The sequence below is a fragment of the Phocoena phocoena genome, chromosome 14 (assembly GCF_963924675.1).
Source record: "Phocoena phocoena chromosome 14, mPhoPho1.1, whole genome shotgun sequence".
NCBI lineage: Eukaryota > Metazoa > Chordata > Mammalia > Artiodactyla > Phocoenidae > Phocoena > Phocoena phocoena.
This window is the reverse complement of record NC_089232.1, coordinates 36,956,900-37,028,988: the sequence shown is the minus strand read 5'-3', so window position 1 is coordinate 37,028,988 and position 72,089 is coordinate 36,956,900. Positions and strand designations below refer to the sequence as shown.

At 37.5% G+C, this 72,089-nt stretch overlaps 1 protein-coding gene across 1 annotated transcript; it reads left to right on the top strand.

Annotated features, from left to right (window-relative positions):
- The first annotated feature begins 31,001 nt into the window (after positions 1–31,001).
- On the top strand, positions 31,002–53,592 carry MDH1 (malate dehydrogenase 1). The gene is made up of 9 exons (XM_065890705.1): positions 31,002–31,463; positions 36,425–36,523; positions 37,354–37,450; positions 39,883–40,058; positions 41,919–42,041; positions 50,231–50,407; positions 50,870–50,983; positions 52,382–52,471; positions 53,239–53,592. The coding sequence occupies exons 1-9, from the start codon at positions 31,461–31,463 to the stop codon at positions 53,362–53,364; spliced, it is 1,005 nt and encodes a 334-aa protein (XP_065746777.1). The 5' UTR covers positions 31,002–31,460; the 3' UTR covers positions 53,365–53,592.
- The last annotated feature ends 18,497 nt before the right edge of the window (positions 53,593–72,089 follow it).

The following is a 72,089-nucleotide window of genomic DNA, read 5'->3' as shown; positions in this document are numbered from 1 at the left end:
AAAAGCCACATATTGTATAATTTCATTTATATAAAATGTACAAACTGGACAAATCCATGAAGACAAAAAGGAGATTAGTTGCCAGGCGCTGGAGGGAGGGAGAAATGAGGAGTGACTACTAATGCACATGGGACTTCTTTTGCGGATGATAAAAATGTTCTAAATTAGATAATGGTGATGGTTGCAAACTTTATAAGTATATTAAAACCCACTGGATTGTATACCCTAACAGGGTGAATTTCATGGTATGTGGATTATATCTCAATAAAAAGGGAGGGCCAATAATTCAAGACTTCCTAATGGCACACCAAATGTTAGCTTTTGAGGATTCTTGTGTTGCCAAACTTCCTAAGGCTGTTCTGTACACTAAACACAGCAACTAACACATGATAAATAATACTGTCACTTAAATGAAAGGTTGCTTCATCAGAAAAGGTCAACCTGTCAAGAATATAATTGGAATTTTCAATTTTTCACTTCATTAGTTGACAGAAGTCTAACTTAGCACAGTAATCTTTTCATAGCATTTGAACAGGTAGGCATGCTTTAGAGTTTCACTATTAGAATTCTGTAGCCTGTGGTTTTGGGAATATTTTATTCAGCAGATGTGCAGTGCATATTTTGGGGACTCTGTGACAACACTGTCTCCATTTTACCCACAATCTCTTCCTTGCTGTAATCTCTCAGATCTAGGCTTGTCATAAACCAAGCCCAGTGTCCTTAACTTTTTCATCCAGTTGTATATCAAATGTCTGTGGGGAGCCTCCTTCTTATAACAGGAAGTGAATTTTCCTTTTACTGTCATTATGAACTTGATTTCAGCTAACAGAGGGCAGTTAACTTTTTCTTCAATGCTTGCCATCTTCAACCAAAAGGACCAAAACCAAAAAAATGTTTTTAATTATTCAAAATTCACAAAAATATATGAGTATAAAAGAAATTTAAATAATTAAACTTCCAAACTTTTTTTCCCAAGTCTGTAGCATTTATACTTCTGAAGTCATTTAAGCTTAAAACTGCACTTTTAAGACTTTGGGAACACTCTTATCTTACATAAAATATCAAATTTAGCAGTCACATAGGAATATTTAGTCATCTAGGATATTCAGAAGACCATTACCAACACAGTAACTTGCACCCCCTAAAGACAGAGATGATTTTCTTTTCCAAAAAACAAACAAATAATAATTGTTTGGGTAGAAAATCAAGCACAAACAAGCAAGGACCTAATTAAGGATGACCTAACTGATCATTTTTAAATCTAAAGGTTCAATGAAAGGCATCCTGTGATGCTAAAAGAATTGAGTTAATAGTTATCATTCAGAAGAATCCATTAAAAAAAAAAACTTGCAAGTTTTCGAATCTTTAGTCACTTTTCCATTGAGACATAGAATGCTGAAGTGGCAGGACATTAGATTCAGTCTAATTATATACCCACAAATCTTACTTTTACCTCTAGAAAAGTAAAGGGAAAAAATAAAATATATTTTAGAAAGAGGATACTAGGAAACACACTTTTTTTTTAATAGTCTGATCAAGGAACAAAAGAGAAAGTTCACAAAGTCTTTCAGATTTCATATAAAACATACCTATTACGTGGTTACAAACTGGTTTATAATTTCACTTCTAAGCCTTATCAATGTAGAAGAGCTACCCAAAGGGGAATAATAAATATTGTTTTTAAGAACTGTTTCTAAGTTAGCTAAGTATTTTCAGCCAAGACATATATGATTGGCTGAAGCCACCATGACTGTCAAATATCTACTACAGCAAAAAGGAAATACCACCCTGATCAAGGGCCCCCTTAAGAGTAGCCAAAACAATCAAAGAGTATAGTATACTTGTGTAAATACAGACCAAAAAGACAAGAGTACTTCTAGCTATAATGACAAAAGCAAAATGGGACACCATTTATCCTAAGGCTTGAAATCCATGAACAGGCTGAGTATGGAATGACTGTCAAATCCCAGAATACTGGAATTAAAAATTGCAACCCTCAAAGCTTATAAATTGGTTTAAGATCCCCCCGAAAAAGTTGGTATTATATCTTTTTAAAATGAGCAGAAACCTATGAACTTGTCATTATAAATACATGACTGAAAATACAGTTAGGTTCAATAAGGATTTAAATAAATGTACAGATGACCACTGGTCGTAGAACCAATCCAAAATAGTCTAGAAGACATAAACCTTGAAAATACATAGCAAATATTTTAAATAACCTCAAAATTTTTAGAATGCTCAAACCCCACAGGATATGAATTACAGTAAGACATCTATGAGCCACTGAGGAAAATAAGGTGTCACAGTGTTGGTTCAACACTGTGCCAACATTTGATTCACTTCTGAATCATTCCCAGTGCCTAACTAGTGCCTTGCTCATTGTAAAAATCTCAAAGATTTAATAAATTAATAATGATATTGTTAGGTAATCTAAAAAGCAAGCAGGAAATGAGTATATCTAACCAGAATCCCACATTAATTAAGCAGCTATATTTTTTAACATCTTTATTGGAGTATAATTGCTTTACAACGGTGTGTTATTTTCTGCTTTATAACAAAGTGAATCAGTTATACATATACATATGTTCCCATATCTCTTCCCTCTTGCGTCTCCCTCTCTCCCACCCTCCCTATCCCACCCCTCTAGGTGGTCACAAAGCACCGAGCTGATCTCCCTGTGCTATGCGGCTGCTTCCCACTAGCTATCTCTTTTACGTTTGGTAGTGTATATATGTCCATGCCACTCTCTCACTTTGTCACAGCTTACCCTTCCCACTCCCCATATCCTCAAGTCCATGCTCTAGTAGCTCTGTGTCTTTATTCCTGTCTTACCCCTAGATTCTTCATGACCTTTTTTTTTTTCTTAGATTCCATATATATGTGTTAGCATACGGTATTTGTTTTCCTCTTTCTGACTTACTTCACTCTGTATGACAGACTCTAGGCCCATCCACCTCACTACATTTAGTGCTTTTTAAAAACAGATGCTCCTGTAGTGAGGAGCATTTATTTTAAAAAGCACTAAATTCTATTATAGGTTATACGACTAAACAGAAAACTTGTAAAACAAGTCATGTTGAATGAAAAACTACAAACACAATTTAAAAGTTAGCAAAGGAGGTTGATAAACCAAAACTCTGAGTTATCTTGACACCCCCCCTCTCTTTCACCACCCACAGGTACATATACACCACCATCTAGCCATGTCTATTCTATATCCTCAATATTTCTGAATATCTAGTTCTCTCCATCTCACTGCCACCAGCACCTGACACCTCTACAACTTTTTACAGCCTCAACTAATTTATATTCAATACCGTCTCTATGCCGCAGGCAGATCCTTTAAAATGTAAAATAGATCCTGCCTCTCTCCATAGTTTAGCAAAACATGATTATCTCATTGACTTGATGCAAACATTACAAATGTGAACCTACAAAAACATCTGTGTAAGTAAAACATCACATTTGTTTTCTATATTGAAATAATATGAAATTTTTAACTTAGAATAAAGGTTCTTTGCTATTTAAAAAAAAAAAGTTTGAAAACTGTGTCATGTATCACCCAACAGAAATGGCAGAGGACATTATGAACCTGATACACAGAAGGCATTCAATAAACGTTTATGTTCTTCCCCACCAAAGAGCAGTCTGATTTTTCTCTCTTCCTCCATAGCTCTTGTTTTTCAGTCAGATATACTGAAAGAGGAGCCATGAGAGTAAAGGGAGGGCTAAGGGACACAATTAAGTCAAAGGATGAAGAATTTGAGAAAGGAATTACTTGCCCCAGGGATTGACCAGGGAGGTACATCTGGGCCGATGATCATTAACAAGTTTATATACGAGAAAGTAAAGTGTATACATTATATATAAAGAAAACAGAATGCCAAGAACGTTAGAAACGGAAATGGAAGGTTTCTCATATTTAATATCTTTAACAAATACTTTACCTTTGATTTAGTTTTATTCATATACCATACTTTATTTGCAATATGCTGGTCATTAGGCTTAATTAAGGTTTCGTTTTCTGAGGAACTATAATATAGTAGTTAGGAGCACAAGCCCTAAAGTCAGGCATCCTGGGTTCAAATCTTGGCTCTACTACTTACTAGCTATGAAACCTTAGGCAAATTATCCAACACCACCATGCCTCGCTTTCTTCACGGTAAAAAGTAATTCATAACAGCAACTACCCGATTAAGTTGTTGTAATGAATAAATGGATAATACATGTAAAGAGCATAACACAATGCCTGACATATAGCACTCAATAAATGTTAGCTATTATAATTATTATTTACCAGAGAGTTTCTGCATTATTTCACTACTTTTTACAGGCTACTGCTATTTTCTACTCTACCATTTAAAAATTATCTGATGTCTGAATATCTATAATCACTTAAATAAATGTGTAACTCTTTGATTTGGATTTGGCTGCATGCCAGCATACTGAAAACTGCTGACCTCATATTTTAGAAATACCTCAGTCGTTGTTCTGGGGATAACAATACACATCCTTAATTTTTCACAGTCTACTAAGAGTTAATATTGTACCACTTCATATAAAATGCAGGAACCCTGCAATTGCCGTTCCTCAGTATTATGCTACAATCATTGTATGTATTACATTTACCCATGCTATAAACCTCACAACACAATGTTACAATTTTCACCTTAAACAGTCATAAGTGTTTTAAAGAAATTGAGGGAAAAAAATACATTTACCAACATATTTCCCATTTCTGGTGCTCTTCATTCCTCCGAAAATTCAAATTTCCACCTGGTATCACTTTCCTTCAGCCTGAAGAACTCTGTTTAGCATTTCTTATAGTGCAGGTCAGCTGGCAACAAAAATCTCATTTTCGTTTATGCAGTGTTATTCTCTCTTTCCAAGTGTTGACTCTTCAATTTCTGCCTGCTATGGTCACCCTCCAGTGCCTTCAGAGAGCTGTGAGGGTTTTGTATTTTGTCCAGAATTTATAATGTTTTTCTGCAGGAGGATTAGTTCAATACGAGCTACTCCACTATTACTATAAGCAGCTCATATTTTAAGATGCCAGAAAAGTTGTAAACATTCAAAGCATATTCTTGGACATGTGACCATAGCTAAAAGATGGATTACAACACTTCAAACTTCATAACTTCATAGTTATCATTATTACATAAATTGATTCATGTGGTCTGTTAGGTTATAATTCAGTAACCTAAATTACTTTAGCATTGTTTCTATTTTTCCCACATAGAATATATACACTTCACTTTGTACTTTGTAAACTTGATAATGATCATATACCTAGAAACATAATCATGTACTTGGCTGTTTCTTCTACTAGAGTTTTGTTTTGGTTGTTTGTTTGTTTAATAAACAAGAGAAAACAACTTCAGTTAACTTCAGCAGAAAAGAAACTTATTACAAGAAAATCAGGTCACAGAATCAATGGAAGCCTAGAGAATCAGCCTCCAGAGAAAATCAAAGGAGACAACATATGATGAAAATCCTATGAGACTCCAGTCCCACAGCCCTTGAAACCTATGGAATACTCATCCCCACTCTTCACTCCCATACTACCAAACTCTCAACTACTCCTGAGTCATCTAATTTAACATCCACCACTCCCCTAAGAGTTGGTGTCCTGGACGGAACTATCTGATTGGCTAACTGCCAGGGGTAGATAGGTAGAGCCTACCTCACCATACTTGGTATTCCCCCCAGAATGAGAAGCATATGCAACTGCAATTTAGTTCTAATATATTATTATTAATTATAAAATAGAAAGTATAAATGATTGGCAAGGGAGAAAACAACAGAGAAAAATCATACACTATGAGGATTTCGTAAAAGTAATATGTCATGCTTGCTTCTTTTGTGGTTCAGTACTTCTAATTATTATGGAGTTAAAGTTATATCCAACTTAAAATCAGATACACAAAGCTCTCATTTATAAAACAAATAAGGCAAGGAGGAATTAATTCCATTAGAAGAGGATTCTTTTTTTTCTTTTGCGGTACGCAGGCCTCTCACTGTTGTGGCCTCTCCCATTGCGGAGCACAGGCTCCGGACGCGCAGGCTCAGTGGCCACGGCTCACGGGCCCAGCCGCTCCGCGGCTTGTGGGATCTTCCCAGACTGGGGCACGAACCCGTGTCCCCTGCATCGGCAGGCGGACTCTCAACCACTGCCCACCAGGGAAGCCCAGAAGAGGATTCTTGCTTTTCAAAAGTATTCACTGCTGGAGTCCTTCAAATAACTGGCTTCTCCATTACAATTAAAACAAGATTAGATTTATAAAAACTCTCTTTTCTTCTACTTTCTGAACCAGGACACAGGTAGTTTTGGGTTTTTGTTTTTTTCATGTAAAAGCTTATTTTTATTTAACATCTTTATTGGGGCATAATTGCTTTACAATGGTGTGTTAGTTTCTGCTTTATGACAAAGTGAATCAGCTATACATATATCCCCATATCTCCTCCTTCTTGCGTCTCCCTTCCTCCCACCCTCCCTATCCCACCCCTCTAGGTGGTCACAAAGCACCAAGCTGATCTCCCTGTGCTATGCAGCTGCTTCCCACTAGCTATCTATTTTACATTTGGTAGTGTATATATGTCCATGCCACTCTCTCACTTTGCAGGACACAGGTTTTAACCATTCAACTTTTGCATTTACACCCAGGACATCATTTTACTGATTTATAGATTAATGCATTTTGGTGTGCCTGCCCTCACAGAACTTACCTAACTAAACTAAACTAATTGGATGGACATGAAACAATTTCTCTCTTATGATGACTAAAATCAAGTTAATATAAAGTACTAGAGACGGAACCAGTACTGAACAGTAGAGAAAAATTGTTAAAGACTGAAACTTAATGGGTGCCTTGGCTGGGGAGGCCATCTGTCTGTCACTGACTAGACTTTTTTTTTTTTTTTTTTTTTGGCCACACTGCAGGGCTTGAGGGATCATACTTCCCCAACCTGGGACTGAACAGCAGTGAAAGTGCCGAGTCCTAACCACTGGATTGCCAGGGAATTCCCCTTGGATAGGCTTTTTTTGTAACTCTGTAGAGTGAGAAGCTAACTTTAGAAAACTGATATATATAAAATAATATTATAGAAATGATTCCTGTCCACAGAAATGCAAATTGGCCATGATTATTATTATCCAGTTGATACTGATCAGCTTTGCCTGTTCTGCATTCACTTGTAAATTCATTTCAGCATTCCTTATTTAACTATATATATGTGATACTTTGAACTGGCAACAATATAATATCATTAACTAGTGAGTGAAATAAAACCTCTGACACATGTTCATTTACATGTGTATAAAAGTCATGGTCATATTCTCTTTTAAAATCTATCCTTTAGTCTGCTTAGTAGAGAGCTACAATGAAAAGATAAACATATACAACTGCTATCAATAACTCTATAATATAACCTTAAAAAATATGGCAGAGGACTGTTTAGAAGGTAACTGCTGTAACTAAAAAGACTGAAGATCAGTGATATGTTTATTTCTCTATATTACATAATATAGTCTAGAAAGGTATTGTTCTCTACTATAGACAGTATATCTGTCTCTATGTATATATATACACACACTATATATATACATATATATATATGCACTACATACTACACAGTATATATGCTGGGCACTATAAATATCTTGTACAATATACAGTATATATATATATACTCATACTACTATACATATATAGCACACAGCATATAGCATGTATACAGATGTATATATTATATGCTATAGGCTGTATAAAAATTAGAACTTTCCTAATAGTAAATGAATGATCATCTCCATCACTTAGAATAAGAACCTAGAAAAACTATGAATCCTAGACTCCCATATTTTAACCCTTCACCTAGCTGTTTATTACAATGAGGAGCATAATTTGGCACCAAGAATTTATTTTTTTTTAACAGGCACACAATTAAGTAATTTTACCTTTTCAATTAGATATAGCTTAAATGTCCACTAGTTAATAGCTTTCTCATAATCAACTTACAGTAGTAATAAAATCAGATTTTCACAGCCAGAAAAGGCCATGTTCTTTTAAAGCCTTCACTCTGGGCTTCCCTGGTGGCGCAGTGGTTGGGAGTCCGCCTGCCGATGCAGGGGACGCGGGTTCGTGCCCCGGTCTGGGAGGATCCCACGTGCCGCGGGGCGGCTGGGCCCGTGGGCCATGGCCGCTGAGCCTGCGCGTCCGGAGCCTGTCCTCCGCAACGGGAGAGGCCGCAGCGGTGAGAGGCCCGCGTAACGCATAAAAAAAAAAAAAAAAAAAAAAAAAAAAAAAAAAAAAAAAAAGCCTTCACTCTACGGTAGTTCCACAACTCAGTTTCAAACAGTCTTAAAGTAATTTCAAGTAACAGTAACCAAAATGCTTTTTTAAAATCCCCTGGCAATGAGTTTCTATTTAGTATGAAACTTAATTCATTTTAGATACGTATTTCACTTTTATATTTAATCCTGCCTAGAGAGTAATTTCCAAAGTGATAGTTCCTGAAGCCAAAACCCAGACTTCACGTCTCTAGAATAATCTTGCCTTTTAGTAGTTTCAACTTCAGTAAGTCTATATATGCCCTTCCCATAGTAGTTCTGACTGGCCTGGGCTTGTTGCAAATAGTTGGTTCAGTCAGACAGCTTTTTAAATGTCAACACACTTAATTCACATAATGTACAAGGAAAGTATTATATTTTAAAATAAAGATGCATTTCCTCTTGTGAAATAAAGTTAATCATTTGGGAAAGTCTGATTAAGGGAAATGGGATAGTTTTACATTCTCCAGAAAAGAACTGAGAGGGTACCTCATCTCACTTTTCCCTCCTTTTATCCCATTTTCAATCATGACCAGGAGATCAAATGTTTTATGACAGAAAAAGAAACATATCATTAAAGGATGCAAACCTGCAAAATCTAATAGTCATATAAGCTGTGAGATTCCCAAACACTGTTCTTTTTAAAATCTGAAAAGAAACAAATAATTTTATGTTAAATACAAATTTTTCAAGCTCTCTAGTATATGCCTTCTACAATTTTCAACAAATATACTTGGTATGAAAAATAGCATTTTATCTAAATATCAAATATTATACTGAGAATTTGAACAGCAAACACAAACAGTCCTAATCCCAATCACAGACTATGTTGTAAAATGTTAATGTATTTAAATTTTTTAATTACACATGGAATTAACTGAAATACTATACTTTAAACAGTTAGTTATTAATATTTCAGTCATATTAAATAAAAAGAACACAGGAACAAGTGATACTCAATGCAGAAAATTTTCAAAGGCAAACTGTACATAGTGGGAATTCTAGTTTTAGCTTCTGGAAAATTTTAACTGCAGTCCAGTCTACACAGATATTCACAGAACTGCTGAATAGCTCTTTTAAGGAAAACACTAAATGATGATGCCGTAAGAACAGAAAAATATAAGAAAATACACTGACATATTTATATCTCTTAATCAGGCCAAATTAATAAGGCAGACTTAACTGTCATGGTTTCACAATATTTTTAGTGAATAATACAAGGTATTAAATTACTGAAAATCCTTGTCCCATTTTTATATCAATTTTCATCATCATGATTTAAAATAAATATCACAATATTAATATTCTAAAAGAGCTGAGAAAGTGAATCACTTAGCTTACACTGCCTACAGACAGAGTAGGGCTCTATTCTGGCAGGATGAAGAAATCAGGATGCAGATACATATTACCAACTATCCACAGTAGCCACTCAGGGAAACTGCCATCTCCACCAACCCTACTATAAGGGGAGCCAGTCAAAGGATACTCCACGAAAAGGAATAACATGTGTTTTTAAAATCATGATTCCTCTCCAACTGCCCCCCACCCCACATGCTGGGCTGGGAATGGGCACCTGACATAGTCTATAGAGATTGGTAAGCATACTACGGGGGGCGGGGGGGCGGTTATAACCTCCCAGGCCAATCTAACTCTCTGTGTCTCTCTGTCTCTGTCTCTCAGGAACTATGGATACACCAGACAGTTAAGAGCAGGAAGAAAAGCTGAAAGACTTAAAAAGAAGTCAGGTTATATACTGGTCTCTGACCCGGGTTCCTGACACAGGGCTCCTAAATCCCTCATAAATAGGGGTGCTAGGAGAATATTCTATTCTCATATTTTAGTCTTTGACCCCAGTTCCTAGCACAAGGCTCCTAAAACTCTTATAATTTCCTAAGTGATAAGAGCACTTTTTATTTGAATATTTGGTCTCTGACTCCAGTTCCTGATAGAGGGCTCTGTAATCCCTTGGAATTTTCTGGGTGATAGGGGCATCTTTTGCTCTAATGAGGCAACCCCGAGTAGACTGCTGGTTGGCTGCTGGATCAGGGCTTGTTACCAGAGGGAACAAGCTATGATTGGAAGCTTGGAATTTTCATCCCCACCCCCTATTGAATAGAGAGGGGAAAGGAGCTGGAAATGGAATTAATAACTGATCATACCTACAAGATGAAGCCTCCATAAAAATCCCAATATTATGGAGTTTGGAGGAGCTTCCAGATTGTGCTAGTGAACACATCCAGGTACCAGGAGGGTGATGCTCCCTAATTCCACAGAGACAAGTTCATGCGCTCAGGACCCTCCCAGACCTTGCCCTATGTATCTCTTTACCTGGCTATCTATCTGTGTCCTTTATCGTATTCTTTATTATATAATAAAACTGGTACACATAAATAGGTGTTTCCCCGAGTTCTGTGAACTGTTCTAAAAAAAACTGAATCCAAGGGAGAAGAGGTCCAGGAACCTACAATTTGTAGCCAAGCTGGACAGAAGTTGTAGGTAATCTGGGGACCTACCACTTGCAATTCCTTTGCTAAAAAATAAAAAAGTAGGAACTAGGACTTCCCTGGAGGTCCAGTGGTTAAGACTCTTTGCTTCCACTGCAGGGGCCACGGGTTCAATCCCTGGTCAGGGAACTAAGATCCCATATGCTGCACAGCATGGCAATCAATCAATCATCAATCAATAAAAAGTAGAAACTAAAAACCAGACTGTTTTTAGTCATATGAAGCTGTGTTAGGAGAGAGTAAGTATGATGCAGGATGGGGGAAAATGTATACATGCTTAAAAACAAGTCCTGAAAGGATCAAACTATTTTTAAGTAACTTAACTGCACCCCAGAATAAAGTTCAAAATTATTTATAGAAAAATAAAAATACCCAACATCCAAAAAGGTAATATTCACAGCAGTTGGCATTCAATAAAAAATTACCAGGCATACAAAGAAACCAAAAAATATGATCCATAGTAGGGAGAAAAACAAAAAACCAACCCAGCTCTGACAAAGATAATTAAGAGACTAGAACATTAAAACAATTATTATAATGTATTCCATATGTTCAAAAATTAGTGGACATGAAATATACTTTAAAAACTCATATCAAGGGCTTCCCTGGTGGCGCAGTGGTTGAGAGTCCGCCTGCCGATGCAGGGGACATGGGTTCATGCCCAGGTCCGGGAAGATCCCACATGCCACGGAGCGGCTGGGCCCGTGAGCCATGGCCACTGAGCCTACACGTCCGGAGCCTGTGCTCCGCAACGGGAGAGGCCACAACAGTGAGAGGCCCGCATACCGCAAAAAAAAAAAAAAAAAAACTCATATCAAACGTCTAGAGATAAAAACTACAATAAGTGATATGGAAAATACAATGGATGAAATTAACAGCAGATTAGACACTGCAAAAGAAAAGATTAGTGGTCTTGATGACACAGCAATAAAAACTTTATAAGATAAAACCTAGAAAGAAAAGGGCATTTAAAAAATGAACACAGCATCAGTGAGTAGTGGGACAACAACCAGCTTACTATATGGATAATTTAAGTCTTCAAAACAGTGGCAGGATGAGAGGTAGACAGAAAAAAATATTTGAAGAAATTATGACCAAAATTTTCCCAAATTCGTTGAAATTACAAACCCATGGACCCAAGAATCTCAAAGAACCCAAGCACAAGAAACATGAAAAAAGTTACACAAATGCATATCATAATCAAATTACTCAAACCGAGTGATAAAGAGGAAAACAGACACTTAAGAGCAAAGGAAGAAAGACAAGGATGGCAGATGACATCAGAAACAAGGTAAGTGAAAAGACAGGGGACCACCATCTTTAAAGTACTGAAAGAAAAAAATGACAACCTAGAATTTTGTACCCAGTGAAAATGTCTTTCAAAATCAAAGACTTTTTCAGACATTCAAAGCTAAGAGAATTTGTTACAATACAGTCGATACTATAAAAATATTTTAAAAAGGAAATCCTTTAGGCAGGAGGAAAATCACACTATATTAGAAATGGAGATCTACACAATAAAATGAAAGTACTGGAAATGATAACTACATGAGTAAATATTAGATTTTTTTCTATTGTATCTTTAGAAAATAATTAGCTGTTTAAACAAAAATAATAACAATGTAGTATGGAGCTTATAACTTATGTAGAAGTAAAATGTATGAGAACCATAACACAATAGGAAGGGAGAAATGGAAGTAAATTATTGAAAGTTCTTATACTATAGGTGAAGTGGTATACTATCACTTGAAGGTAGATGTGAGAAAAGGGTGTATGCTGTAAGTCTTAAAGTAGTCACAAAAACAACAAATAACTGTTATCACTAATAAGGACAACAAAGGAGATAAAATGGAATTGTAAAAAACTTCAAATAATCAAAAAGAAAAGAAAAGGAGGAAAGAGGGAACAAAGAACAGATGTGACAAACAAAATCAAATGGCCAGATGATAGATTTAAACCTAACCTAGAAAGCTTGAATGGGATTTGTAAAAATGAAAATTCCTCTAAATGGGTAAAAGATTTGTGAGAGACTTCTATTCTTTTACAAAATTGCTATTCCATAATCATATAAAAACTCTAAGCCACTATGTATATTTTTTATTAAATATCATACAAACAATAGTGATCAAAGGTATACGTATATTTTAAATATGTAACAAATATATAATAAAACATAAAAATGAATAAATGAAACAAATACTCATGCATCCACACATCTTAAGAAGTAGCAGACGATTACCAATACTTTGAAGACACCAGTGCATCCTCTCCTACTCTCAACCCCAGGCAACTACTATCTTGAATTTGGAATTAATCATCCCCCTACTCTTCTTTATGGTTTTACCAGATGTGTATGAAACTCTAAATAATAGGGTCTTTACACATTTTAAAATTTTATAAAACTAGGATCATACTGTATGTGTTATGATTTACTTTTTTCACTCAACATTGTATTTTTATTATTCAGTTATGTTGGTGTGTGTTGCTATGGTCCATTCATTTTCAGCATATTCATTCATTCTCTTATTGATAGACAATAAGAGTTTAGAGTTTAGAGTTTTGTTCTTAGAAGCACTGCTTATGAACATTCTTGTACACCTCCTAATTTAAATGGATATCTATAGGAGGGGAATTGTTATATTATGTTATATTATGTTTCCAGACTTTACAGTCATGCTGTGTTATTACCCCATTGTATCAATCAAAAGAGACCAAGACACTTGTTCAGGGTCACATAGCTAGGTAGTAGAGTTAAAACCAATAAATTCTACTCCTTCTACTTAAAAGAAAAAACTCAAGGTTAGGTAGTTCATACTCCTGGAAACAAGTAATTATCAAAAAGAATCCTGAGAATAAGTGGAACAGAATAGAGAGCCCAGAGATAAACCCACACACATACAATTAATCTTCAACAAAAGAGGCAAGAATACATAATGAAGAAAAAAGTCTTCAGCAAGTGGTGCTGGGAAAGCTGGACAGCAGCGTGTAAACCAATGAAGTTAGAACACTCTCACATCATACACAAAAATAAATTCAAGATGGCTTAAAGACTTAAATATAATACATGACACCATAAAACTCCTAGAAGAGAACAAAGGCAAAACATTCTTTGACATAAATTGTAGCAATGATTTCTTAAGGTCATTCTCTCAAGGCAATAGAAATAAAAGCAAAAATTAACAAATGGGGCCTAATCAAACTTACAAGCTGTTGCACAGCAAAGAAAACCATAAACAAAATGAAAACCTACAGAATGGGAGAAACTATTTGCAAATGATGCAACCAACAAGGGCTTAATTTCCAAACTATTCAAACAACTCATACAGCTCAATAACAAAAAAGAAACAACCCAATCCAAAACTGGGCAGAAGATCTAAATAGACATTTCTCCAAAGAAGACATACAGATGGCCAATAGGCACATGAAAAGATGCTCACGGCCAACAGGCACATGAAAAGATGCTCACCATCACTAATTATTAGAGCAATCCAAATCAAAACTACAAAGAGGTATCACTTCACACCAGTCAAAATGGCTATCATCAAAAAGTCTACAAATGATAAATGCTGAAGAGGGTGTGGAGAAAAGGGAACCCTCCTACACTGTTGGTGGGAATGTAAATTGGTGCAACCACTATGGAGAACAGTATGGAGGTTCCTTAAAAAACTAAAAATAGAGTTACCATATGATCCTGCAATCCCACCCCTAAGCATATATACAGAGAAAATTCTAATTCAAAAAGATACTTTCACCTCAGTGTTCACAGAAGCACTATTTACAATAGGCAAGACATGGAAACAGGCTAAATGTCCATCATCAGATGAATGAATAAAGAAGATGGGGTATATATATAAACAATGGAATATTACTCAGCCATAAAAAAGAATGAAATAATGCCATTTGCAGCACATGCAACATGAATGGACCTTATCATACATGGTGAAGTAAGTCAGAGAAAGACATATATCATATGATATCACTCATACGTGGGATCTAAAAAATGATACAAATGAACTTATTTACAAAACAGAAACAGAGTCACAGATGTAGAAAACAAACTTATGGTTACCAAAGGGGGGGGGCAGAAGGGATAAATTAGGAGTTTGGGAGGAGCAAATGCAAACAACTATATATAAAAGATAAACAATAAGGTCCTACTGTATAACACAAGGAAATATGTTCAATATCTTGTAAGAAACTATAATGGAAAAGAATCTGAAAAAGAATCACTTTGCTGTACACCAGAAACTAACACAACACTGTGAATTGACTATACTTCAATAAAAAACAGATAGATAGCGTAGAAAGGAAGGAAGGGAGGGAGGGAGGGAGGGAGGAAGAATCCTGATAGGTATTATTTTATCTTTTATACATGAAGTTGAAAGAGGAGGTGACTGACCCCAGTCCATTCTATTACCTCTTGACTACTCTCAGCAACTTGATTACATGAAGTTCACATGACTACAACTTTCATCCTGTAAAAATATCCTGTACTTCACCATTCCTGAAAATTCCAGCCAAATATTTTATAGTTAAATATGTCTGGATACATGTAAATTGTGTATGTATAAAATAATAAAATAGTGGGACTTCCCTGGCAGTCCAGTGTTAAGACGCCACACTTTCAATGCAGGGGACACAGGTTCGATCCCCGGTCGAGGAGCTAAGATCCCGCATGCCACGTGGCTCAGCCAAATAAAATAAATAAGAAGAAGAAGAAGAAAATAGTAATAAAGCAGTACTCATTGTGACCACAATGACTAACTTTAAGTAAATTACAAGCACTTTAATTTCTTCCAGGACTAAATCTGACTTTAGAAATTCTATGTTTAAGACTCACTGAAGTAAATGTAATAATCATCTTCAAATTACTCTGTATTCATTTTAGAAGTTATTTGAGAATTCTTTCAAAACCTGTTTTCCATGTCATCCAAAACAACCAAATAATTTCCAAGATACATAACATTATGCTTACATTTAAAAAAGAGTACAAACCCAAACTTTTCTTTTTACTAGCTAAGTCAACTGATAACCCTTTAGCCCTGGACAATCCTCCAATTTAAAATATTTACATGAAAAGGATTCTGTGAAAATGGTAGAGTAGGAAACACCAGGAATCTGTCTCCCTACCTAGACAACAATTATACTGGCAGCATCTGTCTAATATAAGGAACTCTGAAGTCAGCTGAAAGCTTGCAACTTCCAGGGAAAAACTTGAACATGCAAATATCAGCTAATTTTGGTCAATTTCAACTCTTAGCAGAGTAGCAGCTACCCACCCCCCAGCCACATAGCAGGCAGCTATTTACATGTTCCTGGCGCCGCTTACACACAGCTTGTGGGGGCTAGGTGGAATATAAGAACTCTGTCCTCTGCTTCTGATCACAAAGAGGTGGGCAGCCATTGTTGTTGCACCGCCCCTCACTGATGCAAGTCCCCAGTCTGGCTAAACTGACTTCCCAAAGATTTAATGGGGCAGCACCCTTTTTCACCCCTCTTCATTTTTTCCTGTTTCCTCTTTTGGGAGCCAGACATTAAAGACTAGGACATTCACAAACTGCTGATATACAAGAAAAATTAGAAAGTGACCACACATGCTAAGAGAAAGGCACAGCAAAGATCTGAACAGACATTAAGTTTATACCTCAGTCTGATCTTCAGCACAGACAGCCTACAACAATCAAAATACAAAAACTACAGCAAAAAATAGCAAACCCTGCGGAATGCAGACAATCTGATTTCCAGAGTTACATAATTAGATTCAAATGTCCAGTGTTCAACAAAAAGTCACAAGGCATACAAAGAAAAAGTATGGCCCATTCAAAGCAAAAAAAGATAAATCAAGAGAAACCATCCTTGAAAGATGTAATGGTAGATATACTAGACGACTTTAAAACAACTGTCTTAAACATGTTCAAAGAACAAAAATGTAGACAAAGACAAGAAAACAATGTGTGAACAAAATGGAAATATCAATAAAGAGACAGACAACCTGAAATAAACCAAAAAGAAGTTATGATGCTGAAAAGTACAATAACAGCAAGGAAAAATTCACTAGGTGGATTCAAAGGCAGACCTGAGCAGGCAGGCAGAAGTTGTTCTAGCCAGGGCAATTAAGTATGAAAAAGAAATAAAAGGCATCCAAATTAGAAAGGAAGAAATAAGATGATCTGTTTGCAAATATGATCGTATATGGAGAAAACCCTAAAGACTCCACAAAAGAAAACTGTCAGAACTAATAAATGAATTCAGCAAAGTAGCAGGATACGAAGTCAACAGACAAAAATTAGTTGCACTTGTATCCATCAAAATTGAAGAATCTGAAAAGGAAATTACAAGATCAATTCCATTTACAATAGCATCAAAAAGAATAAAATACTTAGGAATTAACCAAGAAAGTGAAAGACATGTTCAATGAAAAAACAATGCTGAAAGACATGAAAGAAGACAGATAAATGGAAACACATCTCATGGTCATGGATTGGAAGATTTAATATAGTTAAAATGTCAATACTACCCAAAGCAATCTACAGATTCAACACAATCCCTATCAAAATCCCAACAACATATATTGCAGAAATAGAAAAACTCATCTTAAAATTTAAATGGAGAGACTTCCTGGTGGCGCAATGGTTAAAAATCCATCTGCCAGTGCAGGGGGCATGGGTTTGATCCCTGGTCCAGGAAGATCCCACAGGCCGCGGAGCAATTAAGCCCAGGCACCACAACTACTGAGCCTGCGCTCTAGAGCCCATGCTTGCAACAAGAGAAGCTACCGCAATGAGAAGCCCGCGCACCGCAACAAAGAGTAGCCCCCGCTCGTCACAACTAGAGAAAGCCCGCACACAGCAATGAAGGCCCAATGCAGCCAATAAATGGATAGATAAATAAATAAATAAAATTAATAAAAAATAATAAAATAAAAAGTTTGAAAAAAATTTAAATGGCATCTTTAGGGACCCCAAATAGCCAAAATAATTGAAAAAAAGAGAAAAGAACAAAACTGGAGGGCTCATAGTTCTTAATATCAAAACTTATTACAAAAGTCGAGTAATTCCAACAGTGCAATACTGGCATAAAAACAGCTAAATAGACCAATGGAATAGAACCCAAATCCCAGAAGTAAACCCTTACATATATGGTCAAATTTTTGACAAGTGTGCCAAGACCATTCAGTGGGAAAAAGGACAGTCTTTTCAACAAGCGGTGCTGGGAAAACGTGATATCCACGTGCAGAAGAATGAAATTGGACCCTTACATAAAACCATATATTAAAAACTCCAAATGGATCAAGGACCTAAATCTAAGACCCCAAACAATAAAACTCTTAGAAAAAACGTAGGACAAAAGCTTCATGACATTGGATTTGGCAATGATTTCTTGGATATGACACTAATGGCACAGGTAACAAAAGAAAAAATAGACAAATTGAAATTCATGAAGTTTTAAAATCTTGTGCATCAAAGGACACTATCCTTAGTAAAACAATGCATTACTTAAAAAGTCATGCATTAATACAAGATCCACTCAATGTGCAGGATAGGCCTATAGATTTTAATGTAACAGAATAGGAAATATTCAATGATATTGTTTCAGGTTACATTTTGCAAATAACCTTTGAGAAACTACCACTAGTGTAGCTTTGATTTAGTATCAAAGATTAATATTATCTGAAACACAATTATCTGAAACAGTTATTTAAAATACTACTCCTTAAAAAAACAAAAAAGCTCATTATCCACAGATCCACTGAATAAAAACGCAACTCACACCATTGGAGAAAATATTCTCAAATCATATATCCGGTAAGGGATTAAGATACAGAATATATAGAGAACTTCTAGAACTCAACATCAAAAAACCAAACCACCGGATTCAAAAATGGGCAAAGGACTTTAGTAGATATTTCTCTAAAGAAGATATATGTGGCCAACAAGCACATGAAAAGATGTCCAAATCACTAATCATTCAGGCAATGCTAATCAAAACTTCAAGGAGATACCACTCCATACCCGTTAGAATGGCTACTACAAAGTAAATAAATAATAACAGAAAATAACAAGTGTTGGCAAGGATATTAAAAAATCGGAACCATGTGCAATGTTGGTGGGAACGTAAAAATGGTGCAGCTGTTAACGGAAAGCAATATGGCAGTTCCTCAAAAAATTAAAAATAGAGTTACCATATGATCCAGGCACTCCACTTCTGGGTATATACCTAAAAGACTTGAAAGCTGGGTCTCAAAGGGATATCTGTACACCCACGTTCATAGCAGCATTATTTGCAACAGCTGAAACTGGGAAGTAACCCAACTGTCCATATACTGATGAATGGATAAGCAAAATGTGGCACATGGCATATACATACAATGGAATATTATTCTGTCTTAAAAACGTTAATTCTGCAATATGTTACAACATGGTTGAAACTTGAGGATATTATGCTGAATTAAATAAACCAGTCTCAAAAAGACAAACACTGTATGATTCCACTTACATGAGTATTTAGTCAAAACCATACAGAAGAAATTGTAATGGTGGTTGCCAGGGACTGGGGGGAAGGGAGAATGTTGAGTTATTTAATAGGTATCGAGTTTCAGTTTTACAAGATGAAAATTGTTATGGGGATGATGGTGATGACTGCACAACAATATGATGATATTTAATACCACTGAACTGTGCACTTGAAAATGGTTAAGATAGTAAATTTTATGTTATTTGTACCTTACCACAGTAAAGAAATATATATATATATTTGTAATAATTTGGTCTCTGATTTATTTCATGTCTTAATCTTGCTTCTTAAATGATGCTGTTTTTAATCACACTATTATCTAACATGCTGTTTATTAATTACATGGATGCTATGTAAAGCACATATTTCTAAATGAGCAGATACCTAAACCAACAGTAAGGGCACATCAGATTACTCTCCAAATATTACTTTGCTAGTTTCAATGAAAGGGAATCAGATTACAAAACTGTTACATAAAAAAGCCTTAAAGCTTAATTGTATTTCATTAAAGAAAACATCAAAATGAATGATTTTTAACTAGATGCATACCAACTTTATATACGCTATAGATAAAATTAACAGGAGATTAAATAATTTCATACTGTAAAAGTATAAAATCTTGTAAGCTCCAAAACACCAGCAGTGTAAAGAGCCAACATTCAATTTTAGGGATTTGAAACTGAACGCTCCTTTAATAGCTCTGTTGGAAGTTGTTAGAATGGTATTTCAAGTATTTTCTGTAATTTGAATTAAACATTACCTTAAAAATGCTGAGCTGGGGGAAAAACGTTAAGAACATCTCCAAATCTAGCATAACAGTTCAATGCTCTATTGTTTGTTGCCTTAACAAAATGAATGTCTACAACGAATTCACAAACCACCTGGAGATTCAAACTGACAATGAAATTGCAATGACAAATCATGCCACTAGACATTAGTTTTAACCAGAGATGCTTCTCCGAGAAGGCAGAGAAGACAGACAACCTTATTATTAGTATAACTGGAAACGTGCTGATACTCCCACCTGACCAAAAATCCTCTCTTCCAACGTATTATATTACCTGTGAAATGTAGCTTATAAACTAATCAGTACCGATGCATTCCTTCATCTGATTAACAAGGGGAATTCACTCTAAAGAGAACAAGGCCTGTGAAATACCAAACAGGCAACTTTGATTGTGTGCATCTGGGAGTGGGGATGGGGGCATGTTTGTAGCCTTCCTGGAGTATGGGAATGTCCTATCCTGCTATAAGACTGCAGTGAGAATTCTGGTTTTGAAAGCTCTTCCTTCTAAAATTCTCTGTAAATCAAGAACAGAAATCATGAGATTTTTAAGAACAACAACAGGGAAAAACCTTTTTCTCTTAGCAGTGAGAAGAATTCATTTAGCAGAATCACAGAAATTTTAAATAAGGTGAAAGGTAAGACTCCAAGAAATCATATTTTGGGAATAATGCACACCTACTCCATATAAGAAAAGGAGATGATGTTTTGCTCCTCAGAAAGAGAGGGAGGAAATGGGGAGAGCCAGAGGGAGCATCCTGTGTGCTATCCCATTAGATCCATCCAGGCACTCTATGCCCAATGTTTAGTAAGGAATTTAATGCAAGCCACATTTTTTTTTTCAGTAAACTGCATAATGAAATAATTATGGTCAAGCTTGATCTCAGAAAATGTTATTTTCTACTTTCTATTAACAAATGTAAAATTATCTGCTATTTGCCATACCAACTCACTTTTTTTGAATTTTATTTTATTTTTTTATACAGCAGGTTATTGTTGTCAATTTTATACATATTGATGTATATATGTCAATCCCAATCTCCCAATTCATCCCACCACCACCACCACCCATCTCCCCCACACTTTCCCCGCTTGGTGTCCATACGTTTGTTCTCTACATCTGTGCCAACTCACTTTTAGCAAATCACTTTCTTCCTTCATTAAATACATAGGAAAAGTTTGTGAATTGTAAGAAGTTTACTGAAGGAATACCATTCCTTTTATCATACTCCTTACTTCATAAATCACTTATCGTTTTAAGCCCACTTTATATCACTTTATTATAAATGAAGCAATGAGAAATAGCATTATCATGATTTTCATATTTAAACATTTATATTTTATTATCACTGCGTCATTTTAATTTGACTTTGTTTTAGTAACCTCTCTTTCAAATGCATTCCATAATTTATTTCTAAGTTTTTTTAATAATATTCTTCAAAATCGAATGTTACTGCATTAATTTAATTTAAAAATGAAGTCATACTTTTTCTGAAAACTAAGTCAACCTTATTTGACTGACTGGTTTCACAATTAGGTTATATGGCAGTATTTTATCCAAAACTGAAAATTCAATCAGCAAATAAGACAGCTCAAGATGTTGACAAAAACATATTTAAAGCAGGCGAAAAGATAAAAGCATTTGATTTAAAATACTGTTTTAGGAAGAGGATACTGAAATAATATTTCAATTTTTCCTAACACTTTCAGAACATATTGAATTAATTAAGGTAACTCTAAATGAGAGAGGCAAAATCTTAATAAAGCTTTAAAAGACTAACAGGTAGTAAATCCTTTTGCAAGTCAGGTGGTTTCCAATTGTTTGCTTTCAGCCATTGAATAACAGCCTGAATGAGTTAACGGTTAACACATCATTGAAAACAAGTTCTGATAATAGGCTACCATGTGATTTTGTTTTGCAAATGACATGGAAGGAGTCCAAAGAACTCCCACCTTATTTATGTGAATATGGTTTCTAAGCACATACATCTGTAACTCTGGAAAATACAAATAAATTTGAAACTCAATCCAGTCTCATTCTAATACTCATCCACATATATATAAACTAATCAGAGCAGAAAAAGTCCCATCCATTAACAGATACATTTCCATTAAAATTTTACTTTTAATATTTAATAATTATCTAAAATTTATAACATTTGTTTTGATAAACTGTATGCTACTAAGAATTGTAATGGGCTTCCCTGGTGGTGCAGTGGTTGAGAGTCTGCCTGCCAATGCAGGGGACACGGGTTCGTGCCCTGGTCTGGGAAGATCCCACATGCCGCGGAGCGGCTGGGCCCGTGAGCCACGGCCGCTGAGCCTGCGCGTCCGGAGCCTGTGCTCGGCAACGGGAGAGGCCACAGCAGTGAGAGGCCCGCGTACCGCAAAAAAAAAAAAAAAAAAAAAAGAATTGTAATGATAAAATTTATTACACTTAAAGCCATAAGTGGCAGATTGAAAAAAACAAAAAATTAGTTTCAATTTATATTTTTGATAAAGAAGTATGATGACACTGGGATCATGAAAAGACATTTTAGCATTAAAATATAATAAAGTAAGATAAAATCATGTCAGGAGACTGTACTGGGAGTTTGACATTAAGGATGTATAGAAACCTCAACTTTTGACTTCAAAGAGAGAGCTACCTATTTTTTAAATAGATGATGGCAATGAATATTTAGATTACACTGTATATTTTTTGAAGAATGATATAACAGTTCTGGTTAAAAATTCAATATTTATAATACATTGGAAATTACAACCTTTACAACTGTGTAAACATGATATATTTTAGATGTTAATTTTTAAATAGGTGACGGAATATGTAGGGTTTTTTTTTTAATATTAGTAAGACCTTAGTTTTCTAAACATGGCAAGAAGTCCTCAGACAAGTCACAACCTTTGAAACTGAGTTTCCTAAACTGTAAAATGAGGATAATATCTACTCATTCTACCTCAGGATTAAATTATGTATGTAATATTATGAATGTTCACTACATATATGTATATGTATACATATATATGCTTTCAGTTAAATGTAAAACAGTATGATTAAATTTATAAGGGCCTAGAAAAATAACACCTCCCTTAATTTTGAGTACTTCTTATATGAACTAGACAGATCAAGGAAGACATCACATGACAAATCCCAGCTGTAAGTCATGAAAACTTGATTCATTTCCAGGGGCTATATATTAAATTGAACATATAAGTAACTAAATTCTTTATGTGCCACAATTATTTCAAATTAAACTTGATCAAATATGGGTAGGTATTACAAAACTAGACTTGGGAACTAAGGCACTGAAATGTTCAACTAAAAAGGAGCAAAGGCCTTAGATTTAGAAGCAATGCTGTAGAGGGCCATCCTTACCCAGTCAATCCCAACTTTTGGGGACCGTCTGCAACTGCCTATCTTTACAATGAACACTTTGCAACATAAATTCTAAGGCCTGCAAAAAGGTTATGAAACCAATAAGAGTAATATATGCCCATTCTCTGGGCCTCCATCTACAGTTCTCATTTGTTCCATTTAGATGGAGCCAACCATATTCCCCAGGCAAACCAATCATACTAGACTATAAATATATATTAGAACAAAAGATAATTTTAAATATACATTTTATAATCTAAACTGTTCTTAATTCTCTCTATAGCCTAAGCTTGATAATTTTGCTAAATGATTTGATATACAAGTTAATAATAAGCTATTTACCAAAAAATTGATAATATATAAATTTTTATTAAAGTGTCAAATTACATCTGGGAAATTTCTGATATGTTCAGTATTTCACAAGTTCTTCCAATCATTTTCCAATATAATTTGCGTTTACAAAATTTCTGTTTAGCTAGAAAAGTTTGAAACTGCTTAGGTTCATTAAGCCAAGATTAGTCTTCCAACTCCACAATGGCAATTTTAAAGGCATTCTGCTCCTTCCCATTGTGAGGAAGATATGTTGTGTTCCATGAGGCATTTACAGATGTATAAGACACAGTCTCTGAACTCAAGGAAATTTCAGTCTAATAACTGATACAGAAAAGTTGAAAGTAATGTACAGTGAACACCACAAAAATTCTACAATTAACATTTTACTATATGGTATTTTCTCACATTACTGTATTTGCTTTATCTATATTTTGATTTTTTATGGGCTAACTATTCATCTTTCTATACATCATTAATCCATCTTATATTTTTAATGCATTTCAATGAAAGTTGCAGGCATAAGTATGTTTCACCCCAGATACTATCATTAACTAGAGTTTAATAATTTTTAGAGATGTTTTTAGAAAAAATTCATAAATATGAAATGCACAAATCTTATATCATTTGCAGATTTTTACAAAAGCTTATACCTCTGTAATGCAAACTCCTATCAAGAAATACACCATTACTGTCAGTCAAAAAGTTCTTTCATGCTCGTTCCCAGTCAATGCCCACCCCAACTCCCACCTCTGGAGCACTGGCTCCGCAACCCCTGGGCCGAGGACCGGTACTGGTCCGCGGCCTGTTAGGAACTGGGCCACACAGCAGGAGGTGAGGGGCAGGCAAGCAAGTGAAGCTTCATCTGCCTCTCCCCATCACTCGTATTACCACGTGAACCATACTATGCCCACCCCCATCCGTGGAAAATTTGTCTTCCACCAAACCGGTCCCGGGTGCCAAAAAGACTGGGGACCGCTGCTCTAGAAGGAACCACTGTTAGTGATTTTTTTTTTTCCCCACCACAGATTAGTTTTGTAGGTAACTTTTAAATTCAAAATTTAAAACAAAGAGCCGGGAATTCCCTGGTGGTGCAGTGGTTAAGAATCCGCCTGCCAGATGAGGGGACACTGGTTCGAGCCCTGGTCCAGGAAGATCCCACATGCCACGGGGCAACTAAGCCCGTGCGCCATAACTACTGAGCCTGCGCTTTAGAGCCCGTGAGCCACAACTACTGAGCCTGCGCGCCTAGAGCCCACGCTCTGCAACAAATAGAAGCCATCTTAATGAGAAGCCCACGAACCGCGACGAAGAGTAGCCCCCGCTCACCGCAACTAGAGAAAACCCGCGCACAGCAACAAAGACCCAACACAGACATAAATAAATAAATGTAACAATTTTTTTAAATCCATCTTTAAAAAAAAACAAAGAGCGATCAGGCTGAAGAATCAAAAAAGAATTCATGTGGATCGATAGGTGTGCAGATACACGATAAATAAAGCAAAATGTTTAACAATTATAGAAATTAGGCGCTAGGTACTATATAGGTGTGCCAGTTATCAATTTACTATCTCTCAGCATTAAATCTACCTTTATTTGCCCTGCTTTATGACAATGGAACTAGACCCTCTAAACACTTCTTCGCCAGCTTTAGAGAGGGCCCTATCAGGTCACTACAGCAGCAGAGAAACACTTCCCTTCTGGATTCCAGTTCTCTATTATTATTAATTAGTGTGAAGGCCCAAGAGCACTGATGAGAAAGGTCCAGCTGTGGCCTCAGGCCCTGTGGCCATGGTAGGTATGCCCTTTTTGAAGAGGCCTGCATCCAAGCTTTGGGAAGAAGGGCTCTCTCCCAGTCTTTCTTCCTCATCCTAGTATCAATAGTAGGTGCTGCTCTTTCACAACTGCTACTTTTGGGACCCTTAGACAGAGCTCTTTTACCTCTTCTAACAGTTAACCACCCCTCCTTGTTCTAGTTAACAATTCATCATATTAAATTTTCAAATAACCTGTATAGTTGTCTCTCCTGACTGAACTCAGACTACTCTCAAGGATATTTACTGTACAGCTTGTCTGTATGTCTGACAATGTTGGGGGAGGGAGGAAACAGGGAGATATATTTTAAAAGATTGGCAGAATGTTGATAATTGTTGAAGCTGGATGATGGACTGAGAAAATTATACTGTCTCTTCATTTTGTTTATGTTTGTAATTTTTTGTAATAGTTTTTAAAAGTGGAGGGCGGGGAAGAAAGGCTTCATATAGGCCAAAGCATTTGGAGAGAGCCTGGTGGAATGGATTTTGACAGGCATAAATGGAGGCCTAGATTCCAGGTGAGAAAAAGCACACAGTGAAAATGGCAGCAGAATACTGAAGGACATATTTGAGCAATAGCAAGTAAGCTGGCTAAAGTAAAGGTGTATAATGCAATTGAATGTTTGCTGAGATTTTTTTTTTTCCTCCCCTTTAACCTTCATGTCAAGGTGTTAGTTCTTCATACTCAATTGCTTTTTTTCCCCCTACTCTCCTGTCCCTACCCCATACTTCTACTTACTATCCAAAGTCTAGCTCTTACCCATTCTTCCCCATCTCTTATTAATCATAAATTGATCCATTTCAGAGTCTTTTCATATATCTTTATTTTTTTAAACAGTGGGCCTAATTATATCTGTCTTGGGACACATTTAGGAGAAAATATAGGTATGTTTGTGCTTATATAGCAGTATTTTTTACATGTAAAGCCATTAGCAGTGAAATGAGACAAGTTTTCATAATCTCTAGTTAGTAGGGGATAAGAGAAAACATTAATTGATTTACTATTATTTAATAACTCGTGACTTTTTATAATCGCAAAATACACCTATACATACAAGAATGAGTATGCGTGTGTCAACACATTATCTCCGGGAAGGGGTTGGTAATATTCTTTGTTAAGCTGAGTAGTGAACTGACCAAATAATAAAATTAATACCCATTATTTTCTCCACCCACCAATACATTTAAAGCACCCTTAGGCTATTCTCCAGTGACAACTCTCTCTGTCCTTCCTTAGGAATGACAAAAATCATAAAATTTGACTTACAAAAAACATTTTTGCTTAATCCAAACTGAAAATATTATAAAGTATAAAAGCAGCTAGAAATTTAAGAACTCATAATAGAGATAACATCAGAGAGAGCACATATATCCAAATAAAACATATGATGATTCATAAAAAGCGCATATGAATATGGACCTGTTGCACACATTAAAATATATAGACACCCCAATGGAGCTCCCTTCTTTCCTAACCCCCATTATTGGTAGGGTCTGAACCTACCATTCTACTTCAAGCTTCAACAAGTGGCACATGCTCTTCCACCTATTTAGAATGTGGCGGGACATAGGTATTCCAGAACAGTAGAGAGCAGAAGAGAAATGTTGTTCGATGTCACTCAGGCGATGACTATGCTTTCCTATGCCCTCCTGAGGATGCAGTGCTGCGGATGCTAAGTTTCATTCAAGATCTAGGACAATGCATTGTTTGTAAACTCTGCACACCAAAACTGTCAATGTGAGTTCTTCCAGAATAAATCAGCAATGGTTAAGACAAGAATTGGGTTTCTTTCCTGCCTCGCACAGGACTCTTCCTGTGTAGTCAGTATCACAGACAGCAATGCACTCCATAGGGTACCCATGGGCAAAAGAAATGCCTCCACAAAGATATGCTGCAGCTGCTCCTGCTCTAGATGACGTCTTGCTTCCACTAAGTTCTGGCAGCCATGCAACAGAACTTTCTGTGATAATGAAAATGTTTGCTAGTCTATCACATGTGGCTATTGAGCACTTGAAATGTAGCCAGTGTGACTGAGAAACTGTATTTTTAAATTAATTTTTATTGACATAGAGTTGACATATGTTAGTTTCAGGTATACTACAAAGTGATTTGATATTTGCATACACTATGAAGTGATCATCATAATGAGTCTAGTAACCATCTGTCTCCATACAAAGGTATTACAATATTATTGACCATATTCCTAATGCTGTATATTACATCCCCATGGCTTATTTATTACATAACTGTAGGTCTGTACATCTTAATCCCTTACACCTATTTCATCCACTCCTCTATCCCTTCCCTTCTGGCAAACACCTGTTTGTTCTCTGTTATCTATAAGTCTGTTTTGTTTCATTTGTTTTGCTTTTTACATTCTATACATAATTGAGAGCATGTGGTATTTGTCTTTCTCTGACTTACTGCACTTAGCGTAATACTCTCTAGATCTATCCATGTTGACAAAAATGGCAAGATTTCTCTTTTTTTTTATGTCTGAGTAATATCCATATACCACATCTTCCTTACCCATTAGTCTACCAGTGGATATTTAGGTTGCTTTTATATCTTGGCTATTGTAAATAATGCTGCAATGAACACTGGAGGTGTTTTTGAATTGTTTTTTCTGTTTCCTTTGGGTAAATGCCCATAAGTGAAATTGCTAGATCATATGGCAGTTGTATTTTTAATTTTTTAAAGAAACTCCATACTGTTTTAAATAGTGGCTGCACCAATTTACAATCTCACCAACAATGCTTAGCAGTATTTTTTGGTTAAGCCTCCTCATGCAAGGGAAACAAAAACAAACAAATGAGACTACATCAACTAAAAAGCTTTTGCACCGCAAAGGAAACCATCAGCAACACAAAAAGGAAGCTTACTAAATGGAGAAGATATTTGTAAACAATATATCCAATAAGGGGTTAATATCCAAAGTATATAAAGAACTCATATAACTCAACATCAAAAAAACAAACCCAAACAACTCAATTACAAAATGGACAGAGGACCTGAATTGAAATTTTTTCAAAGAAGATGTACAGATGGCCAAAAGACACACGAAAAGATGCTCAATATCACTAATCATCAAGGAAACGCAAATCAAAATCACAAGGAGAAACCACCCTCACACCTGTACAAATGGCTGTTACCAAGAAGACAACAAATAACAAGTGTTGGTGAGGATATAGAGAAAAGGGAACCCTTGTATGCTAATTTTATTTAATTTTTATTAATTTAAATGTAACAGCCACATGACAATGCAATTCCAAAGCCTTAGTTTTAAAAAAAAAAGCAGGGACTTAACACATGTATGTTTGCAAATTGTTGAATGTCAACCCAAAACACTACCTGCAACACTGCAAAGTGGTTCTACCTCCTCCTACCCTAGCTGCCTGGCAGAAACATCCATTTGTCCTCATTCAGACAGCACCTCCTTTGTGAAACTGTGGCAGCCCAGAGTTACTAACTTGTTACTTAACTATTACTAACCAGGTGACACCATGTTGTCATTATGGGTTTACATATCTGTGTTCCCTGCTAAACTGGGGCTCTAAAAAGGCAGCAGTTGTGTATTATTAACTTCCCCAGAGCCTAGCAGAATGCCACATCCTAAAATCCTTGCTCTATTATCACACCAGTCTTCATTTAACCAATCCATACTCTTCAATTTATCACACCAGTCTTCATTTAACCAATTTATCACACCAGTCTTCATTTAACCAATCCATACTCTTCACTACTCTACCATCTGAAATCTCATAATCCCACCATCCATAATGAACATCTTAGAACTGGAGAAATTACAGGTCATATTATCTGTACCAACGGGTGTGGTGTTTTACTTCTACATACAATTGCTCAGTAGAAAACACTGTAAAATAGTGGAAATGATGCATATTAGAAACTCAAGTTTTCTAAAGAGAAATAACGAGAAAGTAGTTAGACACAGGAGTTTGGAATTCAGGACGAGACACAAATTTGGGAGTTTTTGCCATAGAAGTGGCATTTTGAAACTATGCAACTCATGAATTAGATCACTAAGGAATTAAGTGTAGACAGAAGAATACAGGCACTCCAAGGTTAAGAGGTCAGAAGTGAAAAAGAACTTGCAAAGAACACTGAGAAGGGGCAACCAGTGACATACAGGAAAACCAGGAAATATGCTGTCTGAGAGCCACGTGAATAGTTATTCAAGGAGGAGAGAGTCATTAAGCTATGATAAATGCTATTGATAGATCAAGTTGGAAAGTAAGGTTCTATTTCTTTCACACAATAGCAAACCCTCCAAAACTGAAGAGAAAAACTGAAAGATACCACTTGGCATTCAATCACCAGTGTAACCAGAAGTTACACCAATGTTTTCTAATACAGATATTTCTTTCATTTCATTACACATATGCTATTCCAGATCATCACATCTTCCTCTTATCTTAACATCCACATGAAACAAGGTTTCAGTGAGCACAATTTTCCTGGGCAGCACTAATTTTAAACGAAAACCTCGTTATTTTACCAGCTGAGACTGACTGAAATAACCAGTGTCTCCCATTCAGCTGCCACGCTTTCCTTAGAAATGCAGGTTTGGCATAATTTAAAGGTCAAGATGGTTTAAAGAGCATTCAGTTTCCAAAAAAGAACGGACAAAAGTGTCAACATTCACGGAAGACTTCGAGAAAAAGTTAGACTGTGAACTCCTGGAAGGGAGGGGCTCATTTCCCACAAAGCTGGAGCTCAATATTTTTCACTTAACTTGAGAAAAGCTGTATCTTACTGCGGGGAGGTGGCGTGAACTTCAGGGCACTACGCCATCCAGAACACTGTTGCCCGAACACTATGCACGCAGAGAGGGACCGGCGAGCTCGCAGGCATCCGCGCAGAAGATCAGCACCTGGGTCGATAAACGCAACGCGAGACGGCGCACAACCGCACACCGGACCCTAAGGTTGAAAGACCCTAGCCTCGGGCGGGGACTCACCTGCCTCCGGAGTGAGGAAGATGTGCGGCCCCCGGCCGTCTCTGAGGGTGCTTCCCTGCAAACCCCTCACCGCGTCACTGGACACTACCGGGGCGGTGAAGAAGGACACGTGAAGACGCTGCGCGTTCGCTCGGTCGCCTAGGTGTCTGAGCTGCAGCGCCACGGATCCCTCAGGTACTCCTCAGCGGCCCGTGCGTGCGCGCGCTCTCCCACCTCGTCGCTTAGCAACCTGCGAAGCCGTCCAGTCTTCTCTACACTTCAATTCCTCCCGCCCCCGCAGACTGTGAATAGTTTTAAAAAAGATTTTGTTTCCGGGTCGAACCGGCTTTACGCAGCGGAAGGTCTCTTTACCTCCCACGTTTACCCTTGAGGGGAGGATAAAGTCTTAGCAGCTTACGGGACAGCGGTGGAGCTAAGGGCTCTGTCTCTCCACCCTCGAGTTACACAGGCCTCCCCTCTCGCCAATTGCTAGGCGCCATCCGGCAGGTCCTTTTTTCCTAAGCCCAAATCCTCCGCTCGTCGCCGTCCTCCAATCACAGCGGCCCGCCCTCGGGAACTACTTTGCAATCGACGAAGAGCGCAAGGAGCAGGGCGTGAGAAGACCATCTGACCTCGGGAAGTGTAGTTCAACAGTCGAAGGAAATGCGTTGGAGATTGCGCCAGAATTAGGGCTGCTTAAACTACAGTTCCCAGAGGGCTCCGCAGCCGGGAGCCGAGCCTTTTCTTTCTAACATCACTCGCCTTTTCCGAGTCGGTTCCACGGTAGAGGTGACCGGACTCTCTGAAGCTCATTTTGCAGGTGCAGAAAAGTGTCCGCGCAGTTCCCAGTCATGGTGAGTGTGGGCCTCTGCATGCTGCCCACCTCCGACCTTCGCGCCCGTGTGTGGAGTTTCTTGCGTTTTAAGGACTGTTGGGGGAAGGCTGTGCAAGGGATTGTCCTTCGCGCCCTTTGGAAAGCCCCGACTCATCTTCTGGGGACTGTCGCAGGGACCCAGTAGTTGGGAAGGGGTTGATTTACAGCTGGGGGTTCTTAGAAGGACTTTAGAGACATCTCTGTCCTTGGAGAGGCGCGATCTCAGTCCTTCTGCATGTTGGGGGTACAGAATACGAAGCTGCGGATTTTCTCCAAAGCACGGTATAGGGGTTTGAAAAGGACGATAAGGTTTGAAATGAGAGGGGGTGTTGGACCCTAAGCTCTTTTTCTCCTCTTAAGCCCACAGTGTTTTTAAGGGCTTTTGTCACAAAGCCCTTGAAAGCACAAGGCCCTCACTGCAAAGGTAGTGCTTACCAGATGCTCGGGATTGCGATCTACGTTTTCGGGAGAAGTGTTTCCGCCATATCTAATTTCACGAAATGTTATTTAAAACCTGTTCATTGATCTCCTTTCGTCGTACCTGGACATGTTGCAGTGACGGTGCCCCTATGCAAATAATTAGTACATTTTTTTTTACTGATCTGTGTGTTAGGAATTCTAGAACCACTACTTTTAAATGTTACACAATAAAACCATCGTGTCATGAAGCTTTGGATACCAAGATATGGATATCTTGTCTCTGCTGAAAGGGAGAGAAGGGAGGTTGGTGAGGGTACTGACGTAGGAATAATCAGCATGCTGTTTGAAGGTGACATTTGACATCAAACTGAGAGAAATTGCTTCAGTACTGTATTTGTAGTTGAAACTGTTTTTCCTCTGTTATTTCAAAATACTAAAATGAGTGGGGAATGTGGGAAAATATTTGAAGGAATTGGAACATTTCCAGAACCTGAAAAGACGTGTTTTCAGGGCAAGGGGATTACTTCTTCCACCTTCATAAGGGAGCCAGTGGGGACAGCTTCTAATTCTCAGTAAGTGTTAAACCTAGGTTTCCTACTTATTTTGTCAGATAACATAATTAGTCATTTAAATGATGGTTTCAGTGGTTTCTGACCTAGTAATCTTAGCAAGAAAGCAGAGGTACTTATTATCAGAGAACCTCAGACTTAATAATTTTAAAACTGGATGTAACCTTTTAAAAAAAAATCTTGACCATCTTAAAATTGAAACCGAAAAAGAATGTGATTTGCTCAAGGTCATACAACAGTTTGCCCCCAAGGATCTCGCATACTTTCCATTTTACCATATTGTATCATTCAGACACATATCAAGTCATTCTGAAAATTTATTTTTAGTTGCTGAGGTTCTGGATGAAGATACAAGCTCATACTGCAAATACAAACTAAACTATATATCAGCATTTATATTACTTGATGGTTTTACAATGAGAATATTGTAATTCTAGAATTGGAAGGGAATTTGGAAATTATTTCTTCTAATCTTAAAACATAACCTGGTGAGGTCAAATGATTGTCCCAAGGTCACAGAAAGCTCCTGGGCCCCCATTCTTGCTTTGTTTTTCTACACCGTATATCAAGCCAGGCCTCACCCCAGGAAGGTCACTCCAGCACCAAATAATGTCCATGAGGAAGAACCCTCCTGCCATTTTGCTGAAACTGATGGCAAATTCTCACATGACTCAGTCTCCTTGCCTCCTCAGGAGAGTGTGTGAACAATCACTGAGTTAGAAAAGAACCATCTTTGGTAAGCTATTAAAATCAGGTTTTTTTCAAGGAGTCAATTCTTTCCTTGTGTCCATAGGGAATGACAAGCAAGAATAAACTGTATGAAGGAATCTGAATACTGTTCGTCTTTTATATTACAGAAATATATATAAATGAGAAAGTAAAAAAGGAACACATGGGTCTTTCTGTAGAATAACAGAAGGAACACTTAAATTCAAGCTTTACAACTGAGACTTGAACACATGCCCAAGACAGAGCCTGCATCTGCACGAAGGTCATTAGTGCCCTGCCAAGAGCAAAGACGGTCCTTCCTTGGATCTTGGCAGACTGCCCAGATATCTAAGCAAAGAATAGTAACCTATCTTCACACTGTAACATTGTGAAAATGTCAGTGGGAATCTCCCACCCTCCTGCTTTTCTACTGCAACGTTGCAAAGAGCAGACAGAACCAAATAGGCACTTCTTTCCTGTTTCATCGCCAGACATTTCAGACACTGGGCTTCATACTACTCTTAACAAGATGGAATCACCTACCTGTGAAAATAATTTGCTCAGTGATAGAGAAGAAGGAAACTGCTCAGGTGGAATTTGTGCCTGTTCATTAGTTGCCCACAACCCCTTCACTAGGGACTGTGGTACTTGGAACCCATTTTTTTAGTAGCTAAAATAAATGCCTAAAATTGACTATTCTTTTCTAACCATCTACCTGACTTTCTGGGAGGTTAAGCTTTACAGATAGTAATGTTTACTTTTCCCCTCATTGCTTATCCTAGCTTGCTTTCATTGAAGTAGCATGTGTTTATGCTTTTCTTAACTCTAACTTTCCTTCATTCAACAAATCCTTGCTGAATGCTATATGGGAGTGCAAATTTGAGTCAGAGGCAGACTGTTCTCCCGGAAGTTTCACAGTCTAGTGGAGAGTAACAGCCTCAGGCTACAAGAGTCCTTAGAGGAAAAACCTGAGACCTATAATTATAGTGCTTGCTACTTACTGTTCTTACTGTTTTGTATGTTAACTCTCTCAATCCTTATGACTACCTTATTTGTCAGGTAGCTGCTATTATTATCTCCATTTTACTATGGAGAAACAATACAGTAACTTGCCTAAGAACATACAGCTGAGTTGAGGAATCAGGATTTGAACCAGAAAGTGTGGCTCTAGAGGCCATCTCTTTAACTGTCACACTCTACTGCCTCTCTAGCCCCCTGTTTTAAAAAAATTGGCTTATCCTCTTGTTTCTTGCATATGGTTCACTAATGGAGTCTCTGGCCTAAAATAGTACAAGTTATGTAATAAAAGAAGACTTTCATTAGAACTACTGACATAAATAATTTTGCTAACCATAGCTGGAACTATTGTCATTATTTCCAGCCTTCTCAATGCAAGTATATATGAATAAAATAATTTTTTAAAGCATGTTGGGTTTGCTTCCAAACAATTCTTTTACATTTCCAAGGTTTTGATAGTAATTTTACAAGATCCAGCAAATATGTGAGCTTTAGCAAATGTTTGAGCTCTAACTACATGCCAGGCATTGTTCTAGGCAGCTGGGATACAACAGTAAATAAAGTAGACAAAGCCCCTGTCCTTAAAGAGCTTGCATTCTAAAGAGGGAGGGGGAATCATTTCTTCCTCTATTTCTTTTTCCTCACCTGCTATACTTCAAGGAAAGAGGGGAAAATGACAGAATTTAAAACATGTAAAGACCATGTGATAGAAAATAAATATATACAATAACAGTGCTCTTTATAAAACCTGAAGTCTATTTGGGAACATAAATATGTATTGTATTAAAATTGGATTATTGGGGGAATTATCGTATTTTGTATATTTAGAGATATTAAAGCATAAGGGGAAGTTGGTGAAGAGTATGGACAAGAGACCCAGAAGGTCAGGAAGAAACTCCATAGTTTTTTCCCTTTTTCTCCACTCTCACCCTGGTCACCTCTCTGAAGAAGAAACACATACATAGTCTGCTGTGTTCAGATGCATTTCTCTACAACAGTTGACACTTTCCTGAGACTGTTCTTCCTCTGAATTCTATGGGTACCAGATTGCTAAGTGCTGCTGACCTCCAGAGGTTAGGGTTTGAAGGTTAGAAGGAACCTTCAGGTCATAGTCTCCTATCCTAGAAGCATGACCCCTCTCTAAGAGGGAATTCTAAATATAAAGAAATCTAATCCTCTATCCCCAGTCACTTCAGCCACTTCTCTAGTGTGGGTAACTATAGAGGTGACACAGAGTGGAAGTACATTTACCCAGTATTGTCAGAGAAAGGAACAATTCCCTTGATTGAATTTTTCCATCTAATTAAACTTACCCATTAAGTTTCCAGGCATTTTTGTTCAGCTCCATTTAGTAGAAATATTTCTATCTTTTTAATTCTCTGAGCTTAATTTAACTTATTTTTAATGACTCAGGGTCATCACTTTGAATTAGTTATATATATTTTTTGTCCATATGTTCATATTTTATTCAGGGTCTATAAGATGACTTCCATCTATTATAACTAACATGTTCTTTGTACTTTTTCCCCTTCCTCTCCTTTAATATTAATTTTCCCTTAAAATCAGGTTGTTAACTGTTACCACACGTTGTTACTGTTATTTATTAATGCTAAAATTTTTTACAATCCAGATATTAACATTTTTTCATTTTTCTTTCTCCTTAAATAAATATAAGCTTATTTTTCCTTCCTCCAAGTAAAGTTGAATCACGATTAATAGTTTTGTAAAAACTTCCTGGCTCCTTCTAAATGGAAAATTTTAACCGCTATTATTCCTCTTTCTGGTGTGAAGGATTCTTTTCAGCAGAAAGGAGTGGGGAATTTGCATAAGAGGATTGGATTTGTAAGGTTCTAGTGGCCGCCAGGGTTTGTATCCTCACATAATGCACATCAACATCGTTAGGCCTATCTTAGTGGTAAAATATGCTAAAAAAGATGGATAAGATTTTGTAAGTAAATCCAAGACAGCAGGGAGAGTTAAATAACACCACATAAATGTGCAGCCAAAGGACACATGTTCCAGAAATTGCTTAGTTGCTTTGTGCATGCTGTGTTTACTAGGACAAGTCTGGGATAAACGTCTTCTACTAAGCCAGATGCGAAGAGTCTTTAAAATTTTAGATTAGCTTTTAAAGTATGTGGTTGTCTTATTATAGAGAAAATTCTGAATATCTTTAGGGTAAAATAGCATTTTTTAATAAGGTGTTAATGGGTCTCTTTCATTACAGTCTGAACCAATCCGAGTCCTTGTGACTGGAGCAGCTGGTCAAATTGCTTATTCACTGCTATACAGTATTGGAAATGGATCTGTCTTCGGTAAAGACCAGGTAGGGGCAAGTGTCTGTAAATCTTAAGTAAAAGTAAGAACATTTTCAATGAAACCCTGTATTTAGTTGCAAAGAAATGTTTAAATGGTAAAGGAATGGATAATCCCAACAAATGTATTAGGCACACGGCTATAAGTGGAATCTGGTAACTTATTTATATGCACCTCTCTGGGCATTGAAAATGCTTTGCAAATTAGAACTATTCCGCCTACTGTTAAGTTGACTTGGTGCAGCCAGCAGGTATCATAATGACAGTAATTGTTAGGGAGAGTCACGTGGGAGAGAAAGTTGCTGAATCAGCACTTTCTTGTTCATAAATGGTCTTAAGACCCAAAAGAGTTGGACAGGCACATAGGCTTCCCAGTTTGAAGCAGGCACCCCCTATTCCAGCAGGTCTGATTAATGTACACTAAAATCCTTTCATACAGTATTCATTTATCCATTCTCTTCACCCACGGATATCAAGTTCTTCCTTCATGCCAGATACTGTGCTTAGCTCTCTGTGAACTGAAATTAGATATACAGCCATCAACAACAAGAGCAAGGTGTGGCATGTCACTTCAACTTGATATTTCTTCCATGTACTCCTGTAAAATTCAGTAATGGTGATTCCTCTTACTGTGTTTAGCAAACCATTGCTGGTTTTATAGCATTCCTTTTTAAAGGACACCTGATGTTAGACACCTGACTTCCTAAAATAATTATGACTAATTAATGGGAATTATACACATATACACACCAATTAGCAAAAACTCTGTGAAAGGACTTTTTCTGTGACTAAGTGACATAACCTACACTGACAGATGCTGTCCTTGCTATTTATTTGGCAGCCTATCATTCTCGTGCTGTTGGATATTACTCCCATGATGGGTGTCCTGGATGGTGTCCTGATGGAGCTGCAAGACTGTGCCCTTCCCCTCCTGAAAGGTGAGTTGGGGAGTGGAGGAGCAAGGGATTTTATAGTATTTTATATCTTTAAAAAAACAGATTTTAGAGTTTTGTTAACGGGCCTCTCAGTTAGAAATTATTTCATAAAAAGTTTTTGTTTTTTGAACTACAACTACTTGTTAAGACATATACCAAGAATAAATAAGGGTATAAGTGTGAAATAACCTGTATAAGATAAAAGATTATACTTTTTTCCCAACATGCCTATATGTAATTTATTTTACCAATTAAGTATAATATTGCACAAGGGTTATCCACCTGAGATTGTCCACACTGTGTTATTATTTAAATTCTATTTAAATAGTAATAGTAGTGTCCTGTAATGGAGAACTTTTTCAACTCTAAATGATGTTTTCCAGAACCATATGCTGCTTGGGGACTAGAAATTGTTTGGTCCCCATATATAGTCCCACTCCATCTGCCAGTTGTCAGGTTAAGATATAATATACATTGTTCTAATCCTATACTACATGGTTTGAGAAAGCCTAAAGCCATGGTTTGAGAAAGACTTCTGCTAAGAGCCTTTGAGACTCAATGAACAAGTAACAAATGTAAGACAGAAATCCTAAATTTGGTTGAAAGGTCCATTAAAATATTAGGTCAGGTTGTAAACTAATTTGAATATTTTTCTTTAGCTATACCTTCATCATCTTTTTTGGGGGGAGGGAGGGTAAGGATTAATTAATAATACTCTCAAAGAGGATTGCACAAATCAAAAATGTAAACACGCCCAAGAGAAACAATGCTCAGAATTCATATATCTGTTCAATAAACATTTAGTAGAAGGGGTACTCTGCCATCTCAATCATTTGGTTGCTTAGTTATGTAAGAGAATGCATTACCCTGTCCAAGCTATTCTGCTGGCTCCCTTTCCTCACGCACTGTTTCCAAATCAACCTCCTCTGTTGCTTTTTCCATTTTTATTCCCTTCTCTACAGAGTTCTCTGCTCTCTCTAGTGGGCCCAGGTTACAGTTGGCTTGTCCTTGGTCAGCTGTGAATATGATGGGAAGGGAAGGTTCAGCAGATAAGGGTGCATGGCAGGGAAGAAGATGGATATTTTTTCTCCAGCTGGTGCTCTTATGTATACCTATTTGGGGACTTACAGAAGCCTGACTGACACAAGTTCCTGGTCTAAAAATTTATCAGTGACAACACTGTATCCTGATTGCCTTAGTACCTTTGGGCTGCTATAACAAAAATACCATAGACTGAGTGGTTTATAAACAAAAGAAATTACTTCTTACAGTTCTGGAGGCGGGGAAGTCAGAAAGCAAAGAGCCAATAGATTGGGTGTCTGGTGAGAGCCCGATTCCTGGTTCACAGACAGCCATCTTCTCACTGTGTCCTCACATGGCAAAAGGGGTGAGGGAGCTCTCTGAGGCCTCTTCTATAAGGGCACTAATCCAATTCATGAGGGCTCCCCCTCATGACCTAATCACTTCCCAAAGGGCCTACTTCCTAATACTATCACACTGGGAATTAGGTTTCAACATATGAATTTTATATGGACACAAACAGTCTATATAGCACATGGCCTTTTTAATACAGTCACCAAAAGAAAGCCATGATATATAGCTGACGCTTCAACAACTCAGGGCTTAGTGGTGCCAATCTTCCCTGCAGTGGAAAATCCAAGTACAATTTATAGTTGGCCCTCTGTTCACGGATCCTCTGTATCCACAGGTTCAACCAACCTCAGATTGTACAATACTATAGTATTTACTGTGGGAAAAAAATCCACATATAACTGGTCCTGCACAGTTCAAACCTGTGTTATTCAAGGGTCAACTGTATGTTCTTCAATCAAAAAGCAGGTGGTGTATTGGACTGACACTGCAGCATAGTGGTTGAAATCTGGACCAATCTTGACTTATAGCCCCACTCCTTTTTGATAGGCAGCTAATTAATCTCTTTAAGCCTCATTGTCTTCATGTGTAAAGTGTTTAAATTTGACAAAAGAAATCTCTTAGTGTTATTCCTTGCAAAAACTTCTCAATAAGCATTGTTTTAATTTGATTGATATCTTAGAATTAAAGTAATTATAACTTAAAAGTTAGGTGAATTAGTTTCTCTTTTGTGTTATCTGTGGTAATTAATGTGAATAATTAATGTTGCCTTGAAAGTTACCTTGCATCATTATAAAAGATAAAAGCTATAGAGTTTTGAAATTAAGATAATTATTGAAATAGGAAAAGCAAAACATATGTATTGACATTTCTGCTGATGTTATGGTTGTTGAATTCATATATTGCCTTTCTTTTTTTAGGCCCCTAAAACTTTGATCAATGTGATTTGTAAAAGTAAACATTTGCTACAAAGTGAAAGAGTTACTGGGTAGATTCAGTATGAAAAAGAAAACCTCACACTTTGGCGTTTAAGTAGCTCTGCATATTTATTGCCATGTTCACAGATGTCATCGCAACAGATAAAGAAGAGATTGCCTTCAAAGACCTGGATGTGGCCATTCTTGTGGGCTCCATGCCAAGAAGGGATGGCATGGAGAGGAAAGATTTACTCAAAGCAAATGTGAAAATCTTCAAATGCCAGGGTGCAGCCTTGGACAAATATGCCAAGAAGTCAGTTAAGGTGACCAATGCAGTATTTTATTGGGTTTTTTATTATCAGCATTTGAAACTTCTGCTTTCAACATTTAAGTGAAAATGAAAGTATTTGCCTTTTTTTTTTTCTTCCAGTTCTGTGCGATGGTCAGTAAATACAGATACAGAGTTTTGCTCCATTAGCCCTCCCTTTCTAGGTTTTGTTCATATAGTGGAAATCTGTATTCTGAGGGGCTCAAAAATATTCTGCCTATTACCATGACATGGAGATTTAATATTAGTTTGTAAACCTATAGAGAAGGCACAGAACTTTCTGGTGCCTTTTAGCTGTGTGGGACTATTTCTTCAGACATTTGGATTTGTGTTTGTGATTGTGAAGGGAGATGGCTATAAGCTGTGTCTGTTCTGAGTCACAGGAGGTAGGGGCTTCTGAATGCTCACTTTTTCTCAAGTCCAGAGGAATTTCGATATGTTCGTCTCTTGAGGAGCTGAGTCAGTATGACTTCCTATTCTGTCTCTTTGTGTTCAACCTATTTATTTTGGTTTCTAAATTTGTGTTATTATTACAGTAAAGCCTCTTTTTACCAATTAAGTATCAGTTACCTAGAACTTAATTGTCATAGCAAAAGGGCTTGCTAGTTAGAGATTTTTCTGGTTTTGATACACTTCTTCCACCCAATTCTGAATTCAAAGAAAGGTAAAAGAAAATTTTGTAAGGTTTTTTAATGTTGCCATTTATAATGTTCTATCTTTTATAATACTTCATAGACACCTGAATTTTTGCTTTCTGCAGACTTTATTTCAAATAGTTAACTTTTAGTTTCTGTAGTCATTAACAGAAAATAATAGAAATGAGATGGGTAGAAATCCCCAGGTCTCTTAGTAAAAAAATTACAAGGTTGCTTGGAGTTGTAGTACTGCTTGCATAGTAATTGCCTCTTAGCCAAAAGTGTCTTTCTTGGGGGAAATATACACCGACAGTGGAGTAGTTAGGGATAGCGGAGTATCATATCTACAGCTTGCCCTCAAATAGGCCAAAAAAAAAGACTAAGGGCAGTGTGTGTGTGTGTGTGTGTGTGTGTGTGTGTGTGTGCGCACGTTTGCACGTGCACAGAAAGTGAAAGAGCTAGGGCAAATTGGAGAATCTGGGTACAAGTAATGTGGGAGTTAGTCTTTGTAATATGCTTACAGCTTTTCTGTAAGTTTGATATAATTTCACAGTAAGTTTTTTTATCATTTTATTAAAGATTTTTAAGACTTGTAAAACATGTTCATGTATACATTTTCCTATGCTGTATTGTAATTCACTGCATCCTATACCTACCCCCTCCAAAAAAAAAAGAGAAAAGTCTGAAGTGCTTTCTCCTACAGATTGATTCAATGGGTGTGAAATGGTGGGACCTGGTATTTTAGCAACTAACCCAGTTAATTCTTAGGATTAGGCAAAACTGAGAAACACTTTTCATTCATAAGGGCAAATCATTATCCTAAAGTAAACTTCTCAAGTAGAATTTCTTTCTTGGACTACTTTTATAAGGAAAACTTTTATGATTGAATAGAACTCTGAGATAGAGCCCTAGATTACTAGTTTTTTATGGCAACTAGATAAATGCTGTCTCTGTTTTGGCAGAAAACAAAATGACTTGTGTACATAACGGTGGTTTTAGTAAATGTTTTTAGTAGTCTCACCAAATACTAACAAGGGGGAAAAGTTATTAGAACAGAGGATAGAAAGCTACTAGAAACTAGAAACTGCAATAATAACTATACATATTTAGCGTACACAGACTTGGTACGAAGGCTATATGTTACATGTCAGTCATATTCTAAGTTGGTTTAGTTAATCAGTTATGGTCTGTAGCTCTGCTGTGCCTCGCCTACATCCTAGGTTATCGTGGTGGGAAACCCGGCCAATACCAACTGCCTGACTGCCTCCAAGTCGGCACCGTCCATCCCCAAGGAGAACTTCAGTTGCTTGACTCGTTTGGATCACAACCGAGCTAAAGCTCAGGTAAGAAAGATGCCTTTTCAAATCTTATGAATGTTCAACTTTAAACCCTTTTTCTCTCACTTTTAAAGTAGCTGAATCATAGTTTGTGCTTTTCTCTTGTTTTGTTTTAGTAGGAAGCTATTCTAATTTTTTAGGACATCTTTAAATCTCTCTCTTAAAGCAGCTGAACTTTGTACTTAATTTTCTCAACTATATTTCATTTCCTAACTTTAATTACATATCATTGCTAATGTCCTCTTAGTACAGTGGTTAAAAATTAGTCATAAGCATAGATAATTCATATGACGGCACACAAATTATTTTTGTCAGATGTATAGGAGATTATAATTGAAAAACTTGAGCTTTGTGTATTATATGTGGTTCTGCTTTTTTCCCTACTGCTAAGCATTCGAGCTTGATTTTATATTTAATTTCATTTTCATTTTTATATCCTCATACTCTACATGTTTCCATAAAATTTCTTAGTTTTCACTACTTAGTAGCTAAATTTCAATTGTTATCCAGTTTCCTCATCCCTTGGAGCCTTAGATAAATATGCTAAGCAGTGAGTGACCAGGGTATTAACAATAGCTTTTTTTTAATTAGAGGCCGTGCCACTCATCTGTGCTAGTTTCCTAGGCTTTCTCAGATCTAGACAATCCCAGTGCCCTTAGATGTCATGACAAAGTTCTAGTTCTTGGACATAACCTCTTTCCTTTTCCCTAGCGCCTTTCTGGCCATCCTCCTTATCCATAGCTCATCTGCTAGATAGGTCTATGAATTTAGTTCTTTTTCTTCTAGAGAAGACAACATTATTGAGTTTCAAGAAAACTATTTTTACCAAATGATGGTGTGAGGTCTAAGTTGAAAAACTGTTACCAGATTCAGTGGGTCCATCACTTGGGGTGCATCGCCAATGAACATACCAAGTACTTTCAGTCAAAGCAGAAGTGTTTATTCCTTGTGACAAGTAAGGAAACAGGTAGATAGCTCTCAAAGCACTGTCTTTCCAAATAGCCAGATCAGGGACATTTTAAGCTAAGGGTACATGTATATTCATGAAAGGGTGAGTGTAATCTTCAATGTAAAGGTGGAGTTCTAGATGCACTTGTGCAGTACAACAACATGCTCAAACATAACATGCCTTGCATGTTCAAAAATGGCAGAAATTCCAGCCCTTGGGGTGGAGATTTTAGCATTAAAATGAGGCAAAGGTCACCCTAGGTTGACAAAATCCAGGTGCCTAGTTGAGTGAAATCACAGCGGTCAGCAAAGGCTCATTCCTTAGGCTCCAGTTAATCTGGTGCCTGAGTGCTTGAGGGGTTTTGGACACTGCAAAACAGCTCAAGAATGTGTATCAGGCTGATCTTTACCTTCCAAATAGGACAGAACAGGGAGTCTTTATGACTGATTTGTTATCTTTGCTGTGGTTACTTCTCATGCCTAATAACAGTTGTTTGTTCTTGCATTCTTTGTTCTTTCTAAAATCATTAATTACTGAGACCTATTCTTTGTTTCCACATTGAAGACCTAGGAGGTCGTAGTTCACCTTTCTCCCAATCTCCTTAGAACAGAAGGGTTCTGAAATTCACACTCTATTTCTTAACCTAAGCTTGTCTAGTGCATGTTACAGTTTCTCTTATTGCCCAGTATTCTACTCCTGCAAGACATGACATCCTCTAGTTTAACCCCATACCTTCCTTATTACTGTCTAGCTAACAAAACCACTGCTTTAAACTAAGAGCTTTTAGCTCTGGAGGGCCCAGTGAAGGAGAAAAGTATTTACATTTAAGTTTCTACACTAAGCTGAATGCTTTATATCTGACTTGTCATTTACTTCTCATAGTAGCCATATGAGATATCTGTTATTATTACTGTTTTACAGATAAGAAATGTGAAGCCCGAAAGGTCAGGGAACCTGCTCAAAGTCACACAGCTAGTAAATGTTGGAGTCAGTAAAAGGGTCTGCCTGACTCCAGACCCTCATGTGTGTTCTTACAAAATGGGATCAAGTGACCTAATCCATTCACTAGCTCTGTGACCCTGAGAAAGTATATTCAAGCTATAAAATGGGATAATAATTGAATCTACCTCAGATGGTAGTTATGTGAACTAACTGAGATAAGATCTATGTTAAGACCTTATCCTGGTGCCTGTCACATAGTAAAAACTCAGTAAAGGTTGGCTGCTCTAGTTACTATTGATAATGATGATGATGATTAAGAGGTTTGAGAAGAGTCACACCTCAGAAATCTCTCAGTTAATTTAGAAGGTCTTTGGATAACAAGCTTAAATTGCAAATATTTCCTGAGAGGCTTTGGGCTGTGAGCTGTGTCTTTTTCCTTGTTATTTAGCCAGTGTCTAGGGGCTGGGAAGAAATGGGAGTTTGTTTGAATGCCTGGAGGCAGGAGATGGGATACTGTAGAACAGTTATGAAGGAAAAGATCATCATAATTGTTGCATCTGTGGACTCTGGATTACCAGATGGCAATTCACTTAGTTACAACAGGAAAAAAGAGGTAAAATGATGACACCGACAAATTTCCATTTTTGCTGTTTGACCTGAGGCCTTGGTGGAGGCAGGCATTGGAAAATTCTGCTTCCAGAAGTACAGCTAAATAATACTTTGTCCCAGTGCCTGCAGCAGTTTTGCTTGCGGGGTGAAAGTCTGAGTGAGGAAAGAAGGAGCCATCTCATCGTACTTTGACTTTGGCAGGTGTTCCAGCATGCCAGTCTGGTACAGTGAATGCTGTTAGAAGTTTCCTCCTCCTATAGAGGCTATTAATCCAATGAGAAAAGTAACAAACCCAAAGATTAATTTTTCTTACATGAATGGATACTGGTCTTACATAATTTATTTTGGAAATCAGAGCTCCTAGCTACCTAGTGACTGTTTATCACCTGCAGAAATCCCCTGTGTATTTGCAGACCAGAGCTACGTATGTTGTCTGCTGACCAGGTAATTTGGCAATGAAACCAGTTTGGTGGTATCAGAGATAAGAAAATTACTAGAGCTGGAGAATGAATCAAAAACTGTTTAACAGATCTGTGTGACAGACGTGAAAGTGTCTGAAGGAGCAAAGAACTGCTAGCCTGGGTACATGGTAGTTTAGACTAGCTCTGACATGCATGATATTCTCAGAAACTCTGGGTGCAGAGTACTGGCCTTTGCTATCCAGACAGAAGTGGATTAGCTCAGGAGATCCAAAGAATAAGAGGACGTGGCCAATAGGACACAAGAAGTAAGGGGAGCCTCCTGTAGGGAGGATAGGCCTGCAGGCAGTTTGTCCTCACCCTACTTTGGAGCAGCTGAAACTGACATTCAGCAGAGTTATGGTTTCTAAGTTTTTGATTATATACATCTTGGCTCACTTACCCCAGTATAAATATTCCTTTTTCTCAATGATGCCAGCTAAATATAAGTGAGGACAGTTCTTTGCAAGTCCTTTCAGGTCATGGCACACACAGAAAATGGTACTCATTGCACAGCACACCACTCTACCGCAACCACTAAGCAGATCAGTAGCTGGGTACCCCAGAAACCAACCATCCAAATAATTTGTGAAGACTGATATGGTAGTTAATAGTCCTAATACTTGCAGAACTCTAAATGAAGCAGGGTTTAGATCAGAAGTGATTTTAAATGTCAGGAACAAAGAATTTTAAGTTATTTTTTAAATCTATTTGAGGACTTAAGAAATGAGTCTCGACTTATTTTAAGGGTCAGTGAAAGTAAGCACAACTTGCTTCTTACTTGACTGAATAAATTACCATGAAGATGAGTCAAGGCATTGCAAACATTTTAGGTAATGGCTTTTTTAATCTTCATTCCTTTTGGTTGGTTGGTTGTCATTTTATTTTTTACTCTTTAATTTGGAATAATTATAGACTTAGAAGAAGTTGCAGAAATAGTACAGAGAATCCCATGTATCCATCACCCACTTCCCCCAGTGGTGACATCTTACATAACTATAGAGAATTATGAAAACTAGGAAATTGACTAAACTACACACAACACTGTTAACTAGCTTTACTCAGATTTCTGCAGTTTTTGTGTCGTTATGGATGATCCTATGACATTTAATCATATATATAGATTACTATAACCACCATAGTTTCAAGAAACAGAACTGTACCATCACCCACAAAAGAAGTCCTATTCATGTTGCCTCTTTATAGTTACACACTCCCTCTCCTTTCCTAAACTCTGACAACCATTTGTCTGTTCTCCAACGCTGTACTTTGGTCATTTCGAGAATGTTTTAAAAATAGAATTGTGCAGTAAGTAACCTTTTGACACTGTGGGTTTTTTTTTTTCCACTGAGTTTAATGCCTTTAATATCCATCCAAGTTGTTACATGTATCAGTAGTTCATTCCTTTTTATTGTTATTCCATTTATTTATTTAATTGTATGAATGTACCACAGTTGGTGTTGAAGGACAGAGGGAACAAAAAGTGCCCACCAAACTGAGAAGGTATTTTTGAGACCTTAAAATGAGGCAGGCAGCTCCATATAACCAATGGATCAGTTTATTATAGGGTGACTTACTCATAGGGTGGGATCAGGATCAGGTGGACAGTGATCCAGAAGCATTTGCAGCTGCACTTCATACCGCAGAGGGACCACGGGAACGATTCTATAGGGTATGGGGGTAGGTGCTTTGAAACAGGACATGCATTTCTAAGTTAAGATTTATGAATGGATAACTAGCCTCATGGGCGCCAGGAATATGTCAAGAAAGGTTTTCATCATTGTTTGGGGACCAGCAGAGCATAGAGGCTACCTGGTCCTAATGTTTATTGAACAGTATCTATTAACTACAAAGCCCTTGATGTGATTCACTTCACAGGTCAGTTTTAAAGGGTAGAAGAAACTGTAAGGGCCTGAGATGGCGTCAATTATGCTAATAGTCATACTTTGTTTAACCATTCTTGAAGGACTTTTGAGCTGTTTCCAGTTTGGAGCTATTGGTATCCTTGTTTTTAAAATTTCTTTAAAATATCAGAGTGTATTCCCTTTGCTGTATGGTGAATACACAACCAGAGCTTTGATGCAGTGCTGCTGTTATTTATGTGTGCAAAAGCTGTGGATTCTGGTACAACTATTTTTTTCTCTCATTCTTACTTTAACATAAAGGAAAGAAAAGTCACTCACGATGTCACCCTAATACATCAGCTTTTTAAAATTTTTTTCCAAAACCTTCTCTTCTAGATCATTATAAATTCTGCTATCTAATTAGGAACAAATTACAGGCATACATTAGAGATATTGTGGGCTTGGTTCCAGACTACTGCAATAAAGCAAATATCAGAATAAAGCAAGTCAATGAATTTTTTGGTTTCCCAGTGCATATAAAAGTTGTATTTGTACTGTAGTCTATTAAGTATGCAATAGCATTATGTCTAAAAAATATATACATACCTTAATTTTAAAAGGCTTTATTGCTGAAAGAAAAACAAATGCTAACCATCATCTGAGCCTTCAGCAAGTCCTGATCATTTTGCTGACGGGGGGCGGGGGGGGGCGGACTTGCCTCCATGGTGATGCTGTTGACTGATCAGGATGGTGGTTGCTGAAGGCTGGGGTGCCTGTGGCAATTTCTTAAAATAAGACCACAGTGAAGTTCACCATATTGATTGACTCTTTCTTTCACAAATGATTTCTCTGTAGCATACAATGCTGTGTGATAGCATCTTACCCAGAGTAGAACTAATTTCAAAATTGGGAGTTAAACCTCTCAAACCCTGCCACTGCTTTATCAACTAAGTTTATATACTATTCTAAATCCTTTCTTGTCATTTCAACAATCTTCACGGCATCTTCACTGGGAGCAGTTTCCATCTTTAGAAACTACTTTCTTCACTCATCGTAAGAAGCAACTCCTCATGCATTAAAGTTTTATCATGAGATTGCAGCAATTCAGTCCCATATTCAAGCTCCGCTTCTAGTTCTAGTTCTCTTGCTATTTCCACCATATCTGCAGTTACTTCTTCCAATGAATGTTGGCAGTTTGCCCTCTTCCCAGGAATCACAGATGTTCTTAATGGCATCTCAAATGATGAATCCTTTCCAGAAGGTTTTCAATTGACTTTGCCCAGATCCATAAGAGGAATCACTATCTCTGGAAGCTATAGCTTTATGCAATGTACTTCTTAAATCATAAGACTTGAAAGTCAAAATGAGTCCTTGGTCCATGGGCTGAAGAATGGATGTGTTAGCAGGCACATTATCCACCAGAGCTCTTGGTGACCAGGTGCATGGTCGATAAGCAGTAATATTTTGAAGGGAATCTTTGTTTCTGAGCACTGGGTTTCAACAGTGAATATTTCAACAGGTTTAAAATATTCAGCAAACCACATTGTCAACAGATATGGTGTCCTCCAGGGTTTGTTGTGCCATTGATGGAACTCAGGCAGAGTAGATTTAGCAGAATTCTTAATGGCCCTAGAATTCTCACAATGGTAAGTGAGCCTTGGCTTCAGCTAAAAGTCACCAGCTGCATTAGCTCCTAACAAGAGAGTCAGCCTGTCCTTTGAAGCCTTGAAGCCTTGAAGCCAGGCATTGACTTCTCCCCCATAGCTCTGAAGATCCTAGATGACATCTTCTTCCAACAGAAGGCTGTTCATCTACATTGAAAATCTGTTACTTGGTGTAGCCACCTTCATTCATTATCTTAGCTAGATCTTCTGCATAACTTGCTGCAGCCTCTGTATCAGCACTTGCTGCTTCACCTTGCACTTTGATGTTGTGAAGACAGTATCTCTCCTTAAACCTCATGAACCAACCTCTGCTGGCTTCAAACTTTTCTTCTGTAGCTTCCTCACCTCTCTCAACCTTCACAGAATTGAAGGGAGTTAGAGTCTTGCTCTGGATTAGGCTTTGGCTTAAGGGAATGTTGTGGCTGGTTTGATCACTGTGGCTGGTTTGATCATCTATCCGGACCATTAAAACTTTCTCCATATCAGCAATAAGGCTGTTTCACTTTTCTTATCATTCGTGTGTTCACTGGAGTAACACTTTTTATTTCTTTTAAGAACTTTTCCTTTGCATTCACAACTTGGCTGTTTGGCCTAGCTTTCAGCTTATCTTGCTTTCAGCCTATCTTGCTTTCAGCCTATCTTGCTTTCAGCCTTCCTCACTAAACTTAATTATTTCTAGCTTTTGATTTAAAGTGAGGGATGTGCAACTCTTCCATTCATTTGAAGACTTAGAGGCCACTGTAGGGTTATTAATTGGCATAAATTTAGTATTGTTTGTGTCTCAGGGAATAGGGAGACCCAAAGGAGAGGGAGAAAGAAAGGGGAATAGCTAGAGGATGGAGCAGTCAGAACACACACAACGTTTATTGATAAGTTCACTGTTATATGTGAGCAGGGTTCATGGCACCCCAAAACAATTACAATAGTAACATCAAGGGTCATTGATCACAGATCACCATAACAAATATAATAATAATGAAAAAGTTTGAAATACTGTGAAAATTACCAGAATGTGACACAGAGACATGAAGTGAGCAAATGCTGTTGGAAAAGTGGTGCTGGTAGACTTGCTCAACACAAGGTTGCCACAAACCTTCAATTTGCAAAAACACAGTATCTGTGAAGCGCGATAAAGTGAAGCACCATAAGAGGAGGTATGCCTGTATACATCCAACTAACCATAATTTCTTTTCCTCACATTACCTTATCAAGTGATTAACAAAGTAAGCAAGCTGATTTTATTTAGATCTTTCAAAACATAACTTTAACCCTTTCTGGTACCACTGTACTATAAAACATAATTGATGTTCATGTGACTACAAGGCATGCAGGATCCTGAAGTGTTTTCTGAACCTACAGCTAGAGATTGTTACTTCTGTTACAATTTTAGTATTATATATATTTTGTATTTAAACTTTTTTTTTTTTTTTTTTTTTTTTGCGGTACGCGGGCCTCTCACTGTTATGGCCTCTCCCGTTGCGGAGCACAGGCTCCGGACGCGCAGGCTCAGCGGCCACGGCTCACGGGCCCAGCCGCTCTGTGGCATGTGGGATCTTCCCAGACCGGGGCACGAACCCGTGTCCCCTGCATCGGCAGGCGGACTCTCAACCACTGCGCCACCAGGGAAGCCCCAGAGGCTTTTTATCTTAAGGACGTTTGTCAAACGGGTCACAATTTGAAATTAAAAAAAAAAATTTGTCAGTAATATATTTGTTTTCTGTTGAACTAGATTGCTCTTAAACTTGGTGTGATTTCTGATGATGTAAAGAATGTCATCATCTGGGGAAACCATTCCTCAACTCAGTATCCAGATGTCAACCATGCCAAGGTGAAACTGCAAGGAAAGGAAGTTGGTGTTTATGAAGCTCTGAAAGATGACAGCTGGCTCAAGGGAGAATTCATCACGGTGAGAAAAATCCGGGGGCTCTCTTCACAGCCAAGCATCAAGAACTCTTGAGAGACACACCACATTACTGACCTGAGTGTGTCCCCAAGGGGTGGTGGGAGGAAACTCAAGGACAGCAGGCATTTGATGAGTGTATATTTTCTTTGGGGGTCATACTAAGGCAGTCATAATCCAATCTGATCTATTGTGTAGCAGTCAAGATTGATTGTTAAAGTGGGAAAAACTAGATACCCTCTAGTCATCCAGCTATCTTATAGAGATCTGTTTCTTTGTATGAATTGTGGCAAAGCTTTCTGTGCAGTTATATAGTTTTCACTTTTCAGGAAGACTGGTGCTTCTAAGTGAAATAGGTTAGTAAGGTCAACATGGAGTAGTTGAGTGATTTTGGAGGGGACACATTAAGCTATGGTTTCAGCCTTTCACCCCAGGAATAACACTGCTGTCTCTGCCTGCCCTACCCAGACTGTGCAGCAGCGCGGTGCTGCTGTCATCAAGGCTCGAAAACTGTCCAGTGCAATGTCTGCTGCAAAAGCCATCTGTGACCACGTCAGAGACATCTGGTTTGGAACCCCAGAGGTGAGAGCTCAGTGAACTGCACAGGCCACTCTTTTATTTTTGTCCTTTAATGCCATAATGTAAAAAAAAAAAACATAGCCTTGCAGTCAGGCCAGTTAGGTTCATATTCCACCTCAGCTGCTGACTAGCTGAGTAACCTTGGGAAAGTTGCATAACCTTACTGAGCTGTTTTATCATCTTTTACATGGCATCTAACTCACAGCATTGTAAGGGTAATGAGATGAAATATGGAAAGCACCTAGCACACATGGTAGAGGTGACTTTTTTTCCTTCTTAAAACCTATATTGGGCCTAAAACTTTTAGAGGAAAACATAGGCAGAACACTCTGTGACATAAATCACAGCAAGATCCTTTTTGACCTACCTCCTAGAGAAATGGAAATAAAAGCAAAAATAAACAAATTAAAAAATTTTTTGCACAGCAAAGGAAACCATAAACAAGACGAAAAGACAACCCCCAGAATGGGAGAAAATATTTGCAAAAGAAGCAACTAACAAAGGATTAACCTCCAAAATATACAAGCAGCTCATGCAGCTCAATATCAAAAAAAACAAACAACCCAATCCAAAAATGGGCAGATGACCTAAATAGACATTTCTCCAGAGAAGATATACAGATTGCCAACAAACACATGAAAGAATGCTCAACCTCACTAATCATTAGAGAAATGCAAATCAAAACTACAATGAAGTATCACCTCACACCAGTCAGAATGGCCATGATCAAAAAACCTACAAACAATAAATGCTGGAAAGGGTGTGGAGAAAAGGGAACCCTCTTGCACGGTTGGTGGGAATGTAAATTGATACAGCCACTATGGAGAACAGTATGGAGGTTCCTTAAAAAACTAAAAATAGAACTACCATACGATCCAGCAATCCCACTATTGGGCATATACCCTGAGAAAACCATAATTTTAAAAGAGTCATGTATCACAATGTTCATCGCAGCTCTATTTATAATAGCTAGGACATGGAAGCAACCTAAGTGTCCATCAAGGGATGAATGGATAAAGAAGATGTAGCACATATATACAATGGAATATTACTCAGCCATAAAAAGAAACAAAATTGAATTATTTGTAGTGAGGTGGATGGACCTAGAGTCTGTCATACAGAGTGAAGTAAGTCAGAAAGAGAAAAACAAATACCATATGCTAACATATATATGGAATCTAAAAAAAAAGTGGTTCTGAAGAACCTAGGGGCAGGACAGGAATAAAGATGCAGACATAGAGAATGGACTTGAGGACACGGGGAGGGGGAAGCATAAGTTGGGATGAACTGAGAGAGTAACATTGACATATATACACTACCAAATGTAAAATAGATAGCTAGTGGGAAGCAGAATCCCTTAGCACCATGAGAATGTAAAACATTGTTATTTGTTATTTTCAGGGAGAGTTTGTTTCCATGGGCATCATCTCTGATGGTAACTCCTACGGTATTCCTGATGATCTGCTTTACTCATTCCCTGTTACAATCAAGGTAAGGTATTTTGGGTTATTTTCCTCTGTCCTCTACTGGGAAAGCAGTTGTGTGTTTTTATTAATAATGGTATAATTTAGTCTAGAAAGTTGTTCCTTTACTAAATTAGACATTTTTCTCAATTTTAAAATCATGTGAAGCACAACTTCAGGTCACTAAAATGTTGAAATTAATCTGGAAGGCAAGTTGCAACTCTCCCCACTAGACACATTTTGTTATTATGCTTCTAATATTGGATATCTACAAATATTCTATTACTTCTAAATGAAGCAATGGTTCTAAGTATTGTTGCTCTGTATTATAACTATACTGAAGTCAGTCTTTTTTACGTTTGCTGATTAAAGCCTCATTTAAAGATTTTTTTCTAGATTCAGTGAGTTTCAGATTCAAGTGTTGTTTTCATCAGAATTATCTGTTAATATCTGGATTTTGATTTGCTTCTTTAGAATCACACTTTAAAACATACTTCTCTAGATTAAGTTCAAACTAAGTTGTTGCTTGCTGGAACATCAATTCTAGTTTAATGATAAATCTCTTGGGACTTCCCTGGTGGTTCAGTGGTTAAGACATCACCTTCCAGTGCAGGGGGTTTGGGTTGGATCCCTGCTCGGGGAGCTAAGATCCCACATGCCTCACGACCATAAAACCAAAGCATAAAATAGGAGCAATATTGTAACAAATTCAATAAAGACTTTAAAAGTGGTCCATATCAAAAAAATCTTAAAAAAAAAATTATAAATCTCTTATTTGCAATTATTTTCAAACAGGATAAGACCTGGAAGGTTGTTGAAGGTCTCCCTATTAATGATTTCTCGCGTGAGAAGATGGATCTTACTGCAAAGGAACTGGCAGAAGAAAAAGAAACTGCGTTTGAATTTCTTGCCTCTGCCTGACTAGACAATCATTTCCGTGTTACTAAGTGTCCCAAAGCTGAAGAATCTAAATGTCGTCTTTGACTCTAGCACCAAGTAAAATAATGCTATACTTAAATTACTTGTGGAAAAACAACACTTTAAAGATTGTGTGCTTCCTGGTACAGACTTGTGACAGTTCATCATCATGCTGTTAGTGCTGCATTCTAAAATAAACATACATTCAAATGAAGATGATTCAGACTCTAATTTCTAGATAATATTTTGTTTCTATTCAGAAAACAATCTTGCATATTTCCCAGCTTGCCTAAGGGGTTATGATTTAAAAAAAAAAAAAACACAGAGAAAGTAAAGATAGAAAAGATAGAAAATGTTACAAGGTAAAACATAATTCTCTCATATTTAAATAGGAGAGGAAAATCCACCTCGTGAATCAATCTACTCCGGAATATAATTTTAAACATTACCTACATTAGGCAATTAAACACATCATATACTTTAGATCTTAATTTATGCTTTGTGGATAATTTGCTTTTAACATTAGCTGTTAAATAGGCTGCAGATAATACTCTGTTAACAGTTTAATGCCATTGATGATATTAGAACCATCATTTTCATGACAGAAGAGAGAGGTAGTTAGTCTTCCCTTGAGGTATTCCTCTATAGCAGACAAGGATTCATTTACACTCCATAACTGGTAAATGCCACTGAAATTTATGCTAGTAGGAATATTCTTAATCTAAGTGTATTACTGGAAACATGCTGTTGTTCGAGAAAACTAGCCTTTTATTTCCAAAAATCCATGAGGATGGGAGACATCTATCTTTTCATCCTTGTCGTTAACTCTGTACATAAAAGATACTCAATATCATAAATCTCTCAGGGCCTAATACAGTGTTCATGGGTGTCCAAATATGTGGCTAGGTTTGTTATTTAAAATCACCTATATTGGGGCTTCCCTGGTGGTGCAGTGGTTAAGAATCCGCCTGCCAATGCAGGGGACACAGCTTCAATCCCGGTTCGGGAAGATCCCACATGCCGCAGAGCAAGTAAGCCCATGCGCCACAACTACTGAGCCTGTGCTCTAGCGCCTGCAAGCCACAGCTACTGAGCCCACGTGCCACAACTACTGAAGCCCGTGCACCTAGAGCCCACGCTCCGCAACAAGAGAAGCCACCGTGATGAGAAGCCTGCACACCACAATGAAGAGTAGCCCCTGCTCGCCACAACTAGAGAAAGCCTGTGTGCAGGAACAAAGACCCAATGCAGCCAAAAATAAATAAATAAATGTATTTATTTTTAAAAAGTTACCTATATCATGATCTCAATATTTCATATGTAGAAAAGAAAAAAGCGAGAGAAAAATGCTTTTAGAATTGTTATTAGATATATAAAAATTTTCACATAGAATTTTTATAAATTTATACAAGGAAAGTACGAATGTGGCAAACACACCCTTCCGTACTCTGCATGTGACACTGGGATTGGGTCTCTGCAAACATTTCTTTACCAGCTGCTCCTTGTTAAAATCTGACCATAAAGGGTACTAGAGGGAGACTAGAAGGCTGAGGAAGAAGGAAAGACATGCTCCTGCTCCTCCATGTTGTCTTTCTCTAGCATTACCTTCTCTTGACTTTATAGAGAAGCCAGAAAAGAAGAACACAAATGAGTCAAACGTATCTTTAAAACAGCAGTTAAGTGGAAGCACAAAGACAAAATTATTTCATGTGGAATTAAAGAAAATGTTACATGAAGTGTGTGAGTATAAAAGAGCTAGGAGACACAACTGGAAGATACAGTATAAAGAAAATTAAATTTATTCAATAATGTGTTCACCTCTTTTATCGTCCATATTTTTAAATTTTATTTATTTATTTATTTTTGGCTGCATTGGGTCTTCGTTGTGCGTGGGCTTTCTCTAGTTGCGGCGAGTGGGGGCTACTCTTGATTGTGCGCAGGCTTCTCATTGCGGTGGCTTCTTTTGTTGCAGAGTGCAGGCTCTAGGCGCGTGGGCTTAGTAGCTGTGGCTCACGGGCTCTAGCGCACAGGCCAGTAGTTGTGGCGCACAGGCTTAGTTGTTCCGCAGCATGTGGGATCTTCCCGGACCAGGGCTCAAACCCATGTCCCCTGCATCAGCAGGCGGACTCTCAACCACTGCGCCACCAGGGAAGCCCTATACTGGCCTATTATTTGATTCTGTAAATTAACCTCACCCAACTCCTTAAAATCAGGGATGACATAAACATAAATGAAATGACAGTACATTTGAGAGAGAGCTGGTAGATTCAGATTGAGAGATTTTTCTGTAGACACAATTTCTCACCAACTGTGCTTTTAAAGCATAGCTTTGTGTTTAATAGATTCACCTTGTGAAATTGAGTATTCTTTATGCTATTCACTTCTGTCACCTTAACTAAGAAAATAAAGCATTTTATTGCCTCCTCTCTTCATGGACAGAGTCCAGGCCCAGGAAATTGTGCCCTTAAGAAGCATGATAATTTGTGAAGAGCCCATGCCTTTCATAATCATTTTACTAGAACTTGATGAAATTCACATGGGTGAAGTATAGAGCAGAAGACAGTACATGTTAAACAGATAATGTTGGATTTAAAAACTTTCTAGAAAAGTTACAATCTGAATAAAATAAACCTTAGGAGAGAATTGGCCTCTAAACATCCTTATACTGGTAGTGTTTCCTAAACAACAAAGAAAGATGGTCAGCAAAAACTTTTTTAAAAAAATAAAAAAACAATGGATTGTTTTTAATTATAAGAAACCATGAGGACTTCCCTGGCAGTCCAGTGGTTAAGACTTCACCTTCCAATGCAGGGGGTGCTCCTGGTCAGGGAGCTAAGATCCTACATGCCTCACAGACAAAAAAACAAAACATAAAACAGAAGCAATATTGTAACAAATTCAATAAAGACTAAAAATGGTCCACATCAAAAATAAATAAATACAATCTTGAAAAAAAAAAAAGAAACCATAAAGAAAGAGGAAAAAAAAACCCTACGATCCTCCTGCCAATTAAATCATATTTTACATAAAAGTAATACATACATGTTAGGAAGTCAGTGAAATGGTGTTAAATGAAAACCAAAAGCCCCTTCCTTCCCCCAAGAATAAACTCTCTTGAAAATGTGTTGTTGTTGTTGTTTTTATCCTTACAGGAAGAAAAAAGAATACAAACATTTATTTTGAAAGTTAAAAACAAAGTGAAGGGCTATATAGTGAAAAGAAATTTCGTTTACTCACCTAACTCCCACCCACTTAAACCCCATTTTTTTCTCCTTGTTGAGAGTACAGAAATATGTGATGCATAACCCAAGTATGTATGTGAATATGTGGGTGTGTGTTTGTAATCTTCCCCTTATGTACATAAATCATAGCACACTAAATACACTGTTCCACACTTTGCTTTTTTCTCTCAATATCTCTTATAGCTATGTTGATAGCAATAGTGCCACCTCATTCATTTGATCAGCTATGTAGTATTCCATTGAATGGATATACCACAATTTACACGCTTAGTCACCAGTCAATGGACTTTTACGTTCTCTTCAATCTTTTTTTTAATTTATTTTTGTAATTAATTTATTTTTATTATTAATTTATTTATTTTTGGCTGCGTTGGATCTTTGTTGCTGCATGCTGGCTTTCTCTAGTTGCAGCAAGCAGGGCTACTCTTCATTGCGGTGCGCAGGCTTCTCATTGCAGTGGCTTCTCTTGTTGCAGAGCACGGGCTCTAGGTCCATGGGCTTCAGTAGTTGTGGCTCACGGGTTCTAGAGCACAGGCTCAGTAGTTGTGGTGCACGGGCTTAGTTGCTCCGCGGTATATGGGATCTTCCTGGACCAGGGCTCGAACGCATGTCCCCTGCATTGGCAGGTGGATTCTTAACCACGGCGCCACCAGGGAAGTCCCTCAATTTTTTACTATACTGTAAAAATGCTGTACTATTTATGTAAGTATGTTATTTCACGCATGTGCAAGTGCATACGTGGAATAAATTCTTAAAAGAAAGCACAATGGATTTTTTTGACACTGTTGAATCTGATTCACTTTAAGAGCAGCAGCCTTCTGGATCCTTTAGTAATATGTATATTTAATACTATCTTAATTGGTTTTCTTCTAAACTCCCTTTTTTTTTTTTTTTTTTTTTTTAAACAAGACCTTGATTAAACCAGCCATAATATTTCTCAAGGAATGTCAGCCAGGGACAAAGTCTATTAGAAGGTACCTTTCTGATATACAAACTTAAGAGCTTGGCTATGAAAAACAAAAGACAACAGAAATAGGTTCTTAGTCATTCCTTTGAAATTGGAATAAGAATCCATGATCTTTATGATTTTTATGGCTTTAAACAACTTTAACAAAACAAGAAACATATCCATGTGTGGGTTTCCGAGTATCAGTCGGTTCTCATACAGCCTAAAAGGGTTAGTGACTCAGCAGGAGTATGTAAGCTTTGCGGTATTTTCCCATTAGTGTCACCTGGTACTTTGTGGGCTGTATTGACACTATTAGCCATACTAAAGTTTCATAAGGTTTATGATACCTACCACAAAGGATTGTGGTAAAATTAAATTACATAATACTCACATAGGTGCTTGACACTCAGTAGATAAAAGATAAATGTTATTTTTCTTCACTACTTAAACTGTGCTTAGTGAAAGAAGAAAACCATTTGATACATTGCTAAGGTACCAGCCTAGTCTAGTGGAAAATTAAACAGGGTAAAATTTTTTTAACATGAAAAAAGGAAGTCTAATGTGCAAATTTGAGTCTTTTGTATACCCTTTATAGCTTATAATAAGAAATATCAAAGAAAAATAAAGATAAAAGATAATTTTAAGATTCTAGTGGCTTTGGTATTGCCAATAATGTCGATTAGTGGACAGTTTTTTTTATCCTGAAGGGAAAGAGGCCATATCACTCTACTACCTTCCTCTATTATTACAGTTCAAATATGGTAGAATTACTTAAACACAGCAGTTCATGCACAGAAGAAAAAAATTACTATAATGAAAAAGTATATGCAAATAAGGATATTAATGGTAATGTGAAAAAGAACTAAACAAAATTACAGTCCGTAGAGGGATTTTACAGCTGGAAGAAACCTTTGAGATTATTTAGTAAAATCCCTTTGCATTTCTTTTTAAAGAATTGATCTAAAAAAAAAAAAAAAAAAGAATTGATCTAATGGCAAGGATCTTTAAAGTTTAAGTATTTTTGGTTTGTTTATGAAAAACAAAATGCCTTTCTATAACACACCCAAGGAAAAATAGGAGTGGATTAAATGAAAAAACAGATAAGTTTAGAAATGAATGCAAACCAGGAGCTTTTGCCTTGTCTCTGCTCTGCTGGCAGGTCCTCTGGGGCAGAACTGAGCTCCAGCTATTAGCACCTCACCAGGGGAGAAATTTTTAAGAACTCTCGACTAAGCCATTCACAACACAGAATAAATTCTTGCACATTACTCTAGGGGGGAAATATCTACATTGGCCATGCTTTTGCAACCCCAAGAGCTAATAATTAACCATGGTTTAATGTGTTAGTTGGGGTAATAATGTAGACCAATTGTCCTTTAACTCAGCTATCAAACTCAAAACTTTTCAGAATTTTCTTGAACTTAGAGATGGGTTGAAAGTAAGATTAGAATGATTACATTGTACTTCAAATGAAATTATGACCTCATTCCTTCATTTCATATGTATATTTACATATAAATTTTTATTTCAATCTTCTAGTGGGAAAGTAAAAACAAATATCTTAGAAACCACACCACTTTTAGACAAAACATGAAAAAAATTTTTTAGAAGGTGATTTGTTAAAAATTCTTCCTCTGTACTGTTTGTTTTCTCTTTTTTCTCATTTAGTAAAAAAAGAAAAAAAATGCATTTTATGCATTTTGCATTTCAACTACTAAATCCTTAAGGATTAAGACAGATTTAAATGAAAGAGGAGCTTATGTAAATACAACCACCTGTGAATTGGAAATGGGAACAATTTTCTTTTCTGCTCAGATACCAATGCCCTGTTGAGAAGAAGATTCTCCAAAATGCTCAAGCAAGTGCTTAGAATGAAAACAGCCAGCGTGGAGTGGAGAAGTGGGAAGCCGGGGAGGATGCTTTATTTTCTGGGAGTGATACTGCAACTTTTAAGTTAATAGCTTAAAATCTGTAACTTAGGTAGAAATGGACTTCGTTGTATTCCTTCAACATAATTCTAATTTATGATCAAGAATTTAATTGCCCGGGTGTCAGGTCTTTTTTTTTTTTTTTTCTGAATCTATTTACTACAATTGTCTAATGGTGAGAGATTATCTCCTAGGTTCATCCCTTAGATGCTGACTGCCAGGCATGCTGGAGCAATTTCTCTTTTAATACCCCTAGGCTCTAGTTGACACAGTTCTGCATGCCCTGGGTTCACTTTTCCAAGCACAGGCACCACAGCCCTTTTTAAAATGTGTTACTCTTGAAAGAAGAGGGATAATCGTTTGGTTTTAAATTGGTTGTAAGTTGTAAGTTGTGAGGTGGGTCTATTATCCATATTAAGATGTAAAATTAAACACAACCACTATCAGGTTTCCCAGGAGGATTTTCTTTATTCTCTGATCCTTCCATTTCATTTCTTGACCACTGCCTCCTTCCCCAACCCATGTTAGTCTGCTGACCATTTGGGGGAAAAGAAAAAAGAATGAAGGGCAGAAAAGAGTTCTAAGCTGGTATCAGTCTGCTGGGTCATGGATAACTCAGATTATCCATGAAAATTATCCAAACAGCTTCCTTTAAAAAGACTAACAGAAGGAATTTCAAGTCTTGAAATGCCCATCCTCCTTCACCTCCATCTATCCACAACTCTCCTATCCTTCAAGACTTGGCTTAATTGCCACTGTCTCTATAAAGCTGCAATCTGAAGTGATTCTTCCTCCTCAAATTCCCATAGAGTTATTCAGTATAATTAACTCATTTGGCTTTGCAGCATCACCTCCCTTTGAGCTCAGACTGCTATTATTATTTACTCTTCCATGGATCTATATCTTATTTCACTAGATTGTAAACCCCCAAAGGGTGGGATCTACATCTTATATTCTCTAACAGCCTAACATCATGCTTTGTACCTAGTGGACTTTTAATAATTATTGTTGATTTAAAAATAAGCATGAGGCAACTGGTTCACATGAAAAGTCCAGGACTTAGGTAAATGACACATTTGGTGAGTATTTCCATAAAAGGATAATTTTCCTGCTTTGATCTTGATTAGCCCATTTTGTTTTCTAAAACATCAGTCTCAAATACTGAATTTTCTCAGTTTCCCAAGAACAGGATCCTAATAGACAGTCTTTAATTCAAACACAAAGCTCATTCATTCTCAACTTTCCTCAGGATTTTCATGACCTAAAGTCACAATAGTCATGATATTCAAGGAGCATTTAGCTGACAATTTTTATATCCTAGTCAATGACTTTTGTACTTTAAAAATACTGAAAATCATAACTATAATGTTATATTCTGTATACAAGCTTCTTGCACTATAAAATAGGAGGATCTTTCTATTTTAGACCAACAAAAGGTAGAGTTTTTTTCCCTCTCACTAGAAAAAACTGCTACTATTTTCTACTCTTTTAACTCTCAAAACAAAATGAACATCATGTAGTTAATTATATCTACTCAGTAAAAGATAGTAATGATAAATGTAAGAAATCAGAATATGCCACCCCCAAATATGCCACTCTGGCATAAGAGCTGAAGGCAACTGAGAAAAAGCAGACTCAGGATGAGCTCTCTGCCATCCTCCAGCTACCTGAAAACAGATCATAAATTCCCCTTGTGAAGGTGTCCCTCCCCCACCCCACTTCCCAGACCAGGAGGGGAACAACCACCTTATCACCAAAGACAATATGACACCAAGAAAAAGTCTACACAAACAAATCTTACTAACTAGCCCTTATCTACTATTAGTTCCCTGCATATGTGCCTTCCTACAATTTACTGCCCCTAGAGCCCCAAGGTTCCTTTCCATTATCTTGTCACTTCTCTTTAAATTTACCCTCCTTTGTCCAAACAGTATAAAAGCCTGCAAGCCTAGCTGTTTCCTTAAGGGTTTTCTCTTCTCTCTATGAAGTCCCCAGGGCCAGGTAAAACTTGTAACATCAAATAAATCCCTATGCCTTTTCTCCTCTTAACCTGCCTGTTGTCAGTTTATTTCACAGAACCAGCCAGAGAACCTAAGAGGGTAGAGGAAAATTTTCCTCCCCCGTATATACATATTTTGATAGTGAACATAAAGCATGGGCTCCAGGCTAGACATTTACAACTAGCCTCCTGTTTATATTTCTTGAGGCAAGAAATAGATGGGCTCCAGGTTAGATATTTACAGCCAGCCTCCTGTTTACACTTCCAGATAAAAATAACAACAGGAACAGGGTAAATAGCTGGACTTTGTCTCTGGTGGACACTTTAAGATAAGAGTAAATGGCAGGGACAGAGAGGAGCTGAGTCCTGCCCAGATAAAAGATAAAGAGACCACATATTTCTCATTCTTGAGGTCAAGGAGACCTCCCCGACTACACATGCACAGAAAAGCTACTTGGGGGTCAAAAAGGAAGGGGCACTACCCCATAATAGGTGATGCCAAGCCTCCCACAGGTCTTTGCGCTGGAATCCATCTTGGCAAAAAGTTATGCACGCATGTTGCAGAGGGTCCTAGGGCAGGTCAGGTGTGGAAAAAGAAACAAGAAAATTAGCCAAAGGTAGGGCTTCCCTGGTGGCGCAGTGGTTGAGAATCTGCCTGCCAATGCAGGGAACACGGGTTCGAGCCCTGGTCTGGGAGGATCCCACATGCCGCGGAGCAACTAGGCCCGTGAGCTACAACTACTGAGCCTGCGCGTCTGGAGCCTGTGCTCCGCAACAAGAGAGGCCGCGAAAGTGAGAGACCTGTGCATCGTGATGAAGAGTGGCCCCCGCTCCCCGCAACTAAAGAAAGCCCTCGCACAGAAACGAAGACCCAACACAGCCAAAAATAAACAAATAAATAAATTAATTAAAAGAAAAGAAAATAAGCCAAAGGTAAACAAAGAGCCAGAAGAACTGCCCTACCTAAATGATTTAACCAAGGGGTCCCCAACCCCTGGGCCGTGGACCGGTACTGGTCTGTAGCCTGTTTGGAACCGGGCCACACAGCAGGAGGTGAGCGGCGGGCCAGTGAGTGAAGCTTCATCTGCTCTCTATCGCTCCCCATCGCTCGCATTACCGCCCGAACCACCAACCCCTTCGCCACCAGCCCCCAGTCCGTGAACTCTTCTACAAAACCGGTCCCTGGTGCCAAACAGGTTGGAGACCGCTGATTTAACCGCCTCTTTACTGCACTCCTCCTCATTACGGAGGATGCCCACACCCTTTTCTCTCAGCATGTGTATCTCTGCTTTGCTTCTGTCTTAATTAAACAAACTGTTTCTCTGTGTGCTCTCCCACTTGTTGTGCTGTATCTCTAATAATAAACTTTGTACCTGTTTTTATCACTTTTGCCTCCTTGAAACATTCTTGCTTTCAAATGGCGCAAGAGTCAGGGGAAACTTTGCTTCTAGCCTCTAGTCCTTTCTGGTCTAGTGACTAGGATTCCTGGTTTTTATCCAGGCTACCCAGGTTCAATTCCTGGGCAGGGAACTAAGATCCTGCTTTGAGCCACGGCTCACTCTGTCTCCTCCAGATCAGAAACAGCTTCTGACCGTTCTATTTATGAATTTAGGAACAGAAACAACAACAGAGCTCATTTTTAAAAATTTATTTAAAAGGCATAAATGTCTAAAAAATAAAGTCCTTGGAAAAATAAAATCTACCAAAGGGGGGGGGGGGAAGGCATAAATGTCAGCTGAGGAAAAAGTAAGACAGGAAGATGTTAAAATAAGGAGAGAGATTTCAGTCTAAGATTCAAAAAAATTTTTGCTAAGCTTCTGTTCTGTTAGGGAATTCAGAGCTATAAATTTAAGCTTCATTTGGTTTAGGGGAATTCAGTTTTTCCATACAAAGGAGCAGCTCTCAATTTAACACCTAGGTACGTGGCCTAAGGAAGTTGATAAACAAAGCCCTTTGCAATAGCTGCCCACCTTTTAATTCATTATTTATTTATTTATTTTTGGCTGTGTTGGGTCTTTGTTGCTGTGCGCGGGCTTTCTTTAGTTGCGGGGAGTGGGGGCTACTCTTCGTTGTGGTGCGCGGGCTTCTTGCTGCGGTGGCTTCTCCTGTTGTGGAGCATGGCCTCAGTTGCTCTGCGGCACGCGGGATCTTCCCGGACCGGGGATGGAACCTGTGTCCCCTGCACTGGCAGACGGATTCTCAACCACTGAGCCACCAGGGAAGCCCTGCCCACATTTTTAGTAGAAAATCATAGGAGTCTGGGAGGAGGGTGCATCCTTTGACAATGGTTTAGCGATCACTTGGATTAAGTTGGAAAACACTAATGACCTGCAAGGTCTCTCCTAAAAAGCCCAGACCCAGGACCAGAATACAGAACACTGCATCTCAGAGCTGGAACAGGCCTCACTGATGCTTAGTCCAGTGGTCCCAAACTTGGACTCAACTAGAAGCTTCAAAAAAAAAAAAAAAACAAACAACCCTCAGGACTTCTGTTTCCAGAAAAGTGAAGTAGACGTTATTTTCTCTATTCCTCCCTCTAGGTATAACTTAAAACCCTGAACATCATATATAAAATAAACATTAAAAGGCTCTGAAAAGTTGAGAGAAGAAGGCAGACTGGATAGGGAGTTCAGGCCCCCCAAGGAAAAACATGCTGCTGCTGAGTTCCCTGGGTTTGGTTTGGTTTGTTTGTTTGTTTTTGCCTTATGCATTGCAGAAGGCAATGACCTGGAAATGTCAATAAGTGCAGACAAAAAAGCTTCTACATAAGCTGCTCTCTCTAGCCAAAGAAGCAGCCTGGCAAGAGAAAAAACCTCCAGGCAATAAGCTGCTCTACTCCAGCCAAAAACCACGGAAAAGAACTGTGGCCCTACTACCACCCACACCCGCAAATGCCAAGTGGGGAGCCTAGAGTTCCACTCAGGCCATGCTCTAAAGATACATCCTAACCCCACCACTCGGGTGCTATCAGAAAAGGCTAAGTACGATTCCAGGACTTTCATCCCCATAGGGATAGGCAGTTTGGGGCTATCTCCATGGTATCAGTGGAGACTACATGGGGAGTCTGGACCTCCACCCCACAAAGCAGCAGTCAGGCAACCCTCCTCCACTTCCATGTTACGGTGGTGTCAGAGGAGGGTTAGTGGGGGATCAGGACTTGTATCAGCAATAAGAAGGCCAGTCCCCTCTTGGTGCCAGTAGAGGCAATAATGAGGCACTCCTACCCCTTCCAGCCAGGGAACTATTAGCGGAAGCTTAGTGGGGAGCTGGAATTCCACCCTCACCCAGCAGTACAAGTAGTTTCCCCCACACTCCAGTTGGGTGTCAACATAGGCTGAGGAAGAGACCTAGATGTCTACCCCCAGCTGACAATAATGAGGTGGTACTCCCCTCTTCCTCTGCCAGAGTGCTATCAGAGAAAGCCAGCTAAAACAAAAGATTTAAGTAAGACTCAGAGTAAGATTTAAGATCTCATAATATAATAATCAAAATGTCCAGGTTTCAATTGAAAATCTCTTGTCATACCATGAACCAGAAAGATCTCAAATTATATAAAAAAGACGATAGATGCCAACACTGAGATGACAGAAATATTAGGATTATCTGACAAGGATTTTAGACAGCCATTATAAAAATGCTTCAATGAGCAACTATAAGCATACTTGAAACAAAGGAAAAAATAGAAAGTCTCAGCATAAGTAATGTCTATATAATGTAATACCTATAACAACCACTAAAAAGCTATAACAAAGAGATACACTCAAAAACTGTAAATTAAAATGAGTTTCTACAAAATGTTCAAATAACCCACAGGAGGGCAAGAAAAAGAAAACAAAAACAAAATCCAGAGAGAACAAACAGAAAATAAAAATAAAATGGCAGACTTGAGCTCTAATTTATTAATAATTTCAGTAAATGAGAATGGTCTAGATATACCAATTAAAAGACAGAGATTGACAGAAAGAATTAAAAAAACATGACCCAACTATACACTGTCTACAAGAAATTCACTTCAAATATAATCAAAGAGACAGGTTGAAAACAAACCAAAACAATAGAAAAAAGAAATATCACACAAATATTAATCAAAGGAAAGCAGGAGTGTCTATGTTAATATCAGATAAAGTATAGACTTCAGAACAAAGAAAATTACCAGATCAGAGAAGGGCCTTACATAATGATAAAAGGATCATTTCACCAAGAAGACATAGCAATCTTAAATGTGTATACACCAAACAACAGAGCTGCAAAATATGAGAAGCAAAAACTGGTAGACTTGAAAGGACAGAGAGGCAAGTATACAATTACAGTTGGAAACTTCAACATCCCTCTCTCAACAAGTAGACAGAAAATTAGCAGGATATAGAAGAACTCAACAACATCAAACAACAGGATCTAATTGACATTTAGTGAACACTCCACCCAGCAAAAGCAGAAAACACATTCTTTTCAAGTGTCCTTGAATATTCCCAAGATAGACCATATTCTGGGCAATAAAGCAAAGCTAAACAAATTTTGAAAAATTGAAATCATGTAGAGTATATTCTCTGACCATGATGGAATAAAATTAGAAATCAAAAATGGAAAGGTAACAGAAATTCTCCAAACACTTGAAAACAACATGAAAATACAGCATATCAAAAATTGTTGGACACAGCTGAAGCAGAGCTGAGGGAAAATTTTATAGCACTAAGTGCATACATTAGAGAAAAGGAAGAATCTCAAATCAAATATTTAAACTCTCACCTCAAAAACCTAAAAAAAGAAGGAGGGAGGAAAAAAGCAGAAAGAAGAAAATATTAAAGATCAGAGCATAAATCAATAAAATCAAAAATAGAAAAATAGAGAAAACCAATGAAATAAAGAACTGTTCTGTGAAAATATCAATAAAATTGACAAACCTCTAGCATGACTGACACAGAAAAAACAGAGGGAAGACACAAATTACTAATATTTGTAATAAAACAAGGATATCACTGTAGACTCTACAGACACAAATAATACTAAGTGAATACTAAAAACAACTCTACATTCAGAATCTTGACAACTTAGGTGAACTAACACAACTCACATAATATGAAATAGATAATCTGAATCACCCTATAACTATTAAAGAAATTGAATTCATAATTTCAAAGCTTCTAAAATAGAAATCTCCAATCCCAGATAGTTTTTCCAGAGATTTTTTTAAAATGTTTAAAAGAATTAACACTCATTCTACACAATCTCTTCCAGAAAACAGAAGAGGAGGAAACACTTCTCAATTAATTTTATGAAGTTAGCACTACCCTGATAGCCAAAATAGACAAAGAAAAAAAAAGAAAGAAAGAAAACTATAGGCCAACATCTCTCATGATTACAGATGAAAAAATAGTTTATAAAATTGTAACAAATAGAATTCATCAATATTTGAAAAGAACTATACATTATGACTAAGTGCAGTTTATTCCAGGAACCTAAAGGTGTTTCAATATTTGAAAATCAATCAGTGTACTCTATCACGGTAACAGGCTAAAGAAGCAAACCACATAATCATATTAACTGATACAGAAAAAAATTTGGACTAGATTCAACACTCATTCATGATTTAAAACTCTTAGAAAAATAGGAACATTAAGGGCAAAAAAAAAAAAATCTACAGCTAACATACTCAATGGTGAAATAATGAGCACTTTCTGTTATGAACTGAACTGTGTCCCCCAAATGCATATGTTGAAGATGTAACCCCCCAGTACCTCAGAATTTGACTCTATTTGGACACTGGGCCTTTAAAGAGATAATTAAATTAAAATGAGGCTCTTAGGGTGTCTGATTGGTGTTCTCATAAGCAGAAGGAGATTAGGACACACAGAGAGACACCATGGGTGTGCATACACAGAGGAATGACAGTGTGAAGAGACAGCAGGAGACCAGGCCAGCCATGTGCAAATCAAAGAGAGCAGACTCAAAGGAAACCAAACCTGCTGACACTTTGATCTCACATTTCTAACTTCCAGAACTGTGAGAAAATCAATTTCTTTTGTTTTAGCCACCATTCTGTGGTATTTTGTTATGGCAGCCCTAGAAAACTAGTACACTTTCCCTTTAAGATCAGAAAAGGGCAAGGATATCTGTTCTCTCCACTCTTAACATAGTGCTGGAAGTTCTAGCCAGTGCAGTAAGGCAAGAAAAGGAAATAAAATGTATACAGATTGGGAAGGAAGAAATAAAACCTCTGTTCTTGCCCATGATATGAATGCCTATGTAGAAAATCCCAAGGAATCTACAAAAAGTATCCTAGAATTAATAAGTGATTTCAGTAAGGTCATAATATACAAGGTCAACATATAAAAATTAGTTGTATTTTCATATACTAACAATGAATACATTGACATCAAAATTTAAAATGCCATACCATTTATAATCTGTCAAAAAAAAAGAGATACTTAAGTGTGAATCTAACAGAACATTTATAGGACTTTTGCACTGAAAACTACACAGTGCTGATGAAAGAAATCAAAGAAGATCTAAATAAATGGATAGACATACTGTGTCATGGATTGGAAGATATGAAATAGTAAAGATCTCAATTCTCTCCAAATTGGTAAACACAATTCCTATCAAAATCCCATTAAAGGGGGTTTCCCTGGTGGCGCAGTGGTTGAGAGTCCGCCTGCCAATGCAGGGGACACAGGTTCGTGCCCCGGTCCGGGAAGATGCCACATGCTACGAAGCGGCTAGGCCCGTGAGCCATGGCCGCTGAGCCTGCACGTCCAGAGTCTGTGCTCCACAACAGAAGAGGCCACAACAGTGAGAGGCCTGTGTACCACACACACACAAAAAAATCCCATTAAGATTTTTTTGTGGATATAGGCAAGATTATTCTAAGATTTATTATTCAAAAGAACTAGAATAACTAAGAAGAGTACAGAAGGAGAAAACATTCTATTTGATTTTAATACGTATAGCTAGAGTAATCAGGCTAACAAGGACTGGTGCAGGGTAAACATATATAAATGGAACAGAATAGAAAACCCAGAAATAAATCCATACAAATATGTTCAACTCAATTTTTTTAGTTTTTTAAAAATTTTTATTTTTTATTGAAATATAGTTGGTTTACAATGTTCCAGGTATACAGCAAAGTGATTCAGTTATATGTATATATATATATATATATATATATATATATATATATTCTTTTTCAGATTCTTTTCCATTATAGGTTATTACAAGATATTGAATATACTTTCCTGTGCTATACAGTAGGACCTTGTTGTTTATCCATTTTATATATGGTAGTCTGCACCTGTTAATCCCAAATTCCAAATGTATCCCTCCCCACCTTTCCCCTTTGGTAACCATAAGTTTGTTTTCTATGTCTGTGAGTCTGTTTCTGTTTTGTAAATAAGTTCATTTGTATCATTTTTTTAGATTCCACTCTGTGATATCATATGATATTTGTCTTTGTCTGACTTACTTCACTTGGTATGATAATCTCTAGGTCAATCCATGTTGCTGCAAACAGCACTATCTCATTTTTTTTTATGGCTGATTATAGCAGCTTTATTCATAATAGACCCAAACTGGAAAAAATCTAGATGTTCTTTACCAGGTGAACAGTTAAACATATTGTGGTACATCTGTACCGTGTGATACTACTCTACAATAATAAGTAATAAACTACTGATACATGAAACAACCTGGATAAATTTCCAGAGGATTATGTTGAGTGAAAAAAACCAATCTCAAAAGATTACATGCTGTATGATTCCATTTATATAATATTCTTGAAATGATAAAATCATAGACATGGAGAACAGATTAGTAAGTTGACAAATAGTTCCTAAAGCTCACAATGAGATTGCATCAGTTTCCTACCAGCCAGAGTGGAAAGACCTTGCTGAATACGTGGGAAGTTTAATAGAGACCCCAGATTGGTCAAACCTCAGTAGTGGGGCTAAAGTCAACATACATGGTAACCTTAGACATGTCCTAAGAAAACCTTCAAAGCAAGGCTGGAAAAGATCAAGCTAATCTGCAAATAACTTCCTACCAGAACAAAGTCAAACACTGTTTACAGGTACAAAACAATATCTCACACTCAGTAATGTGAAATTTAAGTCCAACATCCAGTAAAAAATCACTAGACATTCAAATTACACAGGAAAATATGACCCATAACCCAGAAAAAAAAAATTGGTTGATAGGAACAGACCCAGAAATGACAGATGATGAAGTTAGTAGACAAGAACTTTAAAAGAACTATCAGAAGTAATATAAACGTGCTCATTGTTCTCTATTGGTCTGAGTAGTGGTCTACATCTCCATTGCGCTGAACACAGCAATTGCTTCACATTATAACTCTTATTTTGACTCTTTGTTAAAAACAAAAATAACCCAACCAAGTGTGTTTTAAATGGCTTGGATAGAGTTGCTTCATATATACCCTGCAATAGTGGAAGGACAGTGTCCAAGGTCCAGATGATCTCTGCCCTGGATAATCTCTGTGCAATGTCAAAATGTATTACTGGAAAAAGACAGAGTGGGTGGTTTAAGAAAGTCCTTCCTGGGATGTGCCAGCTGTTTTGCAGCCACATACTTTTCTGCTCCATCTCTGTGATGGGGTAATCTGCCCTATGTACTGACTATGCAGAAAGGTCACTTGGATCCAATAGTGAGAGAAAGTGGCTTCATAGGACAGATAGCAGAGAATATAAAAGAGGAAACCAAAACAGAATTGAGTATTTTGATTGAATTGAGCATTTCTTTTTATTTTATTTTAATATTTTTAAAATGTTTTATTTATTTACTTATTTTTGGCTGCGTTGGGTCTTTGTTGCTGCACGTGGGCTTTCTCTAGTTGTGGCGAGTGGGGGTTACTCTTCCTTATGGTGCGCGGGCTTCTCATTGCAGTGGCTTCTCTTGTCATGGAGCACAGGCTTAGTTCCTCCGCGGCATGTGGGATCTTCCCCGACCAGGGCTCGAACCCGTGTCCCCTGCATTGGCAGGCGGATTCTTAACCACTGTACCACCAGGGAAGGCCCTGAATTGAGTACTTCAACCAAAAGGAAACTTTTAAAATATTGATTATCCTGTTTATTATAAAATCAGGACACTGGAAATACAACTTAGTAATGTCCAAAGGCAGGGGTTAGCTACACTTCCTTCAACGCTCAAATAACAATAATTTACACCCCCCAATCCTGTGTAATGGCAGAAAGTCCAATGGTTTACTGGGTTTTCTGATCTGAGTGTTTCCAGGAATCCCTGGGAAATGCTGATATGTTCCACAAGGCTGAAGTGCTTTTCGTTGATCATCTCAGGCAACTGGCTCACTATGACCCACTGCTTCTCTCTCTTCAGACCTCCTCTCACTAACTTTCACATTCAGCTGGGCTGCTGAGGACAACATCATCTCAAATGGATGAGTCTGTGCCAAAAAAAACTAAGCCTGACCTCACTTGACTGAAAAATTCAGGACAACAGAAAGAAATTACAATGCTCATGAGAAAAAAAATAAAACTAGATATAGTGGACTACATGGTGGCCCCCCAAAACACAAGTCCTAATCCCTGGAACCTGTAAATATTACTTTATTTGGAAAAGGGTCTTTACAGATGTAATTTTAAGTTGAAGATCTTGAGAGGAAAAGCTTATCCTGGATTATCTAGATGAGCCCTAAACTTATCACATGTATTCTTATAAGAGAAAGGGAGATTAGACTGAAAAACACAGGGGAGATAAACACACAGAAAAGAGGAGGAGGCAATGTGACCATGGAGACAGAAGTTGGAGTGTTGTCACCACAAGCCAAGGAATGCCTGTAGCCACCAGAAGCTGGAAGAGGCAAGGTATGGATTCTCCCCTAGAACCTTGGGAAAGGGCACACTTTGATTTTGGATTTCTGGACTATAGAATGGTGAGAGGATAAATTTCTGTCATTTTAAGTCACCTAGTTTGTGGTAATTTGTGAGAGCAATCACAAGAATCTAATACTAGATGCTACTGACTATGGATCCATAAGCTTCCACAGTGTCCCATAATGGCCACCTCCATCCTCAGTCCCTGGTCTGTGGCCACACTGTAGGATCAGCTCACTTCCTCATGGTCTAGTTGGAGTCTAGACCAGCTTCTCTTTTATTCTGAAGAATGGTGAAAACTCCTCCATTTTAATGATCCAACCATTTTAAGAATTTCTGCGAAGATGCAACTCTAGCCAAAATAAAAACAGCAGGAGGATTATAGAATATGAGTGCCCAAGAGCGAGTGTGTGCAGGGGCCGGGGTAGAGGGGAGGTGGTGAAAAAAAAAAAAAAGAAAGAAAAGAACAGAGAAAATGAGATGGAGAAAAGAAATGATGAGAACCTACAGTGCTGGAGATCATCACCCGCCCTTTATCAACCTATGTTAAGGTCTGAATAATGTCTTAGTAACACAGTATTATTATTCTTTAAAGTTTAGTAGTTGAGCTTAGTGAGAACTCTTCACATAAGAATATATTTAAGTACAAATTATTGTGGCAAATGTTTTCTTCAACATCACTAAAAAGGATCTTTTAACTACATGTATTTGATAAAATTCAATTCCATTTAGTAGAGGAAATACGAATCTAATTTTTTAAATTAATTT

Bases quoted from the DNA above. Each gene is read 5' to 3' on its own strand.
- MDH1 (XM_065890705.1), top strand. The intron at 37,451-39,882 runs GTGAGTTGGGGA...CCATGTTCACAG, and splicing joins TGCCCTTCCCCTCCTGAAAG to ATGTCATCGCAACAGATAAA. The intron at 50,984-52,381 runs GTGAGAGCTCAG...TGTTATTTTCAG, and splicing joins TCTGGTTTGGAACCCCAGAG to GGAGAGTTTGTTTCCATGGG.